The sequence below is a fragment of the Microchirus variegatus genome (assembly GCF_963457635.1).
Source record: "Microchirus variegatus genome assembly, chromosome: 8".
NCBI classification, from domain to species: Eukaryota; Metazoa; Chordata; class Actinopteri; order Pleuronectiformes; family Soleidae; genus Microchirus; species Microchirus variegatus.
In genome coordinates, this window is record NC_139809.1 from 11,112,860 (window position 1) to 11,184,948 (window position 72,089).

General features: G+C 40.1%; 2 protein-coding genes across 2 annotated transcripts; both read right to left on the reverse strand.

The window, feature by feature from the left end:
• Nucleotides 1–8,476: 8,476 nt before the first annotated feature.
• gpr37a (G protein-coupled receptor 37a) lies at nt 8,477–12,149 on the reverse strand (the record flags this gene model as incomplete). The annotated part of the gene is made up of 2 exons (XM_083893493.1): nt 8,477–9,298; nt 11,286–12,149. The coding sequence occupies 2 exons, from the start codon at nt 12,147–12,149 to the stop codon at nt 8,477–8,479; spliced, it is 1,686 nt and encodes a 561-aa protein (XP_083749619.1).
• A 2,092-nt stretch (nt 12,150–14,241) lies between these two features.
• pot1 (protection of telomeres 1 homolog) lies at nt 14,242–51,931 on the reverse strand (the record flags this gene model as incomplete). Its single annotated transcript, XM_083893492.1, has 18 exons — nt 14,242–14,381; nt 15,086–15,191; nt 15,735–15,829; nt 16,958–17,040; nt 18,711–18,846; nt 18,930–19,138; nt 19,423–19,579; nt 22,025–22,113; nt 22,992–23,176; nt 36,321–36,476; nt 38,614–38,907; nt 38,984–39,114; nt 41,680–41,806; nt 43,359–43,433; nt 44,115–44,222; nt 48,485–48,579; nt 49,364–49,436; nt 51,812–51,931. The coding sequence occupies 18 exons, from the start codon at nt 51,929–51,931 to the stop codon at nt 14,242–14,244; spliced, it is 2,379 nt and encodes a 792-aa protein (XP_083749618.1).
• Between the last annotated feature and the right edge of the window lie 20,158 nt (nt 51,932–72,089).

Genomic DNA, 72,089 nt, shown 5'->3' on the forward strand with positions numbered 1-72,089 from the left:
TTGTCATTTATTTATTTATTTTATTATTATTTATTTTTTTATTTTTTTACTGTGTAGTCGAGTTTTTTTTTTGTTGTGTGTTGTTGTCATGTTGTGGTCATGTTTGTTGATCATGGGTTCTGCATGGTCTGGGGCAAGAGTTTTGAGTCCCAGTGGTTATGTATGTGTGATTATGTTTGAAAATAAATAAAAAAAATATTGTTGGAAAAAAAATTTAAAAAATAAACCTAAGCGATGCAGTTTTCTATTAGAATGAAACAGTAATGAATAAAAACACAATAAAACTACAGACTCACATATTCCTTTGTGGTCCTCTTATCTCCAGGTGGAAGGTAAAAGGACAGATGTGTCCTGTTCCTGCAGGGTATACAGGTGACCAGTAGATGGGAGAAGAAGAAGAACAGAAGAAGTGTGACAGTGAGGCAGTGAGCAGGAGAAGAAACCAGTGTGTTTACATCTTTTTAGCATGAAAAGTCAACAACAGGCAGAAACTAAACATCCTCATTTTGTTCTGATAAACATTTGGCTGCTAGCATCAGGGTTCCATCCACTCTGGCTATGCTATAGCTCATCAGCTTTTACAAAACTAGAGTGATGCATTTCACTTTCCCTTAAATAAACTTGAATAAAAAAATTAAAAAACATTAAAAAGGTAGTATTGTATAACCTAAATACTAACATTAACCAGCTCAGGTAAAGGTAAATGTCTCCCTCGAACATTTATTACATTAATGATATTTTAGCATTAACTGCGTGCTAGGTCGAGCGGCTAACGTGCTGTGTACTATTTCGCTACGATTTCGCTATCTTTAGCAACTTTGCTAACCGCAGAAACCCAGTGACAGCATTCAATGAGACAGAGGTTCACCACTGAAAAAGACCAGTGAATGCATATTAATATTTAAACATTAATAACTGAATAAACCTGTTTCACTTACCAAACAATTAACATTTAAAACCACGTCCGCAGGTTCCTTCACAGACAGACTGCGGTAGCTTCGGTCACTGCGTGGGTGTGACAATAACGGTGGCTGTGGGTAAATCAACAGCTGTTTTAGAGTTTTGAGTAAAATGTTCAGAGTTAATATTATTATAACAGACTTGGAGTTCTAAATAGACTGCATTAACTGAGAGTGTGTAATAATAATGAGTTACTTAGTCACAATAATGAGATGCTAAATCATAACTTTGTGACAGTATCTCATGATTACGTGATCGCTAATAAGTCATAATCATGATATACTTAGTAATAATAATGTGATGCCAAGTCATAATTTTGACTGAATTCTGACTTATTATCGCACAATTGTGGACTTACTAACATATTTTACTTCCTACACAGCCCTGCACGAAATACTATTTTGTGTTCACAAAATAGTAAACAGTGGCCACGAAATATTTCGTGCGAACGTTATAGCTATATTGTGGCTACAATTTCATATTTTTTTGACCATGTCATGTCTGGGGCTCCGTATCTTCCATAGAGTACAGTATAATTAACTTATTCCACATTTTTCATAGTTTTCATTTAGCTGTGAAGATGGATTGATATTACATATTACAAGCAACATAAGAAATAACAGTTGTCAATGGCAATTCTTGAAAAGTACACAGATAGTTTTCTTTGGACTGGTTTGATGAACATGCACCTGTGTTGTACTGAATGTTGTTGTCCTGCAGGGGGAGCCAGAGCTCTTTGTCGTCACTCTTGAACCTCAGTGGCTTTGTGATGATGAGTTCAGAATACACTGCACAATCAATTTCCCCACAAATGAACTTCTTTACTCCTTGGGTAACATAAATAGTTGTTAATTCTTCAAAAGTATGTTTAAATTACTTTGATTTCCATGCACCTTTGATCCTTATTCCAAAAAAAAAAGAGCCGGTGATGGTGTGTGAGAGTGCAGTGGGTGGTTGTTTGTACCTTCTCATGAAACAATCTGTAAAATCAGCAGGGAAAACCCCCAAATGTGGCTACAGAATACATAATATCTAAGAGAATCTGTGACTAGAGCAGGTGTATACCTAATACATTGGACAGTGACGGTATTTCTTCTGGTTTCTTCCTGTCAAGGGGAAAAAAACTACATTATAAAACATTTAACACTAAAAATCCAGCCTTGGAACCACAGTATGTTGTGTATTGTTTCTACCCTAACCCTTTAAAATGACCTTATGACCTCTTTAAAACCTTAGGGAGCAATAGGGAGTTTTTGAAAATAACTCTGGTGTCTGGTGAAGATATGAAGAAAGGACTCCATCCCTTTATACTGTATTTTCCTGCAGTTAGTTGGTTCTCTGTGTTTTTCATTTTGTGCCTTGAGTCTCAGCAGCGACTGAAGCTTCATTCACATGGAGTCACAGAAACACACCAGCCCACTGTAGTGATCCAGGGTCACTGAATGAATCATGAATGAATAATAGCTCTGAGGGGAGTTTTTTACCATGTGTTCAGTCTCTGAGGCACAACTTCCTCTCGGGAGGGAGTTGTATCTTGTATATAAGTATGTAAAAGGGATACTTGTAAGTATCTTCCCAGAAAATGTCTTTCAAAATGACATAGAAGTCACTTTTTTATCGTACTTTATTGTGAGTGTGAGAAACTTGCTGCTTCCCTTATCCCAAACACTGCACACTGGCTTTGTCGGAGGGGGAAAATCCATAATAACTCGGTGGTGAAACACACTCTTTGTCGACTTGTGTGTCTGCATTCCTGACAGCACAGTGAGATTTTATGTCACACAGCATGTTTGACTTCATCTCACGTCACTCTCATCCATATGCAAGGACCAGCTCAGCATCAGCTGGTCCTTCACAGGAATCCGGTCCGGTTCCTGCTCCGATGAACGGCCTCACTGTTGTTGCACGACGCTGTATGAATATTTCATGCCAGAGGATGTAAATTCTGCTGTGATCTGCAATCACTGTTGGGCTCACAGATGGACTGTATCTTTTAAAAAAAAGGCCAGTTTGAAAAGTGAAGCGCAGCCAGAGTGATGGAAGTAGCCTCCAGTGGGCGACTTCACTAGTTCACCTCCACATTTACCTGAAGCTTTAAAGGTGCATTATGTAATAATTCTAAATCATCTGGCCATAAAATCCTCCTAATATGTCACAGAGACTCAGGAATAATGTTCATATAACAAACTGAACTCACCAACAACAACATTACAGCCAAAATATTCGCATTAAAAAAATGTATTTTGCAGACTGCAAATCATGTTTATGTTTTGAAATCATGTTTTGGCATGTGGCGCCACCTACCGCCGTCTCAGCTGCAGAGCAACCACGGGTTGCCAGTTACGTCAGAAAATGAAACCTAAAAGACCTCTGTATTTTGAATTTGAATGTAACAGTTTTTGGCCACATTCTTACATATGGCACCTTTAAAGTTTCAACTTTTCTTTAATAGCACACAATGTCAGTTTTGTTGGTCATTTCCCTCATCCATCCATCTTATACCAGTTTATCCTCCACATGAGGGCTGCTGTGCCATTCTCCGCTGACATAAGGTGACAGGCGCCCATCCACCATCCACAACCATCCACTCTCACTCAATTCAGAGTGTCCAATTTCCGTCCAATCCCCAAATCTGCATGTTTTTTGACTGTGGGAGGGAAATCCAGCGAAAACCCACACAGGAGAACATGCAGAACTCCATGTAGAAAGGCTCTTGTTAGACCAGGTCTTCTTGCTGCAAAAGGCAAGAGTGCGAACCACCGACTTCACCAACCCTGTGGCCCAGTCATTTTCCCATTTAGAGGATCATTTAGAAGGACTCAAATAATAATAGCCTGGTCGCAGGGGACATCTGTGACCAAATTGCGAATCTCGAGGCTTCAAAAAGTACTTTTTGCATTAGCCAAGGTCACACAGAATAGTGTAAAACCAGCTCTTCTGACTCAACTACAGCCGCCCCTATCTTCATCGTCATCGTCCTGCCTGCATTATCTGCTCCGTCGGATGGAAAAGGGGGTAGTGGGGGGGGGGTGGTGAAAGCTTAATTGTCCTGATTCTCGTGCTTTGTTGGGGATTGTAGCAACATTTCTAGGTCACCGGCTGTGACTGAACACCACCCCACTGCCTAAACTCATATAACCCACCCCCCTTCCTTTGTGTGTGTGTGTGTGTGTGTCCCCCTCCTCTCCATATTTCACTCTGCACTATCGAGAGGAATGCAATTAGAAATCAGCTCCCGGCAACAACAACAACAGCAGCAGCAACCGATCAACAAAACGATTCCAGCGTCTGACATCGTCCGTCAGAGAGATTCTTTCCACGTTCATAATTATCTTTAACCTGAGTTTTGGACGTTGGTATCTAAAAAGGCCGTCTGATGCTTGTTTCAGTCATAAAACATACTATTATGGTTTTGTTCACCAGAGAGACAACAACTGCCGGCAAAGAACTCGTATTCTCGTAACTCGTAAAGAACTTGTATTTCTCTGGTTACGTTGATTCTGATGCAAGAATCTGTTCACCTGCAATGTGAACATTTGAATAAATACAGAGGTCTTTTCACTGAATAATAAAAACAGTTAGGCTTTGAAATGAAAGGGAGGCAGATGATCCACTGTGGTGAGCCCTAAAGGAAGAAACCGAAGGAAGCGCAATAAGCCTTTGAGAATACAGGCTGCTGGGCACGAGAGGAAAATACACTTAATCCTCTAGGAACCATCCATCCATCTATATCTACTATACTCTTAGAAATAAGGGTTCCAAAGGGTCCTTCTACAAGGGCTGAGGTTCTACCTGGAACCATTTGCTTCTGAAAAACCCTTTCCCGAAGAAAGGGTTTTTCAAGGGTTCTTGGTAACACTAATGGTTCCAGTGAGAACCATTTTGATCCAGAGAACCCTTTAAAACCCATTTCCTGAATAAAGGGTTTTAAAAGGGTTCCAGGTGTAACCTTTATAAAAAAGGTTCTACCTGGAACCAAAAAGGGTTCTCCTATGAAGACAAGCCGAAGAACCTTATATGGTTCTACTTAGCACTTTTATTTCTAAGAGTGTACTTCATCCGCCACATAAGGGTTGCAGGGGTCTGCTCGTCCTAATCCCAGCTGACATAGGGCAAAAGTTGGGGTCACGGCAAGGAGAGGTCACCAGTCCATCACAGGGTCACATAGAGACAAACAACCAGAGAACCTGGAGAAAACCCACTCACACACACGGGGAGAACATGCAAACTCCATGCAGAAAGGCCCTTGTTCCGACTGGATCGTGGACCCTGGTCTTCTTGCTGCAAAGGCAAGAGAGCAAACCACTACACCAACTGTGAGGAGCCTACTTTTCCCTTCCCTCTGGAATAATCTAATCACTTTAACCTAGAGTTTACACTGTATACAGTACAAACCTAAAGTATAATCCAATTCAACTGTGTCTAACCCAAACAAGAAAGAACCACTTAGTCATTCTCAGTGTTTGTCAAACTTACCCATGGTTCCCCTGCCATCTCCTCCATCTCCTGTCCTAAAACAGTTTACAGAGGGAGGATTTATTGCAGGACCGTTTCTAAAGCTGCATCAGATAAACACGATAAAGTGAAAGAGGTAAAGTGCAGACTTTTACGTTTTGTGACTTTTTGTGTGTTTTTGTCCGCAGACAGAAGTTACCTGCGTCGTCTGCACAATCCTTAAACGACCGGTTTGGTTTCCTTCGTAACCTGCGGCTACTGCCCGCCAATCAGGGTCCGCTGATTCCAGCCCTCCCAGGATGTCCTCTCGTCCCAGAAAACAGCCCTGGGAGCAGTTAGGAGAAGGTCAGTGAGCAGCTTGTTTAGCAGCAGAGCCTCAGTGTACCCGCCACACCATTGTTTCTGAATGAATGGGGCTGTCTAATTACTGGAGCAGGGACTGGGGACGCCAGCCCTCGCTCACAAAAGACTTGGACGATCAAGTTTGATGCCAGAAAGCAAATCAAAGCCAAAAGGACGATTAGGGAAGAATGCAGTTCACATACAAAGAGTCCTCTTTTGGGGGGGATTCTGCTTTGAATACAATCGGACAAGAACATTGTCGTTAACAAAGTGTGTGAAAGACATATCTCAGATCTTAATATCTCAGATGAAGGGTAGATTTAAATATGAAAACAAATGTAGAGAAAGTACAGGAAACTATATATAAGGAAACTATATATATAATAACAAGGCTGCATATTATTGTCTATGAGCAGTCAAAGGACAGGTTCTGTATGGCCCAAGGAAGAATTTATTAGATTTAGGTTGTGATCCATGTACAAATCCTGATTCAGGATTTAAAACAACTGCTAACCTAGAAGGACAGGAGACTGTATGACCCTGTGGGAAACTGTTGACACCCTCCGAGTGCTTTCTCTAACGGAATATTATACTTAAAATATAAATTCTATACTACATACTGTAAAGCAACACTTATGCACATCCTCAAAAATGACACTGCATGCTTTTATCTCTGTGTCTGCTAAAGACAATTCTTAATGACACTTTTTTTTTACCAATAATTTGACAGTGTTTTTACGTTTCTAAAGCCTTAATTTACAGGCATGTTCCTGTTTAATGTGATCTCCGTCTTCGCAAGTGTTTTCTAGCATTGCCTGGTAAAATAAAGGTTTTTTTAACCTTATTGTCACAGCTTCAGAAAACAAGTTAATGAGTCGCACTGACTTGGAGTTTGGAGACTCCTTTCACCCCCAAAGTGAAGTTAGTGTTGCTTTGTAAACCACTCACTCACCCGCAAAATAAAACTCCACAGAGAAATTTGGCCATTTTACATTTTGAGTTGTTGTTGTTCCACTGCTGCCTCCATCTGCGAGTACCAATATGTTATTTTGTGACTTCAGTGTTCAGATATAGACCTACCTGACACAAACTTACCGAACAAAACAGCAGCTCCATGTGTCCTCACGAGCTTAAATCAATGTTACAATTGAGTCACATATTGTTAAGATACTGTAGACGTATACAGGCAAGAGGTCAGAAAACCTGTAAAATCACTTTTGATTTACTTGTTTACCAAACGCGCAGTAAACAGGGTAAAGGGAATGAGCCTCCGTGTCTGTGCTACTGTCGCACTGTTCACCATGGCAGCCAGCTGAGGAAGACTCTCCCTCCTCCTGTTGTCATGACAACGGAACGACAAAGACAATGGTGTGCTGTGTTCTACCCTGGCTGGGCAGCAGCGGCGGCGTGATGACGGGAAAAAAGGACGAAAACAGCCGAGTTGTGGAGAATGTGACACAGCAAATGAACTGTGATCAGAAGAGAAATCTTTTTTTTGTTATCATGCTTTTTTTATATTTATGATTTGAGCAAAAAAAGATAATAAATGAATGATGTTCTTGCTAAGAGTTGCTGTGGATTGTGCATTGGGCCGACTGTAAGACAACAAACTGTAAAAAAAACAACACAATGGTAGTTGTGTCCTCTGGACGACAGAGTCTTACTCTGCTCCTCGTCCTTATTTGGGTTTCCTCTTCTTCTCCTACCACAGTGTACGATTTTCCCCAAAATAAAGTGCTTTGCCAAATACGGGCGAGGACAAATTTGGTGTTTGATTTAAAGGGGATGAATTAAAACTACATTTTTCATACAGCGGCTGTAAAATAGTCTTATTGGATAAAGTGTTGTTGGATACTGGAAAAGTAGATCTAAGAGTGTCCCTGAGTAAACCCTGGTGATCAGACTCATAAAATCACATTGCACAAGTAATGAAGCTATTTATGTTCTCCATGGGAGTGCGTAGGTTTTCTCCCACAATCCAAAAACATGCAGATTTGGGGATTAGGCAAATTGGACGTATATGTCAGAGTGAGAGTGGATGGTTGTTTGTCTCTGGACTGGAGACCTGTCCAGGGTTTACCTCGCCTTTCTTCGCCCCATTTATCAGCTGGGATTGGAACCTTCAACCCTAATAGGTGCAGGATAAAGCAGTAGAAGATACAGTAAGTGAGATGTAATGGGGGAACTTTTGTTTTCAAATACTTTTTAATTAAAGTGACAAAACACTGTCACATTACAGAGGAAGTGCAGAGCGGTGCACCCAACATCAGCTACACTACACAGCATCTACAGCCATTTTCAATATATTACACGTATATTTAACTCTTTCACTCAAAAGACAGAAAAGAACCAAGAATATTCAAACAAAACTACACACAACTATATTCCCCAATCGTTTCCTGGATCAAAGTTTGATTGGTACATTATTCCCCAAACAAAATAAATATTTTCTTGGTGAGCAACAGGTGTAAATTCAACACAACTAACTAAACTATAGAGGAAATACGACCTATTTTCTAAGGAAGTGGACGGGAATGAGATAAAATAAGAATAATCAGTGGCAGATTGTGTAAAAAAATACACGGTGAGTTAAAGAAATAAATGCTATAATTTAATACTGTGTTCTTTTATATGTGGATTCTGTAAACAGTGAGTGTCTGTCTGTACAAACACTTCAGGACCAGGAGTCTGTCCACCAAGCTCTGTTTGACCTTTGACCTCAGCAGTGTGTCCCCACAGTGTGGTAGGCAGCAGAGGTGGAGGCTTCCTCACAGACGGTGTTGAACGGCGACAGCTCCAGCTCAGCGGACATGAGCTCGTCGTCGGCGTCCGGGGACTGCGGACCGGGGCCGCACTCCTCGCAGCAGCAGCAGCAGCAGTCCAGGAAGGCTTTGGTAAACGGCTGGCACAGGGAGAAGAGCAGCACCGGCGTCACCGCGGACTTACAGAAGAGCAGCAGCTGGCTGACCAGGTGAAGGATGTCCAGCGCCTTCCTGGGAACACTGGCTTCCATGTACGTGCTGAGGATGTTGCAGATGTTCTCCGGGATGATGCAGAAGCCGTAGACGATGGCCAGCACCACCACGGCGCAGTTCATCTGGCTCTCCAGCTGGATCTGCTTCTTGGTGCCGCGGACGCACGAGCGCTCGGCGCGGCGGATCTTGCGAGCCGTGAGCAGCGAGCTGCAGATGGTGAACAGCGTCGGGAGGCAGAAGTAGCAGCCGAAGTACCACCAGAGGCGAGCGCCGTCGTACGTGAGGCCCAGGATGTACAGGGTGTCCGGGAGCTCGGTGGAGATGCGGACCACGCAGCGCTCGCACGGCGTCATGTCGGGAGGGTCGCCGTCCTCGGTGACCAGCTGGCGAATCAGCAGCTCGGGCAGAGCGAGCAGCAGAGCACCCAGCCATATGACGGCGAGCTTGGCCGTGGTGGACGCCCAGTTCTCAATCATCTCGTAATACATCTGCACGTTGGTGGCGGCGCGGAAGCGATCGATGCACAGGGCGCACAGTGTGAAGGTCGTGACCCCAAGAGACGCCACCTGAGGACAAAAGAAGACTCTGGTTACACTTGAAAACATACACTGGTGTTCAAAAGTTTGGGGTCACTTTTTCTTTTGAAGGAAAAGCACTTTTTATTTCAATGAATATAACATAAAATGAATCAGAAATACACTCTATACATTGTTAATGTGGTAAACGACTATTCTAGCTGCAAACGTCTGGTTTTTAATGGAATATGTACATAGGTGTATAGAGGCCCATTTCCAGTGTTCTAATGGTACGTTGTGTTTGCTAATGGTGTTAGAAGACTATTGGATGATTAGAAAACCCTTGAAAACCCTTGTGCAATGATGTTAGCACAGCTGAAAACAGTTTTGCTGGTTCTTTGACGAAAAGGGCAAAACTATTATTTGGAATAAAAATAATTCTTTCTAATCTTGTCAAAGTCTTGACTATATTTTCTATTAATTTTGCAACACTTTTAAATGAATAAAAGTGTGAGTTTTAATGGTAAACACAAAAAAAGTTGTATAGGTGAGCCCAAACTTTTGGTAGTGTATCAACACCAGGTGGAAAATGTGCAAAAATGCAACAAATTTCTGTATGAACAGAATCAGCTGATGATGACTGTCAACATGTTGGTAATTTGAGCTCCAGTCAAGTCAACTTTATAACAACCAAGGTTGACCAAAGTGATTACAGATAATTAATAAAAATAGAAGTAAAAGAGTAACAAATACGGACATAATAGAATAGTTAAATGGTAAAAACTACATTATCCTGAGGTGAAGGTCAAGGAGAAGAGGTGGGTCTTTAAAAGGCGATTTAAAAATGTTCAATGGTGGGCGTAGATTTCATGTCTAAGGGTTAACTGTTCCAAAGTTTAGAGGCAGCTACAGAAAAACATCTTAATCGATACTCCGGCCTGTAGCCATGATTCCGAACACCTCCACTTTTCCTAGTTTTGGAACTGACCAAATTTGAGGAGGATGTTTCACTTAAGACACACATGAATTAGTCAAGTCTAAGGGGAAAGTTTTTCCTCTTTAGACGTAGGCTTTGTGCACAAGGACTTTGACGGCCTAAGGTTAGGTCGGCCAACCACGAAGACCAGAGGTGACCGGGCCTTTTGTGGTGGAAGCCCCTCGGCTTTGGAACAGCCTTCCTCCTCATCATCATCATCATCATCAGATGTGCAGATGAGAGTTTTACATCTTCTTTAAAAAACATTTTTTTTCTTTTCGACCTCAATTCAGGTTGAGCTAGACTCATGTCTTGGTTTGTGTTTTTGTGTAACATTTCGACTTGACAAACGAGGAACACTGGAAACTCAAAGAATCTTAACTGTACTATGAAAAATAATCTGATCTGCACATAGGTGGTTGAGGGTGGTCTGATCTCAGTCTGGTTGTATTCTTCACATTCAGTGACATGAATGACAAAGTGAACCCTGACTGCAGCCACTCTACTTTAGTGCATGAGCTCTGAGACGTTCACCATGTCCATCATCTAAAAACCCCTAATTTCTCTCATTTCATTCTGCAACATCTAATATTGGATTAGGATGAGAAAACTGCACACACACCAATTGTGCGACCCAGCGATGAAAAGTCACAATACAATACTTTTCTTCAGTATTTTTGGGAAGCATTTGTACTTTCCTTAAGTTTTTATTCCACTATAAACTGTCAGTTTTCTTCTACGACTACCAGAGAGCAAACTTCCTTCAAGGCCACAGTTGCACCACTGATGTCTCCTGCAGCTTCATGTTCAAATTCACAAACATATGAAGGATAAATTATCATAATATTCAGCCTTAACGTTATATAATTTAACTTTGTTGGATCTACACGTCATCCTTCTTGCAATCTTGCCTTGAGAACAGGAGCAGAAACTATAAATCCATCTCCCAAACTATACATCTTATCAACTGTATAATGTAATCTCATCACATGATCTCTCCCTGAGCTGAACGCACTCATCAGACCTGTTCTTCAGAGGTTCCCCCCTCTCTCTCTCTCTCACCTCCAGGTACGGGACGATCCTGCACGAGAACTCTCCAAGCAGCCAGTTCTTCGTCAGCGCGTGAAACGCCACGAGCGGCAGACAGAAGAAGACGATGACGAAGTCCCAGAGCGCGAGGTTGGCCAGCAGCGAGTTGGAGATGCTCCTCATGTAGTAGTTGTGACACACGATGCACATGACCGACACGTTCCCGATGACGCCCACGGTGAAGATGATGATGGCGAGGATCATGACCGCGTACGCGCCGTAGGACTCCGCGGTCACGGGGAAGAACGGGTTCTTCACCTGCTTGCGTCTGGTGCGCGCGTTTCCCGGCACGAACGGCGTGGTGTCGGAGAAGTCCGGCTGAGAATAGTCCTCATCATAGTCGCTGGTGTTGACGCCGAATTGCGCCTCTGCCACGGCCGTTTGCAGCGGCTCATTGCGCTTTAGTCTGTTATGTTTTGCGCTGCGTCTTTGCCGCAGTTTGTCCGGGGGGATGCAGGTGAACCCATGCCGGGTTTGTCGAAGAACCTCTCCAGGAACGCATCCAACTCTCCGCGCCTCTGTGCGCAAAGCTTCCTCTTCGGCTCCATTTTGCGCGTTACTTTTACGCACAGCGCGGCGGGGAATCTCTGCCACCGGGAGCTTAGACGACAACCGGTTTACAGTTTCCACCCACGAGGCCTGCGAGTTCACGCCGCGCGTCCCCACACTGTCCTCTCCACTCACAGTGCGCCATCCCCGGCTCTGCGCATTCCTTCCAGCGGCGGAGGACTCGTAATGAGGAGTGAAAGTCGTCTTTGTTTTCTGCCAGTCGAGTTGACTCGCGACGGCCTCGCTGCACAGCCACAAACACAGTAACGTCACGGGTGGACTTGGCATAGTGTTGTTCCGTCTAACCCGTAAGATAAAACCGAGTGAGCCTAAATGAACAGTCCATGTCTGACCTCCTTCACAGGAAGTTCAAGTTTCCCACCGCGTAAACCGCTTTCACCAAGTCTTTGCTCGCGTAAAACCAGCGAACCTCTCGGGTTCAGGTGCGTCCCTGTGCGGCTCCAGTCTGGAGGCATCACCAAAGAGATGAAAACCCCAGAGTGGAATAGTGTCCGGGAGTGGAAACACTTAAATAAGCAGCTGTTCAGAGGGTGGTGGTGGTGGTGGTGATGGAGTTTGTAGAGCTGGATCTCAGGAGAGGCGTTGTCCTCCTCCGTCAGAGAAAGTTTGTGCTCATCGAGCCACACTTGATAGCTCAAAGGCCTCGGGGACGCAAAGATCTGACCGAAGGAGACGCGGATCATCCGAGAGACATGGGAGGATCCGAGGGAGGGAGCGCGATGGAGGAGAGGGAGGAGGAGGAGGAGGAGGAGGAGGGCAGTCATCTGTCAAGCTTATTCTGATCCGATAATAAAGTGGAGAAATAACACGTGACGTTTAGGGGGTTTAATGTGCAAAATGTTTGAATTAAAACATAAAAAATGTGAGAATTAAAGATTTTTTCAGATCGTTGTGAACTCAAGAGGAGAAAAATAAAATAATAAACAACGTTTTTTAAAAAAAAAAGGTTTTGACCTCAAAATCGTTGCCTTTAAATAATCCAACGTTACTTTCCTTTACTATAGAAGTTATAGTTTTACTTCTTGCATGACAGCAAAAGTGCTAATTGACACTTCGCTATCACTTAATATTTATCTCATGAAACAACAACCTTAACAATGAACATACAGCTTGTTAATTATAAGTGAGGAATTACTTCACTTACATTTCTGGTGTGCTGAAGCTGAAAGGCTGAGGAAATATGGACAACAGTAAATAAAAAGTGTCTCTTTCTTCCCCCTTGAACTGAGGGAAATCACATCACTATTCTTTCACAAGTCAATGTAAAGAGAGACATTTACCAGTCTTGTCTGCCACCCAGTGCACAGTCTGAGTAGGACACCAACCATCTCCTGCTGCTCTCATCTGATCTGTATCATTTACAACATCACAGAAAGAAACCAGGGCTTTAGTTTTAGAAATATATCGGTGCAAGGCATAAAAGTAGCCTTCAATTATTTATGATTTTATGCCTGTAGAATCGTCAAAAAATGTTCAACTCTCAAAATCTGACGGTTATTCAAATTTTACTGTGAGTTTTGAACAGTTTAGGGGAATAAAAGACATAAAAACGGATTTGGATTTTTCAAGTTTATAACAAAATAGGAACTCTAAAATGACAAAAACAAACAATTTCACATTTACAATTTGAACTTTGAACTATTTTGCATATGTACACATTTTTTTTGTCAGTCCTGGACTTTTAGTTTTCTAGTTTCTGCCTGTTTTTGGAGTACATTTTATTTTGGGTGTTACTCCATAGCAGCGTTACTCAATCCTGGTCTTCAAATACTTGAATCAGGTGTGTATATGGGCGCAAAGCTCTACTTCTCTGCTTCCCAGTGGTTTTGAATTTTCTAGATATCACAAAAGGTCTAGGAGTTACGGTAATGAGAATTACACATGCCAAATCTGGTCTGCGACAACATGATGGTCATAAAAAGGTACAACTTATGCCAATTCACGACAAGTCCTGGCACAGAGAAATGAAAATAAGTGAACATTAAGCCCAGTCTCAGTATTTTTTTGTATCTGGTTAAGCAATAACACAGGTCTTTCAGTTGACCAGCAGGTGGCAGTACAGCTCCATCAATGTGGATCAGTTCAGACACTTGACACAATGACTGATATTATTCAAAAGGCAAAGCTTGTACAGAAAGCATCATCTTGCTTCCAGATACAGCTTCAACTGCAATTTTTTATCAGTTATTATAGTGACGGAGAGTTAGGGAGAATTTCTTATTTTTTCATTTATTTAAAAAAAGTCTAGGTGTAACAGGTAATAAAATGATTGCAGTAATAATTTATTCACAGTTATTTTGTCTCACACAAAAAAAAACACACAGTTTCTTATACAGGACACTGGTTTACCACAGGTGCATCAGGCAGGATCAGGCTCAGACTGGATGGACGAGGCTCTGGTGGTGGTGGTGTGGCAGATCTGGTAGCAGGTTTGGTTCCGTCCTTCGTCGTCCTCTCCGGGATACGCAGTCAGACACAAGTCGAGCCACGGACGCTTCCCTGAGGACACAAGATTTACCTGGCATTATAATTGTCACACACTCCTGAAGCTGGATACTTTTAGGTGGGTTTTACACTACAGAATCCACATGAGATTCTGTAGCATCTCATGTGAGCAATACTATATACTGTGCAATACTTATATTGTATATACAGATTTTTATCCTGCTTAAATTACATTCCAAACTGTGCAATATCTATATTTTTACTGGTACCCTGCTAAAATCACTCTCATACTGTGTAAATATTTCTATTTCTATTTCTATATACTGCAAAATTACGTTTCATTCTGTGATATTTATATTCTATATGCTGCTAAAATCACATCTCACACTGTGATATTTATATTTCTATATTTCATATACTGTAAAAAAATTACATTTCATTCTGTGGAAATAGTCTTATTTATTATTTTTTATACCCTGCTATGGGTCACGTCTCATAGAAATGCACTTTTTATATTTAAACCCTGCTATAGACCTGCTATTTCATACTGTGCAATAAGAATATTAACTAGGGTCACTTTTTCTTATGTCCTTTTTGACCAATACTCGGGTTGTTGCTGTTGTTGTTATTGTTCTTTGTTTTTAGCTGTATGCACTTTCAAGGTGAAGTCAAGTAAATCTCGTTGTACAACTTGTATAATGACAATAAAGGCATTCTATTATTCTATTCTATTCTAGATTGTTTTTTTAGTGCGATACCTGCGCTGCCACCTGGTGGACAGAGGGCATCCATGGTTTGTTGGATGCGTCTCTGAGCCTCCTGATCGACTGCCGAGTCCTCTGCTGACACGCCGAAGAACAGCTCCTGATGACGGAGGAAACGAGTAAGGGTTTATAAATCAGAAGTACACATGAATGAATCCAGATTTATTTTCTGGAACGCCATCGTATATCTTATTTGTTGAGGTCCTTACTGTGTCCTAATAGCTGTTTGAGTTTTTTTCATTTTTTTTTTACGCCCGAGTAATTATTTTCCTGTTTATCTGCATTATCGCGATACTTTGAACTCTCGTGAGAACCTCCGACCTGCAAGTGACTCCCTCCCACACCTGCGTAAAGTCAACAAACTGATGGTAACACCACCCACGTGACTCAAAGACAGGACTATCTCCCAGTGTCTTAAACCCAGATCAAAGTAAAGCTTGATTAAAACTAAACAAGCCATCCATGTTGTTACCATTGAATCGAGCTCTCAATAAACGAGTAAATGCGTTGTTTCAAATGCTCTCGAAAATAATAAGAAAAATTACTTGGAAAACAGAAAAGAAAAAAATAACAATATGGTCATATTTGTTTTGTAAACGCTCAAACAGAAGACATTGGTTTTTTGACGAGACGTTAAACTCACAGCGTCTCTCCAAAGAAAGACGTCCAGCGTGTCACTGGCGTCCTGCAGCTCCAGCTTCATCAGCAGGACGAACTGCAGCAGCTGGACACCGAGAGCTGCAGACCAGAAAACACAGAGACATTAACGACGTGTGATTTGTTTTTCTTTTTTCCGCAGCGATAACAGACCTCGCATCAGCTGGGAGCTGTCGGGAACCTTTACAAACCTGCTGAACAGGGTGGAAAAAAGTAAAAAGGACACAAACTTGAGTCACTTACATTTGTGCCCTGGATCCTGCAGATACTTAATGAGCTGTGTGTGTGTTAAACTTAATCCTTCAGAAACTAAATGTTAATGTCTTGGGCTTGCACTTCACAAGCATTTTTACAACCTATTAACCCCAGGACACACAAACCGTCCAACACGATTTACTGTACAGCTGCTGTTGATTGATTCATTCAGCAAAACTATCAGCCAAACCTGAGCGCTGAAAACACAACAGTGACATATGAGTTTAAATGTGGGGCACCAATTATATCATATATTATGGGAGCTCGAGGCCAATGTGATAATAACAGAAGAGGAGTGGAAGAAAAGCCTCTTAAGTAGTTATACGATTACAAAGAGTCGAGGCTGGAGAGAATTTGATTGGAAGATTAAGTTTAGGTTATTTTAGAACACGTTGAACTGTGTCTAAGTTTGCTGGAGGGTCTTTGCCATTCTACTGGAGGGGTTCCAATCTAATCCAATCCAACTGTATTGATAAGGCAATTTAAAAACAGCTGAAAACAGTGCTGTACATCAGAGATAAATAAATAAAACAAAACATACAAACGTGTGGCCTAATAGACCTAAGAACGAACAACAAAATATACATACATGTATGTGTATATATACATGTATATATTCTTCTAAGAGGTTTAAATAAGTCTACTTGATGGAAGAACTGACTGCACTACAGATCGTTGTGAACTCAAGAGGAGAAAACTACAACTGAAAAAGGAAATGTTTCTGCAGAGATGAACACCAGTGACCGTATATCTGGCTGAATGCACAATAACACACACCACATCTACTTTTATTTATCGTTTTATTATTATTCTCTCTCCCACTGCTCCTCTCCTCACTTGTTTTCTTTCTGGCTTGGGTGAACATTTGGCAAAGTCAAATGAGCTCTGTTGTATTTGGGCTGCTTCTGGGTGTCTGCTAAAAGCCCAGAGGTTTCAAAGCAGACTATGTCTCACCTTCTGCGACGACCTTCTCATCGATCACCTCCGCTCCGTCAGTGCGTGGCTCCCTCACTGCCGCCTCAGAACACTGCTTACACCTGAAGCACAGGAAAACAAAGAGTGAGTGAATGATGCTTCAACAGCTCAGCATGTGTATCTGTAGACTGTAGTCAAGTAGGACGTGATTTAGCACTTACAAATCAAAAGAAAACACAAATAAATAATCACTATAATAGTCACTGTAGCAAACCTACACATAGAGAATATGTTTGTGTGCTAACTTTAACTATTACCTCTGCAGAGAAGAGTTCTTTCTCACTAACACAAATCCACAATGGCCCAAGTTCAGGAAAAGTACGGCTCCTCTGAAACATGATCTACTGTTAGTAAAGTAGCAGAGAGTAAAATAAAACTCTCATCTTACACTTTTTCTCTGTTTATATACTGGGGCATGAACGTACACACCAATTAAATATTTATACTATTACCAGACATTATTTTGAATTATGAATCATTTGTAAAAGCAGTTCCTATTTAAAACCTCGTCTAGCAGCATCTGAGACACAACAACATCACATATACAAGACAAATCTGGACCAAACATTTACAGTAAGACCTGATGGTGGTGTAGATGTATATAAAATGCCTGTCCTCGGCTGATAACCGTCTCTGTTGGAAGCTTATTTGCTTCTCTCTCTACAAATGTGGACTATCCAGCCTCAGAGGCTGATCCACCGAGACAACAACATACATTAGCCCCATCTGCTCAATCCAAATATAAACTTATCTCACAGACGTCAGTGCCACGCGTTTTCTGTGAGCTGTTGTTGTGAAGCACTTGGTGTCATATGGTTGTTGTTTTTTTGAGAAGTTACCATATTTAGATGAGCAGGGGGTGGATCTTATTTTGTGCTTGCCTCCGTGTACCAATACACTCCAGATTTGACTCTTGAAGGTGAGGTGGGAGATCATTTTCTGGAGCATTATTTTACTGTATTGCTTAAAATCCTCTTCAAAGCCCGATTGTAACCAGTGAATTAATCCAATGTCGGTCAGCTGTGGAGCGCACAGGTCTGAAAAAACACCATCCAATCATAATGAGCGGCCCGAACAAATAAATTGGATCGTGATGCATCAATCAAACTGCCATCTAACCCTAACCCTCCTGTCTATACTTAATAGTGCATTAATCGCACATGCTCAAAAGACAATGCCAGAGCTAATGCTAGATGGCTAAACCCAAACAGTAAGTTGCAGCAACGCTATGGCAAAATGATGCCATGGTTGCTCTGTTTCTACTGGACAGGTAGGTTCACTTTTTGTATTTGTTGTTTTTCGGCATCACATCGTCATTTTAACAAGTATCCAAAAAACGTACAGTCACCAAAAAGTACCGAAAGTTACCGATGCTGAGCAGCGCTCGTGAATCTGCGTTCGTTGCTCGTTCCTGTGCTATGGAGGCGTGGCTTTGGAGGGAAGTCTGAAGACAGGGGCTTGGTCTTTTGAATTCAAAATTTAGCCCGTTCCAACTGTTTTTTCCAGGATCTCCAACCCTACCTTTAATGGGACCATAACTTAAATAAATAACTCTTCAGGTTCATTCTCTTCTAAACGCCCATAAAAACAGCCTTTTTTGCAATTGGCAAAGTCAAACCCTGATGGTCATTCAAGAGATAACAACCCACTATCAGTCATAATCAGAAAGCCAGTTAGATGACTGACGTAGCTTCTTGCTAATGATTTGTTTACTCATGGAACGGTCTCTGACCCGTAGTATCGCTTCCTGCCCCTGAAGAGGAATGGTGCAGACAGGTCGAGCAGAGCCAGTTGGCCGTCCGACGACCTCACAGGGATGATGTTCTGGTAACCAGGCGCCAGTCGACGCGTTTCCTCCAGCGTTGAACCTGCAAAACACAACAGAGTCACCAGCTGTCTCACCAGCCCTCTTTATTAGGTGTTAATATTTTAGGTTTTACAAACTTTTTACCCATGAGGAAGACAAGCTCTTTGGTTTTCCCCTCGCATATGAGCTGCGTGGACAGGTGAACGCTCAAAGCTCGGTTTGGGGACCCTGTAGAATCTCTAGGGACGTTCACATGTCCAGAGAACAACCATGGCGGAGGAGTACAGGAGCCAGAGTCCCTACACGCCTCAGAAAACAGACCTGCAACCAGTTCATCATCTGGGACGTCCAGCCTGCCAGAAATCAGATGTATGACCCAGAGAGACATTTTAATGCTTCATCTCCGGACAAATATTCACACATGAAGGCTAAGAGTAAACAAGCACAGAAAAAGTAGTCATTGTGTAGTCTGTGAAACTGTATTTGCATTCACAAAAATGCTGCAGAATTGTACTTAACTTCAGGGTTCGGTTGCTCTGTGTTTACAGCACATTCAAATAGGATTAAACCACTTTAAAACAAAGTAAAAGTAACACTGTGACATTAGCCGACTTAGTTTGTGTGTGTGTGTCTTTACAGGGTTGAACACTTGCTGCAGTAGAGTTTCAGAGCCTGGTGGAGTCTTCGAGGCTCGTAGGATCTCAGCTGGACTCTGACGTGGTGAACCCGACCTGGATCACACTGCTTTAGCTCAGACAGCTTCACAGGCCGTATGTCGTGATGACAGCTCCTCTCTGAACACAATGACGACGACACACAAGACACAGACCGTTTAGTTCACTGCTCATGTACTTCAAATATACACACACAGTGTATATATATATATATATTAAAATACCAGTATGTAGAAGCTCTGTAACCAAAATTATAATTTTTTAATGCTAAAATAAAATCATTATTGATATGCATGGATTTTCAAATTTACAGAATCACAAGAAAACAGAAAACAATATTAAAGTGCATTGTTATTACTTGATTAAGAGGACAAATAATAGTTATTTACTTTTTTCCTGAACAGAATAATTTGTCTTTGTGGTTGAATGTTACGCTTGATTAATTTCTCACTTCTCAGGGAAGAAGCCCAGTGAGCCGTCTCAATTTGGGCATAAAAAGGTGAATATAGTTTGTTATTTGCCAAATAAATAACAATAACATTTCCAGTTTTAAAAAATATACTTAAATGGGGTTAATTTACTTTAGTGTTGGACACTGAATATATTTTATACTGATAAACCAAGTGTCAATCAAGGGATTTGAGAAAAAACTAGTTTTCTGCACCTCCCCCAGATTTCTATTTAGAGCCCTGGGGGAAATCAGGCCTGTGAATGGAGGCTGACCAATGTTCTGTTCCACCAAGCAGCAGCATGTGGGGAAAGAATGTCATTATTCCACAACTGATAACAATTGCATACACTGCGAAGCAATCTAAAAGAGGATAAAAGAGTCGAAAAGAGAGTCAGACACACAAACACAACAACGTGTCATTATTATCGGTGGAGTTTTTCAGAGATGGGAGAGAAATGCCTCGGGTCGTTTACTGCGTATGAAGCGTTCGTGTGTCTGTCCATTTCAATCTGATGGGAGGGGCTCGTGACAGAGAGCATCCATCCCAAAACAGCAGAGTTCAATTGTTGTGAAGAGAAAACTTCACAAGTAATAAATGGAATTTTGGGTAACACTTTATTCACCAGTAACTAGGTGCTTACTAACATGCATATAAGCAGCATACTAGCCCTTTATTAGTAAATATCAAGCATGTATTAACACTTTATTCTACTTATATTACCTCTAAGATATTTCCTACATAAGGTGTTAATACGTGCTTAATATTTACTAATAAAGGGCTAGTATGCTACTTATATGCATGTTAATATGTGTTCCCTAATCTAAAGCACTACCGAACGTTGTCCTCTTTGTGCCACCATTTACATTTCTTGAATTTGGTTCTATTTTTTTCCTTAGTAGTAGCTGAAGTTTAAGATTATACTTAAGGCATATTTAAAATTCCCAGACACTGATCCACTTTTCAACATTTTTAACCAAACATTCCCGGAAATCCAAAAAGATAGAAGAGAAACAAAACTTAGCAGCAGGAAGCACACATATATAAACTATAAGTGCAGTTTACAACCAGTGCATTAAAGTACACAGACTATTAATGAGTCTGCAGAGCGAGTGGTGACTTTAAATATAAATCTGAGGCAAGAGAAAAAGACATTAAGTGATACTTGGGGAGCGAGCTCTGCTCTGCGGTGCCGTGTTTCATACCTGTGCAGGTTTTATCCACCATGTCCCCGTCTGAATACACAAACACAGACATTATCAAGGACTGAATTAGACGGAGACTTACAAATCAATGGCAATAGCAGCACAGGACATTAATTAAACAGAGTAATGTTAAACAGTAGCAGATCCCACCAAGAGGTAACGGGTGAAAAAAGGTATATAATCTGACAAAAGTTATACTTAACTGCACCTTTACTCTCACTGCAGTCACAGTAAATACAGTTTCTGTATTCCCGAAGCAGCACTATACTATTTTTTAAGGTCGACCTTGGTAAATTTAAGGGAAATCAGATGGGTCATACAGTGTAGTATGTTCTGTACGAAGATTCTCTTGTTGACTCTGGCATCTTACGTTTGGAGAAGTTTTTAAAAAGAGCACCTTAAGAAACCTGTGCCCTAAATGTTGAGTTAAACAAGGTACATTAGGCCTGCAGGAGCTTTTCTTTTAACGTGGGTGAGTTTTTAAAGCTGCAGCTGTTTGTCCCTCAGGTCATGGTCAAACTTTGTGGACTACGTTGCAATCCCCAGTGAAGCGTGGGCTTTTAGAAGACTCAGCTAATGGAGACGGGTCCCTGCAGATTCACAACAGCCATGTTTAATTCCACCCATCTAACCATCCATGCATCCATCAGCCAAGAGACTTTTGTGATTTTATTCTATCTGCTGCTGGCTAAGATGTTTTTCTTCGCATCAAATACTTGCAGGCGGCACCACTCTGCTCTTCAAATCAAAAAATATTGAGATCTTCTCCACATTCACTTGTCAGACGACACTACTGAAAAGCCGACACTTGCACTTTAACAGCAGTTTGTTACAGAAAGCGGTAACAGAAAGCGGTTTGTTACCATAGCAGCGTGCTGTCATTTCTCTGCTGACTAAATATTGTTTCATACTCAGAGACTCTGGTGGCGTGCTCCAGACGTCCAACAGCTCCGAGTCGTTCAGCGTGTCCTCGTCGACGTCTGTGAACATCTCGAGGGATCTGTAGTAGTACGTGAAGGAAATGAGCTCATGGCAAATAAACACAGTTAACCGTTCATTTAAATGTCACCTACAAAACACCAAAGCTTGTGTTAAAGTAGACATATACAGGAATGTCTTATTGTGATGTAGCAATGATCGCAGAAGTCAACATGTTATCTCCTGTACTTAGACTGAGGCGGACCACAAAAACATGACTCATGAGTCATCTTTTTTTCCACACCAAGTATTAAAGTGATTAAAAAGTTGATTTTGCATTATGTCTTCTTTAAGTTAAGTTGGTCTTAAACCGGCATTTAATCTTGAATTATTCCCAGTATTTTTACTCAAAACATCACCCCTGAAACCTACTGCTCAACATTTTTAAACTTGCACATTTAAATCTACATATAATATTCAAGAATATATGTATATTAGTCCGAAATAAACCATTCATTCATACATTCAAGAATAGTTGCATTCACTTTTGACCTTTATTCCCGTAAGTGGCCGTCCCCCAGTTGTAAAAAGTCAGTCTATGAGAAAATTAGGTTATTTGTCACTTGAATTATAACGTCTGTTAACAGTTTCATGCTGTCTTCGGTACAGACAATAAAGTATGGCATGTACTAATATGGGCATGTAGATCCCAAGATAAAGGCTGTACCATAGCATAGTAGCAGAGCTCAGTAGTTTTCTACTGGAACTTTATTTCTAATTAGGCAAATTGGACACTTTAAATTGACTGTATACAAGTATGAGAGTGAATGGTTGTTTGTCTCCATGTGGCCCTGGGACATAGGACGAACCCTCATGTGGAGGATAAAGTGGTAGAAGATGAGTGGGTGAGTGAGTAAGCTATTTCTAGCCTTGGTATAAGTTCCCTGTCCCTTTCTTTACCTCTTCAGCTCCTTCACTTCGGGGCTGTTGTCTGGAAGAACCCGGATCCCCCTGCCATACGTCGTTCCACCGTGAAGGTGAAAGGCCAAGTGATCCACCTCTTCTGATTGGCTGCTGGTGAGCCCAGGTACTTTACCGGAACCCGGAATCGCTCGCAAGTTGTAGATTCTCAGAAAGTCTCCAGGCTGAGAGAAAATAATAGAGTAATCAGTCAAGTATCAACAAAGATAAAGATAAGATTTTTTTTTTTTTTTCTTTTTTTTCTTCCCTGGTAGTTTTTCCTTACCCTGGTCAAAGGTCTAAGGACAGAGGATGTCACAAACCCTGTGAAGTCCCGTGAGACAAACTATGTTTTGTAAACTGTGGGCTTTATAAATAAAGATTGATTGATTGATTGATTAAAAAAAAAAAGAAGCCTATCATGGATAACAAATTACATGAAAAACAACAGGTTAAAGCTCATGCAGCGCACTTTAACGACATAACGTGAGTGCACGAACAAACAGCTTTTCAACCCCCAGAAGGACAAAGCTCTGTCATCCACTCTGCACAGCTGCCATGCAAGGTGCCAGCAGCCTTCACCCAACAACATGTGGCTCGGCGTCAAAGCTCACAGATCCTGACGCGGCCCGTGTTAATCGCAGGTTGGACCTCTAACCCTGCGATTAATGGAGCACCTGCTCTGCTCCATCAGCCACAGCTGCCTGCGCACTCACACAAAACAGACATGTTTTTGCATTTTTGGCAAGTGGAGTTTTTTCCACCGAGGGAGGAGTTGAAATTTTAAGAAAAGGATTATTCTGATTAAGTGTGACACTGTGTATTGTGTGTGTATGGGATTCAGAGAATATCTGAAAGGCAGAGATGTATCGTATAAAAATCTGAATTAACTGAACAGAAAAATTGAATGTAGAACAAAAACATTGTCAAATCTTGCTCCCAGGTCCATTTATTTGGACTTTTTTATCCTGCTCACTCAGTCAGCATCAGTCAGGATCTGTGAATCAGCAGATGGCGATGTTGTGCCAAACTTAGCGTCAGTGTGGCCGATTCAGAAGCTGCTCAAAGAACTTGTTCAGAGGGTTTGTCATTTCCCCCCCCCCTTCCCTCTGTAAGCTTGGTCACGACGAGCCTGCAGTCAACAGGAATCGGTTCTCGCTCTCTTCTGTAAGAAAACGCTTAATCGATCAAGTGTCAGACAGATAGACTGTGTGTAAAGGCTAAAGTGACTCGACTAAACAGGTTTCAGTTAACACGAGACCCAGATAAACATGAATATAGGACATTTAATTGCGTTATATCTGGCGAGGAGAAGAATGTCACAGGAAGTGAATTCTCCACAAGACGTGGCCTTTTTAAAATCCATTTTCTCCATTTACAGAGTGGAACTGGAGTTCATGTGGAGGTGGATTAGCAGCTAATCTCCTGAGGCCTATGCTCCTCTTGAAGTCCACAAAATAAGAGATGAACTGGTAGGACTAGAGAGCCGCCAGCACTCCCAACCAAAAAGCTTTTTATGATCTGGAATTATCCATTTATCGAGAATAATTCCCACATAACTCAGTGTTATCATAAAAATGACAGAGAGGACAGGTTCTGCTATTTATGTGCGTTTTGAAGTGAAGAAGAAAGACATATTGTCTGGATTGAATGTTTGGATTGACGCTTTTATAACTTCAACTCAACGTTTAATGTTGCTCCGTCAGTGCTGGATGTGTAAAAATTAATCCCAAACCTTTAAAGGAATAACAACTTGAATAATACTTGCCTTCCGTTATGTTGAATTATTACAACAAGGAGAGAAGAAACACTATGTTTCCATTTGAGGCCCCTTTCATCTTTAGCAGCACTGTTTACATGTGAACAAATCTGTAATCTGTAATTCTCAGTGAGGCAGGGAGCACACGCTATGAGAACAATGTGTTTTGTTAGCACAACGGCAGACTGTGCCTCCATTTATTTCGTCTCCCGAGACCTGAATGTTTAGTGGAATAAGACGGGGAGAAATCAACTGTAAGCTCTCGCGTGTCTGGCTCTTTCCTCTGAGCTACATGAGAGTTTAGCTGGATTTACCGCTGTTTGTGTTTGGATGCCCAGGTGGACGGGAAAACTGAGAGAGTGACTAACGCTGAGAGTGTGGAGGGGAAAACACCAGAGGGCACCGGCGTCGGTTCTGGCCAGGTGTGATTATAGCGAGCAGACATTTAGCTGTGAGACACAGCACAAGGTTTAGACCAGAACATGACTCATCCGAGACCCCATAGGTCCAAAATTACAGTCGCTCCCTGAATAGATTTTTGGAAATGAGGTATACACACCTTTGTTTTTCCCCACTTGCTATTTGTATTATTTGCATAACAACAGCCAGGAGAACTGTGAAGGAACTTATTTGTGGTCCTTATAATTTATTTTCCTAAGTTATTCATGCTTACACCTTGTAAAGAAAAATAATGTGCAAAGTCCTTGACACCGTACCCTTCCTCCATTCACAATAAAAGTTTGGTAAAGTTGCTTCCTTTGCTAGAGAGACAGAATAAAATCAAAGTGTTGTGGCTTAATGAGAGGAAAAAAGTAGAAGCTGTTAACCTGGTTTGAGACTTCTGAATCAATGTTCACATCTCAGACATTCAAATAGAAATAGGGAAAACTGAAATAACACCAAAATATAAAGTATAAGTATATGTTTTTTTAACAATTTTGGTCTGGATTAACTGAACAAAAACAGATCTTAAGATTAAGGGCTAGGAGATGCTGACCGTCTTGTATTTTGTCACTTTAGCTCATGGACTATGCATTATATATACACTTTTCACTGTTGGTGGCAATTTTCTCAAAGCTCACCCTCAGAGTCTCAGATGTCAGTGTGCCCTTTGATGTATCAGCAGGTGGCCGAAAAAATGTGTTATTCAGTAAGTCAGTCAGTCTTATCTCAGCTGCGACTGGTTCAAATGCACGGGCAGGTCTGCACACTGAGACTGGCCTCTCCTCACTGGTTATTAAGTCAAATAAAGTACAAAACAACACTTGAATGTGCTTTTGTTGTAAATTTAAAGCATTAACACAAAGCAGGACGGAGAGTGAGAGAAAGGGAGCAGGACTGTTTGTGTACGGAGTCGTTAAACTGATGATGACGAAAATTATGGAAACATCGCTTCTTCATGCGTTTGATACTGGAGCGTTGACTTATTCTAATATTGTGTGCAAACGGAGATTTTGACCTGCTTTGGAGCATGTATGAGTAATAAGGAGTAACGCCTCCAGTGTGTACATGTTTTAAAAACACTTAGTGACTTTTGAATCATTCAATTTGGGCAAGGATGGTTTAGGAACACATTTTCCTGTGGGATGACAAAGTCAGAAGATTTTTTTTACACTTTGCAGAAGTGGAAGGGCCATAATGGTTTTGAACTCTGGCTTTAGTATAGCCACAAAATGACAGGCGAGCACATTATTTGAATTAGCATAATTTTCTCAGTTTCCTGGGTAGGGTAACAAAAATGCAAGACATACACTACCGTTCAAAAGTTTGGGGTCACCTATACAATTTTTTTGTGTTTTCCATTAAAAGTCACACTTATGCATCAAAAGAGTTGCAAAATGGATAGAAAGTAGTCAAGATTAGAAATAATCATTTTTATTCAAAAATAATAATATTGCCCTTTCGTGAAAGAACCAGCAAAACTATTTTCAGCTGTGCTAACATCATTTCACAAGGGTTTTCAAGGGTTTTAATCATCCAATAGCCTTCCAACTTTATTAGCAAACACAATGTACCATTAGAACACTAAATGGGCCTCTATACACCTATGTACATATTCATTAAAACCAGACGTTTGCACCGAGAATAGTTAGTTGTATAGAGTGTATTTCTGATTCATTTACTGTTATATTCATTGAAAAATAATGACATTTCTATATGACCCCCAACTTTTGAACGGTAGTGTAGAATAGCACAGATTTTCCTTTGCAAAGAGGGAAAAAGCTCAGAACATCACATCATGTACTGTAGCTGTCATTAACAACTCTGGGTATTATGTCACATTATGACTATCAGCATAGGCAGGGGGCATTCAGGGACCGTAGGACAGACTGGTCCACAGCTCAAAGAACTGCAGCAACAAATGGCTCCCTGAAGCTACTGCTACAAACAAAATAAATAAATAAAGCAGAATAAAACACATTTTTAAAGAGACTGGGGGAGCAGAGTGGAGTAGCCCGTGGCCGCTTCTGTAAGTACCTGATCTGTATGACACACGGAACACTCTACCGTCCAGCGACCGCCCCCAAAGCCAAGACTTTGCCATCTCATGGTATTAGTGCTGCTCGTCTGCTCGGTAAAAAAAAAAGAGATTTCTTAAATTTCCAAAGATTGCTCTGGTTTGCTTCCAGGGGCTCTCTCGTCGGAGCCGAGGCTCAATAAAGCAGCGACTAGAAAACTTGTGCCCTCGCGGAGGAGAAGGAACATTCATTTCACTGTGACATCTTTATGGAGCAGCAGCAAAGCAAGTGGACTTTAAAAGGCAGAGATACAGCCCACTCCACAACAGAGCTCTTTTGTACTGGTGCAAGCAAATGTGACCGGCTGAGATACACTGATGATATACAATTAAAACAATGAGGACAATAGCTAAGTTTAGTAATTGAAAAACCACAAGATAACGTCATTTCACCACTCTTTGTCTGATACATAAGGGAAGTGGTTTAATTGACAAATTAAGGCACTCGAAAGTGGCGCGGCTCAAATGAACGAGGGAAACTTCCTGGTCAAAGAAAAGTGAGATTACAGTGTGATAATGGCGGTGAAATCTACGTTAAGAGATGCTCCATCTCCCTTCAATTCTCTATGATGTGAATAAATTGAGAAATCCTGCACTTTCAACTTCTCACGGATGTTTTGATTTCTTCAGTTAAGACAGATGTCGTGATGTATCGCTGTATGATTGTCTTGCAATATATTGATTATGACAGCATTGTTGTATCATGATATTATTGGTATTGGTGGACCGTCGAATTGTGAGGAACCCTGTGATTCTCACCTCGATACAACAGTATGTAGTTTTGTCTGATAAATTCAAATAAGTGCGAGCAAATAATTAATTGAAGCCGATTAAAAAAGTACAGAGGTGACACAAACAAAGCAGTAGAGGCAGCAGTAAACCGGCAGCTCCCGTGAAAACACTTTCTTGACTTTGGTTTGGCAGAGTGAGCAACTTGTAAACTTTTAACACTTTTTTTAAAATCCATGTTAAATGTATAATATGTGGGGCTTAATGCACAGTTGCCTGTGTGTGTGTGTTTGAGTTTTCAGCTTAGCGTGTTGTATTTGATGATCTGACGGTCGCTGTGGGAGATCAAAGTTCAATTAAACTGAATGAAACTCTCTTTGGGAGATTAAGTTTATGGACAGGATGATGAGGAGAGAGACAGGAGAAGCATCAAGTGAGTTATTCTCAAAGAAAAAAAAAAACTGAGATGTAGTGCCATGTCAAATGACGATGTCCTATTAGGATCAACTTGTCCTGCTCTACTAATATTGACATAAGCGACTGAAAAAAAAACACCACTCAACACAACTTAACCACTAGTTTGTTTGCTGTCACTGGAAGAGTGTTTCATTGGTTCCGTGTGTGGAGTTGTTTTGTTTTTCCTCGTATATCTCTTCATGAATAATAGAAGGAGGTTTGACATGGTCCTCGAGGCTGCTGTGGAGTCAGGTGGCCGCTGGAGAAATCCAGGCCTTTCAGCAGCAGGGTTAATTATTCAACCTGTCAAATAGACATCGACCACTGCGTTGGTACGTGAACGCGACTTTCATTTCCTTCTTTAAAAAGGTTAATAATGAGCCGGGAGAACAAAGAGTCAGAAATACGCAGGCAAATAAAGGCTTTCTTTTAAACTCTGCCTCTCAGATGTGACATTATGCGCCTTCCTCACGCGCACACAGATAAATCTGTCCAAAGCCGTATCATCAAAATAAATGATCTGTACGTAAGAGGAAGCCAGACGAGAGCTGTGTAATGAAGCGTCGGTGTGAATGTGGATCTGAACTCTCTCTCGTTGTTTGAGTGATGCTCCGTTGCCTCCTCAAACGTCAGGAGATGCAGCGTTTCTGCTGAGGTCTGCGGTTTTCTGGGGGAGAAAATGCGAGCCCCGCAGGCCGATGTGAGGTTTTATTTTCTTCAAAGCCGTGTGTTCACTAAACAGGAAATAGTGTGGGAGTAAAGCGCATGCCGCATTAGAGCGAAAGGGAAAAAAAGGAATAGAAATCAATGACACGAAAACGTGCACTTACATGACTGCAAGTGCTAATAAATGAGATAATGAGCAGAAGCATTCAGAGCCGGACGGAGACTGAGCAGATCACGAGGATCGTAATAATTATGGCTCAATTTTTGTTTAATTATATTTCAGGATGTGGCCATTAAAGAAAGGAATCAGCACTGGATTATAGCAACTAAATTAGAGCCTGCCCTCTGGACATGGAGACCAAGTCCTCACATAATTCAATCATTATCCGAGGAGGAGGATTTCATTTAGTGCTTTTCTAGACTTAACAAGAACATTTGCAGCCGGGGGCAAACTGGGACTCGGTGTTTTGCCTAATTCGGCATTGTATCACGTCATTTTTTATCTGATGTCGGCTACTGACAAATGACATTGGCCGTTTATGGTAAACATGATACTGGGCGCATTAAAAGAGGAACTTTTTCAATTTTTACAACTTCTTGCAGGTCACAATTTTCTTTCTTAATTGGACTCATTTGACAATCTAACTATATACAAATCATATAAAGTTCTAATCCATATTGGACCGTGTACAGTATGTACAGTATGTGTACAATATTACACCAAATAAAATTTGTTTCATTCCAAATAAAGGTATAAAAGGTGTCACAGCCTAACATGGGTGGATATCAACATTTAAGTCACATGGATCGTAGAAGACTTCTGCAACTGATCTACTTGGACAATACAAATGCAAATCTAAAAATGGGCAACTAGAGTCAGATTTATGCAGAAATTGACGTGAAAAAAGTAACTAAGGTTTCTAAAGGTAGATAACAGTAGACTGGTGTTTCCCAACCCCCATGGAACACTGTCCTGTCATGTTTTAGATGCCTGATTCAGATTAAACATTCAATTTTTGATTTTTTTTTACAAAAGTTTTTGGAAAAAAACCAAAAAAAACCATTACATCATTATCATTATTATTTTTTTAAGAGGTCAAAAGTTGAAACATTATTTTTTTTGTAAACAAATTGACAAAAGTTGAAATATAACTTTAAAAAAAATGACACAATTTGAAACATTTTAGAATTTTGTTGAAACAATAACATTTAAAAAAATTTGACATAAGTTCGTTATCAGGCTTCTGCAGAGCTTGATGATGCTGAGGGTTATTTGAGTCAGCTGTTTTTGGAGCAGGGTAACATCTAAAACATGGCAGGGCAGTGTTCCCTGAGGACCAGGGTTGGGAAACATTGCAGGACTAAACCAATGTTCACGACAAAAGTAAACAGACTTTGCACATTGAACTGAAAGTCAGTTCAATGACAGCTCTTCAGCTTTCTTTCTTGTTGACAAAAGTGTTAGTAAAAAGTTGCCTTCTTTAATAGGTTTTAACTAGCAGCAGCTAACGTTGCTTTCTGCTTTACAGCTGCCAGTATTCGTAAAGTTCCTTGGCGGTCAATGCTGATAAAACCCCAACATTAAACAGGTAGGTGTTTTTTTATGATCTGGTTAATGGGCTTCTAATGGAAAACAACGGATGAGCCATCCTAAACGAAGCAGTGGAGGTTTTTAATGTTGAGGCTGGTTGAGTATGTTTATGTGACGCTAGAAACGACGATGTTCTTGAATGTCTTGTTTTCTCCACAAACCAAAATGATTCAGTTTGAATGATTTCTTTGTTATGTGGCGGAAAGAAACGAAGAAAGTATTCACATTTAAGAAGCTAAAACAATCAGAAATCGTGTTTTAACAATGAAAAAAAGCTTCAAAGCGATTATCGATGATCAAGATAGTTGACGATGATTTTAGTATAATCTTCCTGTGTTTCTGCAGATGGTGTTGGTGCAGCAGCGACAGACTGACAGCTCCATGTGACACTTTGCTGCTTTGATTAAGTTCACATGAGAATCTTTTCCTTTCTTGAGCGAGTACCATTCAAATAAATGTTTTATCACGGGTCTTAAGTGTTCACTGAAAGAATCACTGTTGAAGGAGGCAACACATAGACCCGCCCTCCCTCTCTCCTCTTTATTCTCTCGTTCTCGGCTTCTCTTTTCATCATAATGGGCTCCTTTCTCTCCTAATGGTCTTCTTCGCACAGAAACACCTCATTCTATTTCGCACAATATCACTGATGCATCACCAGAGGAGCCTGGTAATTGGGGGGAAGTATTCCCATTCAAAGTCTTCTTTAGCGGAATCTCTCGCAGTGTATGCCACACTGTGTGAATGAGGAGAATTGACAGATGTCACAAAAAAAACCATTTGAAGTGACACTTCATCCATGATGCATCATTCCAAGACAGAAGGGGCCAATCACACAGATTCGTCACTTGGGGATGGGTGTTGTCAGTATTTTATTGATACCGACTCTGACAGCCTCGACAGTCATCAATAGTCTTATTGATGCTTCGCGAACGTAACGGTGGAAAGACGAGACATAAAAGAAGTGAAAAGATTTAACAATGATTTCATTACGGTTTCTTTAAAACGTAACAAAAACGATGAACTGTGCATTGTTCCCGTCAGTAAAAATCTATGAGCTGTGAGGCTGCACCAAGGTCAGTGTTAGGAGCAGCAGAAATGACTGCAATAAATACACTGAACACTACTCACAAAAAGTTAGGGATATTAAAGTTCATGCTACAGTTATATTCTACCATGACCAAGAGTTGCAGACCACTGCAGGCTCTTTGTTTGCTAAGCCATTTTCACCATTTATGTTGTCCTTCCTTCTTTCTCCAAGTAATTTTTCATTTCATGCTGGGAATTTGAAGTTCTAAACATTAAGTTTAGTTGTAAATGCGCTTTGTTCAAAATTAGGTTCAGGAAGCATAAAATATGGTTGAGCTGTGGCAGAGTCAAAGTGCCAACAGTGTAGCAGCTCAGGCCCTGAACCCTCAGTGATCCTCCATCCCCTATTTTAATTGTTGTTGTACTTGTTTGAAGGTGAAAAACAAGAACCATACTAGCAAGCAAACATATTACTACCAGAGCTCCTAAGCCCAAAAACAGGGCGTTTGGGAAAGCTCAATTCATTTCATACAAATATCTTGAATGTATCATTGGGGATTTTGCTTATCCACAACACTGTAAATGTGAAGTATGCATTTAATGTGCGCTGCAGATCTCTGCTCCAGCTCTGAGGTTTCAAATCAAGGTGAATATATTTTTCCGCTCTATTTATTACATTAAAATGAGCTGTATTTAAACCAGTGACCGCCAGATGATCTTATTCAACGTTTAACTGCAGTCTCATTACTTTGGACGGTTGTTTCAAGTGAAATAACGCATCAATGAAGTGGTATTTGGTTTAAGGTGGTTTGTGTAATAAAGCGGCTCCGTCTGATTACGTCGAGCTCTGTTATGCCCACAGGGTTAAGGGCAGATGTGGGGAACGGCAAAGATAGACACTGCATGGCCTCACAGACTCGAGACTGTTTAACTGAGTCTGTAACAACAAGTGACAGACGACTGCTTCATACAGACAATTAATGAGGAGAAACTAACTGCATTCAGACAAATTTTTGGTCAATGAAGCAAATACTAAAAGAGCAAACTTCACTGATGAATATATATATAAATAAATAAATAAAATAAACTGAAATCCTTCCAATATTTGCATTTCTGGCTTTGTGGATTTATGAGCTGGGCTGTAAACAAACAAAACACAGACAGCACACACACACATCTTAAATGCACAAGACAATGATCTTATTTCATTCAAACAGAGCTCTCATTCACCACACCACACTTGTTTTATGTTGTTTATCCAAACTCGATCTATATGTTTTAATGTGTGAGGTATTTTTCTACATAATTCTCATATTTCCTCCTATGCAGAGCGATGGATTTGACACCAATCAACAGCACAGTGTGTATTCAGCCAAGAACATTGATGCGTGTCTTTCAGTTGGTTAGCGAATTGTACAATATTATATTACATATCATCATATTTTTTGGCTTTCAGTGCTTTGAGTCGCTTATTTTAAATGATCAGACCTTGACCGCATGGTTAAATGCTCACTTTCTGGTCTTAATAACTGGCAGTTACAATGTTAAAACTAATTCGAACAGTAACGAGGACAGAAAAGTGATGCCAATCGTATATTTTCTTTTTGATGACTCAATTTACCACACAAGGGTTGCATTATTCCTTAAACCGATATACTGCAAAGAACAGCACCCACGCAGTATCTCAGTATCTACCTGTTTATGTTATACACAAACACAAACGTCTATTGAAACATAACACTTGTCTGTCGTTTCCCCTTTAAGACTGCAAAGTTGTAGGTGGGAGCGTCTTATATTTCTGCATTTAAAATACTTTCTGACAAACGGAAAACACCCGAAAGCATCAACTTTCGGTCGCCATAGAATCAACATCATAATATCAATTTATATTTAAAGAACAAATAGAAAATGTAAAATGAAACTACAGTGAAACTACTTGGTCAATGCAAACACATTCAATCTTGTGTGCAAAGTCATGCAGTGGCTGGAGGTCAGGGAATCTTGTCTCCATAGATTTTTATCTTTATTAACTTCCTTCTGTTAAAGCAGACTTGTATGTGATTATTACAGGGTGGACAACATCCTTGTAGGGAAACACTAAAAAGGACAAATGAACTCCCAGTTTCCTGTCAGCTCCACAGGTCACTCTGTACACATTACTTTGGAAAAAGACCTCAGGGTGCTCAGACACCAGGAGACCGAAAGAAAAACATGTTCTCAGTAAAAACAGGCCTGCCAGAGGGCGTCAGTACACTACACCACCTTTGGGACACAAAGTTGCCGAAAACTGAATCTAAAACAATTTCCACGTTTCCAACTGGAGACTTATGTTTTGGTCCTACTTTATGCCAAAATCATACTTTTAAGACCACATTTATTATTTACTTACGATAACATCGTTAGCGTTAGATAAAGATATTATACTAACGCTGAAATCGAGTTTCACAATAGAACACATTTTTATGTAAAAATACAGAACAAAGAGTGATCCTGAGTCATTAATGAATCCATATAATCTGGATCCACATCAGATTTTACCATTAGCACTCTACATATCCCTGATTGTTTTCCTAGTAATCTCCATATTAATTATTCCTTGAAAATTGAGGAAAAGGTCAAAAGAAAACGCCTCTTTTAGGTTAATGAGTTTTTAGTTTCGACGAATTCTGCATGAATGACAGAAAAACATCTCTGATAACATAACCTCCTCCTTGGTTGAGGGAAAAAATAGAGGAAGCCAAGAAATTAGCCAATACCTTATAACAGCAGCGTGTGTGTGTGTGTGTTTCGTCTTGTAATTCAATGTGACTTTGCAACCTGCAGAGTGCAATTATCTCTCAGAGACCTGATTATAGAAGACTGTGCTCTGCTCTCTCACTGCTCTTTCTTACACAAGTAAAAAAAACTGCAGAAAAAACTGTCTGGATTTGCCTGTTGTCTGATCATTCAATCCAACAGCTGAGTGACACACACACAGTAACACAGTACATATGCACATATACGCTTTATATCTACAAACAGTGAACTGAGAATTGCAGCAATCATTGTCGAGGTGCCATTGGCTCTTGAGGCTTAACTGTACGTAAATATGAAACTGATTCATTTCAAATTCACTCATCACTTCCCCCTTTAGTCCCCCCGACAACAGCTGGTCCTGACAAGGTCACTGTTTGTACCAATAAAAGGTCCAGACTCGATAAAACAACACACTGCCTCACAGCTGAATGTTCTTGAGTCCCTGTCTGCACAGCAGATAAGAAGAACATCTGAGAAGCAGAGGATCAAAGCTGCACTTTCACTTCCCCCAGCTAGAGTGAGAGAGTGATAGCGAGAGAATGAGAGAAACCTTTCTTTTTACTTCACTGTGATTATGTTTGGAGTGCGATATGAGATGAGCCTGAGGTGGCTTTGTTTGGAACAGAGAGTGAAGTAAAAGTTTGACAAAATGAAGGAGAGGGGGCGAGGAAACCAAACGCTGCCCCGCAGAGTGAGGACAGTCACACAGTCCGAGGCCCGACAGATGCAGCAAACCTATTAATTACTATCACGTCACATAAAAGACGACGTGACCTGTATGTTCTCCTCATTGAGGTGCACATAAATCACAGTTTCATTGCAGTCTACATTAGTGGCACTGCCAATAGCTGCTGAGTACTTTCATCTCCAACCTCAAAGCAATGTTTGCAGAATAAAGAATATGAATAATCCCCAATTCAATACACAGAGATATTGCAGATAATTGCTACCTGGCCTGACACTGATTTAATTTCCATATTGATTATGAATTCCAACCCCCTGATGACCTCAGTGTTTCTTCCTCTGTACCACCACATCAGAAGGGAGAAAAATGTACTTATTTCAACATTAGTGTATGTGTCTGAACTCTGTGGGTTCATTACAGGTGCTGGTAGTATGGAATTCCCTCCTTACTACAATTGATTAAACTATTGGGTGTTGCAGGATCCACCACAAAATGTAACAGGGTATATGCAGGAATCCTGAAGTTAATGTCAATTCCTTTTTCCCCATCTTTGACGATTTTGTAGTTAATTTTGTGCGATTATTTCGCGCCTAAAGGAGTGCGTTCGCCGTCAAATGTTTTGCAAATCGTAGTTTTTGACAAATGAGGGGAGGAAAATAAATACAATCATGCATACCTTTTGCAGTCAAACTAGAATTTATAAAATTTAATACCTCATGAAATTGCGATTAATACTTTTTAAGGGCCTAAATTTTCGCAAAATTGATTTATCAACTTTTAATACTTGTCAAATACATAAATGTTATGCTTTACAAATATAAAGTTTGCTCAGTTCAGAAACAAACACTGCATCATATAACAACCATGGTTTTTAGTGATTCCCCAGGTCATTACTTTTTTTTTTTTTTTGCAGAATCCAGCACACTGCCTTTTTCTTTATGGTTTTGTTGGGCTCAAAATAAAAATGCACTCAAACAGACAAAAAAGCATGTTGAATTTTGTAGAAGCTGTTATTTAAAGTACAACTGGTAGAGTGGTTGTATGTCATGGGGGCATTATGATGTGGAGACACACACAAAAATCCAGTGTCAGTGAGCTCTGACCTTTAAGTCCCTGGCAAACTCCACGTGGTTGTCGTAGACGAGGACGTTGGCGATGAGGTTTTCCTTCTCCTTGGAGAAGGAGGACGGTCCCTCTGTGGCATTTGGCTCAACTATCACCTTCAGCAGAGTGCGAGGACACTTGGTTCCATCCCAAACCTTGACAAACATGAAACCAGGAAACAGAAAATTTGTGAGAATCTGCTGCGTGACCACACTATAGACTTTTACATGTCCATCCTTCACAGTCACATTTGTTTAGAGTGATATTTCAAGTTTACTCTCTCACAACAAAGGCCACAGAGATCTCCTGCTGCCTTATTAAGTACGTTTGTGTCAATTACGTGAATCTTAATGCAGGTTTTTAAACAACAAAGTCATAAACAATGATTTTATAACACGGCACAGCATTTACTTGACACTGGGAAGAATAAATGATTGTGTTAGCCCGACTAAAAGATTAAAATGCATGTAACATGTACTGTAAGTTTGAATGAAAAGGTACTAAATCAAATCTTCAGGTCAAATTTGGTTGATGTATTATAAAGCGGAAAAAGTAGAGTCACACTCAACAGACTCTAAATGAAGAGTGACTTTAGGTGCAAGATGTCAGGCAAAATCAAATAAAAGTCATTGTGTCGCTCGAATTCACATATCACAGTTTGCCTCGATGGACTTAACAATCAGTACATGATGCAACAGCCTCTGTTCTCTCTCGCTCAGAAAATAAAAGAAACAGGAGAAAAGACTCAGGAAAAAAAAAAACACAGAACAGGAATCCCTCTTCAAGGACTGACAGATATGGTGTGGATGTCTTGTCTACAGAGAGGTCTTCTTTCTTGATCTAAAAACTTGTTCGACTTCGAACATCTTCTCCCAGCAGTTGACGGGTTGTTGTGTAGCAGCAGGTTGTTAGAGCTCGGCACAGCTTCAGCAGTCAGTGAGAGCAGTCTGCCAACAGAGCCAAGATTCACAGCCAAATCCTGTTCAAATTTATCTCCTCTATCAGCCTTGCTTTCAGGAAAGCAGCCATCACTTACAGCCTCATTTCTCTTCTCAACACTGAGGTGGAGAGTAAGAGATAAAATAAGACAAAATACCCGAGTCCAAATCCCACTGAGGCCAACAGACTATGAAGCAGATTTACTACATGGCCGATGAAGACTGAAGGAAAACAGCTCCATTATTCCAAAGGGAGGAAGTAAAAAAAACTTTTTTACAATACAAATCCAGGGAGGTTGAAGGTTGTGTTTAAAAAGGAACCATAATCAGATGAACAGGTAGGAACAAGAAACAACACGGCTCCTTAACAAGACAACAAGACATATTAACATCCACAACAAGAAACAAACCAGGTGTGTGTCTATTTAAAAGAAGAACAAATGGACACAATCTGACAGTAAACAGCCTCCAGGGAAGCTTCCAGGAGCTTGGATCTGCGTTTCTAGTCTGTGTGTATGTTAGGAATGTTACTGATGATGTTAATAATCTCAACAGCAGCACTTTAATTATAATGCTCCGCTGTCAAGTTATGTGGAAGTCATGGGTGGGCTCACGGTTTACTCTAAATTGGGAACAGAGACACTTATTTTATCAGCGTATATTCTTCCAGAGCTTACAACTGTTACGGCCTTAATCAGTGGAAAAAAAGCGATCAGTCGTCATCACATGACCTACTTATGTATAAGAGATGCCGGGAACTGTATCCTACTGTGTGTTCCCCTCTTCACCCCGCTACTGTAGCAGTGTGTCTCTCCTTTTTGAGATTTGTTCTCGTTATATTTAGGTGGAGAATAGATCAAGTTCAAGTTATAAGGTAAAAGGAAATAGCTTTGATAGAACTTCTTTTTTTTTTTCCAGAGTAAGCATTTCGCTCGGTGCTTGAAAAATGATTCAGTCACACTCTGTACCGACTCACAGGGGAACAGATTATGTGGTTTAACCTTAACTCAATTCAATTTTATTTGTACAACACCAATTTATAGCGTATTACCTCAAGGCACTTTACATAGTAAGGTCAAGACCTTAGAATTATTATGGAGAAACCCAACAGAAACTGGGTTTCTGAAAAAGCACTGGTAGACAGGAGAAAAATCTCTGACAGAACCAGACTCGGTGTATGGCCATCTGCCTCGACCGGTTGGGGTAGGAGAGAGGAGAGAAAGGAGGGGGAGGGATAAGGGGGGTAGTGACGCAGAGGACGGACCAGGAAATTATTCAACAGATGTGCTGGAGTGCCCTGACAAAACATCAGAAAAGTAACCCTTTTAGAATAGCTTTTGCTCAGGTTTCTTACCCTCAGTAGGGTGCAAGTGGTATCAATAGAGGCTTTGGCGAGCAGTTGGCAGGTGATGTCGAAGTAAGTCTTGGGCTGAACACCAGACAGTTGGGTTGTTGGAACCGAGGGGACGAGAGTCTGGCTGGCTGCCCAGGACCGTAGCTCCCCGACAATCCGACTGTCCTCCTGGTCAAAGTGGAAGGAGCGGCTGGAGGTTCGTGGCTCCACGGCGCTGCCCACTGCCCCATCGAATGTCACCACGGAGAAGCCGTGGGTGTTGAGCAACGATATGGAATTGTTGTAGAGCTCAGCCTGTGTAAAAGCTATAGTTCAGCTATAGTTCTTCACAAAATCACAGGATATGGTATAATATATTTTTTTCCTGCACCTTGACTCTATGCATGCGGATGATGTCTCCAACTTGAAAGATTTTTGGATGGTCCTCCAGCTTGCTACAGAAGATTGTGCAGCCAATCTTCTGGTTTGACTGATCAGTGATCTTCAGGCTGGAGCAGAAGTCTGAGGAAACAAGAAAAAAAATTGGCAGAAGGAAACATGAGCACTGAAAAAGTGCAGCTGCTCTCCATAAATTACCACATTTTAATGAATAATGAGGTAAACACAAATATTTGGGAATTTAATGAAGCGCATCAGTTAGTTATGTATGTTCAAGTTGAACTTATTCAGACATGACGTTGTTTAAAACTATGCACTGCAAAGTATCTCCACCAGGGGGAACTTAAAGGATTTATTGTCGAACTATAAAATATCATAATAGCCTAATTTAAATTTCAGTTATTGATCTTATCGACTGTATGTGCGACTATTAGACTATTAATCATCGATGAAAGATTTAAACTCAAATGTTTAATTAGCAGCATTGGAAATGAGGATTTAATAGTCAAAAGGCATATTTGGAGGACTGCTTTGACCAGTAGATCTTAACTATTATACAGGGGCTGTTGGACAGGTGTGTGTGTCAGATGGATTTATCTAATATCTCCGTTCACTTTAAAAGAAACCTAAGGGCCCTGATGATGATGATGATGATGATGATCAAACCAGGAAGCTGCTTTCCCTTTATTATCCTACACACACACTCACTTCATCATCCTGTACTGCATGGCTGCAGGTCAACTCAGACTGAACAGTCTGTCGTTCATTGTCTGATCATTTCCACCGCTCTTCCTTTGTCATTCGGACTCTCTGTCGCCTGAGTGCTAACAGCTCCGCCTCCTAGTTCTTAAGTCTGATTGTTTCCTCTACACTCTGGGTTGATATCAGCCGCAACAGTGTGTGTTTACAAGGAATGACCTGAATGACTAAACATAGTCCTGCATTGTGATACTGACAGGTACTGAAGCCTTGAAAGCAGCCGTTTCAAATGTTCATTATTACACCACAGTCACAAGGGCTTTGTGACTCTCAAAAGCTTTAGCACTGTGGCTGCTTGTTGTTTTTCAAATTACCCTCAAACATTAGGGAGAAGGAGGAGTGGAACATAGACAGGAGGTGAAAAACCCAAACACTTTGAAAGGATAGTACAGGTTTTTGATGTGTGGCTGCATGAGCGACTGACACAGTCCGTACTGACCACGCTGTGCACACCTACTGTGTCGAGAACCAACTGGAGACACAGAGGCACTCTCAGTAAACATATGGCTGTCAGCAACTTCCCGAAAAGGCTCACCAAGAGGAAAATGTGTAGGTCATAGTCTCTTGACAAACCATAACATACCACAATAAGAGATGTCACATACAAGAGTGACATTATTTTATCATTATTCACACCACATTTGATTTGGCAGTGATTCTGGCATTGATGCCCTTTTCTGACACAACCCTCACATTTATCTGGGGTTGGGAGCTGCACATGGAGTAAACTAGAGAGGCTGTGGTCATTTAGAGCGTCCAATTAACAATGGACTAAGGGGATTGTGTACCTTGCTCAGGGGTACTTCAGCCCTTGACCGGGCGAGGACTCAAACTGGTGAACTTCTCTCTCACAGTCTTGTATTGGTGCACGCTTGCTAGACCTTTCCAAGTGTGTCACAGAAGTAAGCAGTGGCACTTCTATTTGAAAAAACTGTGTGTGTGTGTGTGTGTGTTTGCCCTCACTCTGCACTGATCTAGCTTTTATCATTTCATAAAAGAGTCTCTCTTCTTTTCCTGCTCATCAGTTCATGTTTCTCAGAGGAGATGTGGTTTAAGATGTCCAGGATGTGTTTACCAAAAACAGTTTCTCATTCCAGCATTTATAAATTTGAGATGTGTACACAAACACATTCTGGTTTTGCATTCTTTCTGTCATAGACAAAATGCATTCCCTAGCCACTTATGCTAACCTTAACAATTACAACTAAATGCCTAGCCCTAACCTAAACTCAGTTCTAACCCTAACTCTAAAATCAGGTCTTAACCCACAAAAAAAACCCATTAAAGTGGTGTGAACCAGCCAAAAAATAGTTAATGAATGAATGAATGCATGAATTAATGTCCTCACAAGGTCAAAATGTCCTCACAAATAGGTTTGCTTGACAATTGGTCCACACAGCCTCTTTAAGACTTGTACACACACACGCACACACACAGCTGCTGTCCATCTCTAAAAGTCTCTGTCCATGGTGCTGAAAATGTTTGCTTGAACTCCACTGTTATATTTTACCTAGTACGATACACATTTATATTTTAACAGAACAGTCATATTATTCAGGAAAAAATAAACTTAAAAAAAGTTTCATTACAGCTAAATATTTATCTTATGGTATAATATGGTCGACATTCTTATGTGCATCTTCATATGCATATTAATAAAATAGCAATACACAACTACTGTTTGTATGTCTCCCTCTGTTCTTCATTTTCGAGATGATAATAAATTAATGAGTAAAAGACGATTTGATATTTCACCAAAATCTTAAACACTGGACTTTTAACCAAAATAGTTAAAAATTAACATTATATCTGATATATACTAGCATTTTTCAACTTGCTAGCTTGTTGATGTCAGACAAAAGTAGAGCCTCACAGAGACTTTCTTAAATTAAAATGCTGATATATCTGTGGTGTGAAGCTCACACTGACCTGTTCCTCGGCTCTGGAACGGCTGTTTGAAGAAAACCACCACTCCGTACACGTTGACTACACTTTTAGGCTTCAGGTCGTCCAGTCGCACGTATGTATATTTGAGAATCTTGGGCCTCCTGGAAACCTAAGGAAACACAAAACTGTAAATAAAACACACACACACACACCATGTTATATGAAAGAGTGAGGTGAATGTGCAGCATCTCAGTGACAGATTTTTTCCCTCAACTTCCTCAGTCAGATTTTTCTAAGAGAATCTGAAGAAGACCTGAAAAGCAAACACTGCCTGCTGGAGAGCCTGTCCAGTTATTGATTTGAACAATATTTGTTCTAGTACAGACCAACCTTTGCCCAGATCTTTAAAATTTGATCACAGGCTTCAGAAAATCTTTTGTGTTTAATATTCTGTCCGTTGTATCCGTTAATTTATTCAGTCAGAAATGTTACGTCACTAACACCGATAGCCCTCTTCACTGATCTGTCATAAATGTAACATGGCTGTAAAGCAGTTTGTATAAATGTTTTAATTTTTAACTGTGGCAGCTGATTTTCTCTGCAGTGTCTTTACCGTGTACTGAAATCACAGATGGTAACGACACAGTAGCGTCTGGCTGGTAAACTGACTGTGTGGCTGTTACATGTGATGTGATAAAATGACCATCTGCGTCACAAACTCAATGAGACACAATGAGTTTATAGAGATTCTAAGAAAGACTGTGGTGCTTTTAAGTAATTTGACAAAACATCTGCTGGTAATTGTTTGATGTTTGAGGACAGGCTAAAGAGGATTACATCAACTGAATTTAAGAACTAGTTCACGCAATGTGATCTCAAATATGGCTGCAATTAATGGTTATTTTCATACTCGATTAATCGTTTGGTCCAGTCAGAAAAACTGTTTGTCAAAACTGTAAATGATGATGTTCTTGAAAGTCTTGTTTTGTCCAAAAATCTAAATTATTTATATTCACATTTAAGAAGCTAAAACAATCAGAAATCTTGTTTTAATCATGAAAAAAGCTTCAAACCAATGAATTGATTATCAAAATAGATGACGATTAATTTAGTAATAATTGATTAATCGAGTAATTGTTTCAGCTCTAATTATATATTTTTCGTCTTAGTGTCCATTTGTTAATTCAGTGAGTGGTCACAGGAGATGCATTCATGATGCATGCAAATGGTGGACAAAAACAGTCTTTCGGACTGCTGTTTTACATTATTCTGGATTCTGTTGTATTTCAGTTAAGTTACAATTAAAACAAAATTATTATTATTTTTAAATTCTGAACAGCTTCTCTACTGGTCAAAGAAAAAAGGGACTGAAGTCTTGAAGCAAAATTTGAAACACTACAGCATAAAAATATTCACATGATCTACACATATCAATTTTTTTCAACTGAGCTTCTTTTGAGGCTAATTTCATTCATTAAAAGCAACACATACTTGACCAAAATGTTGTAAACAGTCCTTGACTGACTGATGCATATTCAAATATTAAAGGAATTAGTATTTAACGCTCTTCCACACATCATCACCAGCAACAGCACAGACTGATTCAGCTGAGGTGACCACAGGACAGTCGGCTGCTGACGTAAAAAGGTCCTGACAGATACAAGACCTCTTCAGCAGCACTCCCTGCAGCCGCTTCAGTTAACCAGGCCTCTGACTCTGACCTCGGTGGAGAGAATCGTGCTCCTCTTGTTGGCCACCGGGGATACGGGGTCAGATGGAGGGAGCAGGCGGGACACCTGAGGGATGAAGACAGAGATGCGAGTTAATATCTCAAATGACACCACGCAGACCATGCACTGCTGCTGCTGGAGGACAGGAACGTGAGGACGACAGAGAGTAGAAAAATATCTATAAAGCATCATCATCTCAAATGATAATTAGAGTAATAAGAAAAATAAGATAGGTCTAAGAAAGGTCTCTTGCTTTAATTGGATTTGATTGGTTTGATCATGGGAAACGCATACGGTATGTAAAAGGTTCAGAAAAAAAGTGTCGCTCCTGTAGATTTGAGAAATACGCAGAGACTTCAAGTAAAATGAGGGGAGCAGGACAAACACATAACCTCCTTTGTAACACATTTTATTCACCGTTTGTGTCGCCTGAATGCCTGCATCATTTGACTGTTATTTGTTTCTGAAACACTTTCATCTTATTTGTTGGAGACATCTTCACGTCCCAATAGCCATCAATAAATAAAGGCATAAATAAAGCTTTGGATGAGAGGAATGACAGAAGTGGGCGGGATGTTTCATTTGAATGTTTTGGCTTTTACAGAACCCAGCTTCAAAATGAATTGCTAACAAGCAACTAGAGCTGTCAGATACATGTAAAGGAGAAAAAATTTAAAGATATAAGGGGACATAGATATATTAATATAAATACAACACGTACAATATTCTTTAGATAAACATCCTCACATAAAGACAGGCATCGTGTCCCGACAGCAGCAGGTTACAGGGGTGCATCTTGTCATTCTTAAACGTGGAAGATTGAGTCACAGTGAAACCAGAGGCCACCAACACATCCTACAGGAAAACACATGAGATAAATGAAACACAGATTCAGGGATTTAAACAGAGACAACAAAGACGGATAAATATACATTCTTCTTCCCACGGGGAAAGCGAGTGTGTAGCGACAGATGTTGGGTTGGGGGGAGTTAAATGAGACATCACAACAAGCCGCCACTGGTGTGAAAAGTAGAGATAGTCTTTTATTGGGTGTGCCAGCTGCCCCCAAGACGCCGTGAAAGCCTCAACGCGAGCCTGACAAAGAGACAGCAGATAGTCTGAATAATCGTGTTACAGAGGAACTCAGCCTGGCAAGACCTCCATCATCTACAGGCTGAGCATGGCAGCTCAGAGTGTGATAACTTCCTGCTTTCACCAAGCTTTACAGGGCTTTAAGTTTCATCAAGGCGGTGCGGCAGAGAAACGGGGAGGAAAAAAAAAACAGTGAGGAGGATTATCCCTTATGTGGTCACTGTCCCTACGCAGATCAGACTTATTCACCGCTTCCTAAACTGCATCCTGGGTGTTGTTATGTACAGCTATGACAGTACCAGAGACAGGACTAAATGCGAGTCAGAGAAGCGGCAATCATGACATGCAACAACACGTTCAACATCTTCTACTTCTTAAACTGCAACTGTGTCCATAATAAACTAATTTGACCTTTTTCCTCCATCTGAAAGATATGAGGACTAATAATACAAATATTTCCTTTACTTTAGTAACCAGTTAATGAGTTTTTTCAGTGCAATTATGTACAGTATTTTAAATGCAAATAACGTATAAACTCTAAATTAAATGCATGAAAAAAGTCATCAAAAACAAAAAAGGGGGTTGTGACTTAGCAATATGTATGTGTACGTTTCTGTGAACAAAAATGTGTAATTTGTGATCATTTAAGCCGATTGAAGAAAAAAAAGAAATATCAACACATTAGTAAGGTGTCATGGTGAACTTGTTAGTCAACAGCTGCTAAATAAAGCATCTAACACTCATGTTGGTGTGGTAACCTGATAAATGCTAGTGCAGTACGGTATACCTTCTTTTTTAACTCTATTTTGGTCTCCACCACCTCTTAAAGAACACTTTTCTCTTTTTGTTATGTTCACCATGTAATCTCTCGTACGTTTGTGTCTCCTTTGGCTGTTGTCAAGTAAAGAAGTTTGCCTGTCGAGGATTTTTTTTTCTCCAGGCAAGTTCAAAAAGCACATTCTCAGATTTTAACTTTTTAAAATGTGAATATGCTCTGGTTTCTTTACTTCTCTTTGAGAGTAAACAATAAATGTCTCCGGTTTGTGGACATAAGGAACTATTAGACCCTCACGGATTTGGTCATACTACTTTTAGAAATAAAACAGTGACATCACTATATTGTCGAAATTGCTTCACATTAAAAGCTATCCCATGTTTTGCAACATAAACGCAGTAAGATAATTCATTTGCATGAGCATTAATCTCCACTGTCTGATTACTGTAATTCAGTTTGTCAGGGCTTAAGCCCGTATTTCTAAACAACATACTGTACATAATGTAGTGCAATTTACTGATAATTTGTTTAAACGCAAGCGATTTTTTACCCTTCGCTGGAAACCTGATTATTCCCAGGAAGCAGAAAAGAGTATTCATAAGGATTATTGAATGCATCATTTACTACCTTGTATAAATAATGGCAAATTGAATCCAGGATAGAAGACGCAAACCCAACCACTCTAACCTTAATATTATGAATGACTATAGCTCGCTTGAAGAACCCCATTTATTATCTGATTTAAAACAGTTTTTAGGGCACCAAATACACATGGTATATTTGGGATAATATATAATTTCCACAGATAATCATTTCATATCCTTTTCACAGAAAATCACATAAATTAGTACCAGATAAATGACAGAAATGAAAAAAGCTTCTGTCATTTTCTCTCCAAACTGCTTGACAGGGGGCACATTCATTCATTCATTCTCTCCTAGGGCTGTTGTGGTAATTAATTTTTTCCTTGTTGCACAAATTTGTAAAATCACCGACACCCCTGTGATAGCTGCATGCATTAATACAGCATATGCTGCAGTGAATTTCCCTGACATGCTGTTGTATGGCCACTGCTCATTTTCCCCTGATTACAGGCAAGTGCAGTATAAATGAATGTTAATCTTAGCCGTTAATACACACAGCAGGAAGGCTATTAATAAGAAACCTCTGTGCTGACTTCTCTGCTGCTGCTAAGCAACTGTCATTAAAATGTAACGTATAACACTACCGAAAACAAAGCTATTCTCACACATCACACTAATCATGGCTTCACTGAACAGGCGTCAAGTCTATTTTAGAATCTAGTTTAAAGTGTTAATAATCACATTCGTGGCAGTCAACGATCTGATGTCGGATTATTTAACAGAGCTCTTTCCACACATTTACAAAGCGCCTCTTAGTTCTGCTGTATTTGAGTTACATCCATAGTACTACGTTTTTTTATTTGAAACAAAAACAAAAATGACCCGGGATCCAGACAAGCGTTTTTAGCTCCATATCAAATCTGTGCCCACACTGTGTAATCGCAAATTCAATTTCTTTGTCTCAGAGGTAGAGCTGCCCAACACCCCTTTCCTAACACAAGATACCAGGTCCTTTTGTGTATACAAATTAGGATGTCTAGACTCAACTTTGCACCTAAACGGAACATCCTGCAGGATACCTCTGTGGGGGTCGGCCCTGATACCTGCAATAGAGGGGTGTGAAAGCACGGCGTGGAGGGGCAGACCCCTGCAACAGACAAAGGGATGTGAGAGGGGTGTTCCTTATGTATAAAAGTTTAGCTCCTGCCATGCTCAAGGTCTTTCTTCATCTTCGACCACTCGTGTGTTGATTGACCTTTTATTTACAAATAAAACCTTGTCGGCGGGCAGAAGTCTCCATTTCATTCTCCACCAGCAGCAGCAGCAGCAGAAGAGAATTGAGAGAGAACTGACACGCATGTAAACATCTATATCTTGACGATTCACATGACCGAGCAGCTGCAAATAGAAAGCTAATTGTCTCTCTCCTGTAGTTGTTTGCTTAATTTCAGAAAGAAAAGAAAAATTGGTGAAAAGTCAGAGCAGAAACTGAGAATCTTTGTTGCCTCAGAGCTTTCAAGGGCTCAGGGCTCTAAAATGCCAGGGTAGTGTGGACAGCAGTCATACCCAGAGTGTAGTCTTCTAACGACTGCAGAGCAAAAACTAAAAACAAAGGGTGAGCGTGTTGTTGCAATACAAGCTCAGAGCCACACAATTGATGCCTCCAGTAACTGCCTTTAAACCTCATCTTCAAAACTTTCTTTGATAGAAATGTTTTTTTCCATGACAGGATTCGCTTCTGTGGCCTTGAGCTATTTTCTTTCATTTTCATTTCATAATGGGACAGTTTTCCTATTTTGTTGATATTGCTTTGAATGTTAAAAAACACACACACACAAAGCTTCGTAAAGCACTTTGTGTGTTTTTCATACGTTCAGGCTCTCGTCTGTTTTTCCTTCTGAGAGAATACCTCTTTAATGTGGAGTATGTTATTTATTTTTGCCCCTTTTTAAAGCACGTTGTGCTTAAGGCTTGACAATGGATCTATAAATAAAATATGTGTTACGTCATAAACTATTATTGCACAGCTGGAATTACTGCCGAGCTTAAGCTTGTATTCAAAAACACAAACCGAAGCTACTCAGGCTTATTCATAAACATGATCAAACACTTTCCCATAAAAACAGGGAAATCAAAAGTAAACGCAGCACGAGTCTGTTTCAGTGGGTGAAGAAAAGTGACAGGAACAACTAGATAACAAGTTACACATGAAAAAACAAAAACACTCATGTCTGGAATGGAGAAGACACACCATCAGAATGTTTGCTAACAGTTGTGTTTCACAGAGGAGAGAAAGCAAAAATCATTTAAACAGAAATTAGCGCATACTCTCACATTAGCATTTGCATCCATATAATAATCACACATGCACAACTCGTATTTCAATTATCCCATTTATATCCTGTATGTGTACGTGTATATATGTATATATATGTGCATATTCACATATATACACACATATATACATACACACATATATATATATATATATATATACATACGGTATATACACATAAATACATGCAGGATATAAATAAATAAATAAATAAATAATAAAATTGTACCACAGTAACTAATACGCAGCATTATACAGTCCCTGTGATGTTTTCTATAACATCACACAGCATGTGATGTGTAAAAACATCATTTATCATGAGAGAACCTACCCCTTGACGGACAGTTTGATTGAATTCCTCGGCCAGCGCTCCAAACAGGACAAAGTCGATGCACACGTTCTGAGACGAGACATCAGACTCTTCTTCTGAAAAACACAAGGAGAAGGAATGAGGAACGAGTTACGATGGAGATTCAGATTGTGATGATGGCGATGAGGCTTTAAAGATGACTTACGACAGATTATGTTGCACAGATAAGAGAATCTTGTGGTGTGCGAGTGGTGCACTTTATATTTCCAGAGTTACACACATTGGTCAATGAGTTGGCGACAGAATCAATACTAACCATCTTTTTTCGCCCAACAAGATTTCAAAACTCAACATATCGTTCTGTTTATTCATCTCCCTGCAGCTCTCTCACACACACACAAACTAACAGCTGATTTTGTCTCCCCCTTCTCTCCACACACAGCGAGCTCAGCCTAAATCAATTGATAACGTGAAGAACGATGTTCATGGTGTTCTTCCTCTACGAGCGTCTCAGTATCAACATGATCTCCCTCCCAGTTTGTTATCTGATGAAGCACCCTCACCCTTTTACGTAAACTCTCTACTGAAAAATGTTTTCAATAGAGTTAATAAATAAAACGTATGGCAGAGTTTATTCAAGTATTTCTGTGTGTGTGTATGCTGCCCTATATTTATCATATAACCACTACAAAACAGTCAGAAGAATGTATGTATATGGGAAATGAATAAAAGACAACCTCTAAAATTGTGGTGCACGCGGCACATTGAAATATTTGGCCGCAACGAAATTTAGCACGAGTGCAACTTAATCAATTTTAAGCTGCAGCTGAAAAAGCCCCCCCGAGAACCATTATGTTTGGTTTGAACCATATGCATAAACAAATTGTTTTTGAGTTTTACCTTGGATGACACTCTTCAAGGTGAAGTCATCGGCTGCCAACGACATCAGTGGGCCTTTACATATAACCTTTCCCTATAAAAAATAAAATAAAACAACAATAAACTTCAAGGCAAACGAAGGAGCATTTACCCGACTGAAGCTCTGCAGCATTTCACTAAGAGCACCGTCAACTGATCAAAGCCACGTCAGAAAGTGAGGAGTGCAGATGAGCGCCTCAGGGAAAAGGGCTGCGAGACAGAAAGGTGGATTATTCCATTTTCTTTGGTTTTCATAAATATGTTCGCGCAAGAAAATAGCCTCCCGTGAACAGATGGTGGCAGGCAGGTGATGGATGGATGGATAGGAAATTAAAGCTGAAACAATTAATTGATTACTAAATGTGTATATTTACTTTGTTTCTTTGCTCCACAAAGAAATCATTAAAACTGAATCATTTCGGTTTGCGGACAAAACAAGACACTCGACAACATTGCCATTTTCCAGGTTTGACAAACACTGATCAACGTTTATTAACATTATATGAACTAAACGATTAATCGAGAAAATAATCAACAGATTAATCGATTACCAAAATCATCATTAGTTGTAGCTCTCAAGGGAAAAAAAACAAACATGCGGGGAATTACTCACTTTTAAGCTCATGATATCAGGTATTTCGGCAAAAAGAGGAATCTTAATTCATAAAATTGAAACAGTTATTTAAAATAGATCAGGGATAGGACAAGGATGAATCGGCCAGTGACCGGAACCGGCCGATTTTCACGTGATCAGCCGGTCAGACAGAAATATTCCGATTTTAATAAGCCGGTCAAATGCACCCGCATCGCGCAGCATCAGCAACACACATGCACGCGGCTACACGCACATGTAGTAGAGTGTAGGGCTGGGGGTATACCAGTTCACACCGAATGCTGTTTTACCGCCATACCGGTGTATTTGATTACACAACATCCGCGCAGCCGCAGCACTGCTGTCTGCTTTGCGAGTGAGCGCTCTGCATGTAAACGTTTTTATTAATGTTTATAAATTTGTTTCAATCACTGAACGAAGCCTGTCATATTTGGGACAAGAGTCAGGACCTTAAATCACTTGCACAAAACTTTTGATCAGCACTCAGCATTTGTTTGTTTGTCATTTAAACCAGTGTGCAGAGAGTGCGTTTAATTGTTTTCGTGTGCATCTGACTTACGGATATTATAGATTAGTCTCTCCATGTTTTCCACTCCACAGAAGTGAATGAGACCCCAAGGTCTTTTTTTTTCATTGGAACAGAGTCTGTGTGTTGAGACCTGAGGAGGAGGTTTTTCGCAGCTTGTAAACACTTGAGAAAGTACTGCTCATCCTTCTCAACATTATACTCAAAATATTCTATTCTATTTATTCTCAAAGGTTTAGACCACTCAATCCTCAATGTTTTGTATTGATATTATATATTTTGATCTGATTAATACTTGATAATAATATCCTTATTTATCTGTATGCTGGAACAGGACAGTACCATAACAAATATGACTCTAAATTAGTGGATATCTGACATTAAATGCAAGATAACACGTTTTAACATTTAGAGTTGTACAACTAACTAGAAAATATGGTCCTAATTTCCCCCCTCTGCTGAGTAATAGCAACAAAAGTGATTTTTTTTGCAGACCATAATGGCATCAGATTAAAATTGACCTTTTGACTTGTTTGGCTGTAAAAATGTCATCACTTAACCATTTAATCTATTTAGACAGTTTGTCTGATAAATTGTCCTAATTAGCACATTATGGTCGCAGCTGTTGCCGGCGGACAAAGGAGGCATAATAAAAGCATTTGTTGTGTGCGCACAAGCTTGTGTGCATCTCTGTGAGAAAATGAAAAAGGCTCTGACCTCAGTGGTCTTTCTTCACATACTGATCTATTCCTCATACAAGGCTTGAAATATAGATAACAGTGCACAGTTAGAGTGAATCAGATTTATCGCTGGATGTTTTAAAGATACAGATTATAAGTCTTTGAGAGAAATATTAGTTTAGTGACATCATAGCATCCCTGACAGTCAACTGCAATATTCTACCCAAATCCAATTGAAAGTCTGTGCCAGAGATTATGAAATCCCTTCCATTTTAAAGAACTCAAGTTGCAGTGACCCTTGATCGCTCCAACTTAAGGATGTCAAGCACATGGCTTTACATGTCATATTAAACAAAATTACAACTAAGTTCCACTTCACTGGAGCAACAGTCACGGCGCAGTAATGGCACACAGATCAAAGCATCCTGATTTACATCCTAAGAAAACTCTTTTTCCCCTCCTGGCCTCCACAAGTAATTATTTGATGCATACATAATTAGAAATATCTGCTTTAATGGTTTGTCTTCCTGTCGGCATGGCTGATCATGACACTGATGAATGATTAGTAAAAGGGATTAAACGTGTAAATCTCTACTCTGCTGTGCACCAACCTTGACTGATTTGTTGACACAGTCCATTCCGCTGGTGATTTGTGGGATGGAAATTCTGGTCAGGTGCGCTGGTACACGAGTGCCTGGCCCCGCCCCCTCTGACAGCACATAGACAGGCATGGCATTCAGGTGACCTGAGGACATAAATTATCACATAAGGTTATATTTTGTACCAAGAAATGGGGCAGGCTGGATTCACAGGACAACTGTTAAATTCAATTCAATTCAGGTTATGGCTGCAACTAAGCATTATTTTTTAGAATTAATTCATCTGATGATAACTATATACTCATAATCATTTGGTGCATAAAATATTAAAATATGTGCATCAGTGTTTCCCAAACCTGGAAATGATGCTACAAACCAAAATATTCACATTTAAAAAGCTGAAAAAAAAATTATTATTAAAAAAAAATGGTTATTAGTATGATTAGTTGATTATAAAATGAGTTAATTTAATCATTTAATAACCAAATCCTTGTTGCAGCCCTAATCCATGTTTATCAGGTTCGGAAAAAGAGTGAGGGCAAATGTCTCAAGACGCAGGACACAGCTGCTGACAGACACTGATCCCATCACTGATCTCCGGTTTACCAGCCAGTCTGACCATCATCCACAACAGACAACTCATTACAAAGATAAGACCCACGACAGGAAACATCAGATCCATGTCGACAGCGCAGCAGGAGTGTTAAAGTCTGTGAGGCGTTTAAGAGAGAAACACAGAAAACCATTGGCTATGTTCCCAGCAGGTAGCACGTTGCTTCCTGTCAGAGCTTGTTAGTTTGATCTGGGGCAGATTTGACTGCCGAGTCCCTTGGTGGTACCTCGTTGACCAAGGACTGCAGAGCAGGAACAGCCTGCAAGGCAGGCGAGCTGTTCACTCTGCCATAGAGTCAACTGCTCAGTCGGGCAGAAAACCCAGCAAGAAAAAAAAAAAAAAATCAAATAAACCTCTCTGAGGGGAGCAGCTGGAGGCCTGAATTAGGGCAGGGCGAGTGATTCATTCATGAATTCAGAGCTGCTCTTTGTGAAGGTACCAGATCATTTCTGGATCTGACCTACAAGCTTCCACAATCGAGCTTCAAAAAGAACTTGAGCAAACTTATGGAGCTGCACATACAACTACAGGTCATTATCTGTGATCCAGGAACTGCATCAAAGATGGATTTCTACTGTTTAAGCTTAAAACTGTGTCTGCAGTCAGTGATTTATTTTGGTGTCTGCACATGTGGTTATACAGATACTGCTCAGTATCTGTCAAGGCAATATCAAATGTTTGTTCATTTAGTCTAGTCAAAATTCTGCCCTCAAGGTAGCAGTGAGTCACATGCATAAACACAGGAAATAAAAGCAAAAAAAATAAAAATCAAGGTTAAGATGCTGTTTGTTGTACTTAATAGTAAATATTAGTGTATTTTTTGAATATTAGGAGGAGTTGTTGGAGTATTTAAAAGAAAAATCTACAAATGAATGCAACAATTGTCATAAAATTACACACCGTATGCGTTATGCCAGCAGCTAGGTTGTTTTACCCATGTTTTACCCATGCAGTGTCACCACCCCTGCAGTGTTGCAATATGGCCATCAATTATCCATGGACAACTTCCTGATGGATAGCGATTAGTATTTTTGTTTGAAATGCCCATCCATATTAAATAGATATATATTCTAACAGCTATCACTGAACTAGATTTTTAAGGTTTGCTCATTCTCAGGGGTCTTAAAGAAACCTTTCAGACATTATGGTCCCCTCTCGTCACATGGATTACACTTTAATGGTTAATGAATGCACCCCATCATGAAATTTATGAGGTGATATAGGGAGGAGGGAAGTAGCAGCAATGGACACAAACAAGCTGCCAATACAAAAATACTGGACACAAAAAAATGTTTTGATGTGTTTTTTGATGCCCTATCAATGTATAACTGAAAGATTTATGACAAATATTTATTTGATTTATCTGATTATTTAGCTGCTTCGTTTGTCAGCTTCAGTAAATGAATGGTGTGGGGAACTGCGAGTCAAGCACCCTCCATCTCAAGTCTCAAAAGAGGAGCAACTTATCATGGACAACTGGTTGCCTGTAAAGTGTCTCCTAATCCCCCTGTGGTAGTAGAGCAGATGGGGGGGGGGGGGGTCTTCCTGTGCCTATTAGCACCACTGAAACCCAGTGGTCAGCTGCATTGAGATGCTCATTATTAACTCAGAAGGCAACTCAAGTTCATCCCAACGACATCAGTCATGAGGAACAGATGAGAGACCTCCCACCAGCAGCTCACTGCCGAACCATAAGCCCAGGACAGAAATAAGGACTGCAGACTAAATAGGACCGCTGTGGAGGGACAGCACTCTGTGGTTGTACAGACTGAAAAAGAAAATCATCACTGATCACAACAGGAAACAATGCAACATAGTCGAGGATGACTGAGCAAAAACAGAATCTCTGCCAGAAACATAAGTGCTTAAAACATTCTGATTTTTGTTCGTCTATACAAAGAGCTAAATATCTGTCTTTGCTTCCAGCACATTGTGATCGACACTTTCCCGTCATTTATAGAAAAAAATACGACCTCTAGACTGATCAAGTCTGGCGGAACACCGTCTTGTCACAGCACAGGGAGGTTTATTTTCAACAGCATAAAACCCTCAGCTGCCACATGCACACGGTCCAACGATTTGACCAACTGAGAAAAACATACTTATACACAGCTCAGCAGGTGATTCAAGCTTCTTCTTCTTTTTTCCTTAAATCAGGCCAGGAGCAGCTTGCAGGTGCCAAGTGATGGGAGCGTGTCAGGGGAGGGCAGTTCTGCAGCACTCAGAGAAATCCATTTATTAAAAAACAAACTAAACTTCAGCACTGAGTCACACACTCTCAGCAGATGATAGCACAGACGCAGACTACTCTGTTCAGTAACAGAGACAGTGGAAACCTGGACACAGACGTGCCACTAAAAAGTTCCAACGTTTATGGAAAAAGGTACAGTTCTAAAATGCAGCTAGGCGTCAACAAGGTTTTAGATATTAGGGCTTGTAAGCAGTAGGGTAATGTGGATGGAAAGCATATGCACAGCAGAATCTACGAGTTCTTACATGAAAATGAAATCCAGCCAAAGATCAACACTTCTGAACCATGCCCCTTAAGTACGGTGCGGAAAATGCAGATGAAATCCTAAATTCAGAGTGGAGTCAGGTGACGTTGCTCTGTAAACAGTCGACTGGACCCATAAAAATACAAACAATGACCACTTAGCTTCTAAAGCCCATAAGTAGAAGACGCAAAAATAGCATGCCAACAGTTGTGTGCGCCAAGTCAGATGCTCCTTTGGAAAAGCTAGAAAGAAGCTCCGGCCATTTCTATTGAAATCCTACAAACAATCCGATACTGGTTAAAAAAAAAAACAATAATAATAAAAATCACTGGATCTGATATGGAACAGATAAAAATGTAAAATCCGATACAATCGGCAAATCCTATATATTGCATGCTTCACTATGCACGGACTGTAAAACTTAAAATAAATAAAAATTAGCAAAAGTATTTTAGCTAAGTCATATTTGGGCTGTTTATTTGTTCTTTTTGGGAGATGGATATTTGTTATACAGTTGGAGAATCATGTCTTTGAAATGACTAAGCACAATTTGTTGTAAACAGCTTCATATTTCATGTGGTCTAAAATGACATCGGAAATGGTATCAGACTAATATCGGTAGATACTCAAGATTGCGATATCGGTATCGGACACAAAAAAGCGGTATCGTCCCATTCCTATAAAATAGTACAATCTTGTGTTGTATAGATAAGTTTATTTTTAAAAAACTAAACTAAAGCAGTGAACTCTGTTTAACTAACAAAATCAGATTTAGACACAAACTAAAGGCATGCTACCTTAGATTGCCAAAATTGAGCACTCAGTATTTCCACCAGCAGCTGCTTCCAAGAAACAAGCTCCAATAACACATAGATATAGACCAGCTGGTGAAGAAAAATGGGCAGTTAATGGACAGGTCACCAATCCATCGCAGGGCAACATACAGAGACACACAACCAATAACTCTCACATTCACACCTGTGGCCAATTTTGAAAGTCTGCATGGATTTGGACTGTCGGAGGAAGCCAGAGTACCCAGAGAAAACCCACAAACACAGATAGACACAGAAATTAACCACTACTCTGCTGTATAGCCTTCAGGATTCCAATTGTACTTAAATATTGTAAACACAAACTAGAATTACCACTGGGCAGTTGTACACCTTCACTGGCCAACGCATTGTCAGTCTACTAAACAAATGTAAAGCTCAAGGGGTAAAATGTGTTTTGTGAGGACATCCTGACCTTTGATCTAATCTGCGCTTCTGAGTGAACATTTGTGCCAAATATGATAATAACAACCCACAAACATAATGCCTCTGCCCACAGGCTTTCACAGCTGTGGAAGCTGGGGGCCATCCCTGAAAAGACAAAAATATCAGAAGGTCAGCTTTGATGAACATAATTGGAATGGACATGGACTGAAATGCTGATCACTATTTATTGCACATAATATCTGAGGGATTAAAAATGTAGGTTTGACAATGTTCTTAACTGTATACTGTTCTGCTTCTTGTAGTGAAACTGGAACAGGGATTTTGGCGCTTCAATAAATGTGGACCAGAATGAACACTTAGGCCATAATATTTCTTATTTTCACGTATCATTTGATTCATCATCATAAGAGGCTTAACATATTCAGTATTTCAGAAGGACTGGGGGAGGTACAATGACACACACACCGCCTGTTCAGTGAAGATACGTTTTTATCCACATCTTATCTCCTGACCCCGCAGGTGGAAAACGCAGATCTCAAAAGGTTTATTCCCATGCAGAATGGAGGAGTTCTCTCTGCAGTGGGACTCAAACAAATCCTCCCAGAGGGCACAGGCAGATGAACCTTATTTCATCAGCAGCAGCTGATAAGAAAAAGCTGACATGGGTTCAATTAATATGAATATCACAGCAGTACATGGCGAATCAGGACTGCAGTCACCTCTTTATTACAGATACAATAGAAATGCACGGAAATGATGTTGCTACACTGTGGTCCAGACCAATGTCCAAAAAAAAGAAATAATTATGCATGCATGGCATATTATATCCCATAATCCCCATCTCTAAATATTTTACAGTCATTTTGTGTTAGTGTGAATTCACTTTTACAAAGCATAGAAACTGCATTTGTAGGGGTGAGAGTATCTAGAAACCTCACAATTTGATGCAATTATGATTCAGAGGGCGACAGAGTTTCTGCTACAATTATACAGTTTTAAAAAAAATAATTGGCTTCCTTGGAAATCATAAGATGTATTCATAAATGCATTGACTTAATTATCCTTTGTTAATAAATATGCAACAACGTATTTCTAAGGAAACTAGGAAAACAAACAAGTGTGTCTGTGACAGCAGAGTTTAATAAGGAATTAACTCTTGTCTGGTGGAAGGGGAAGAGCACGCTCTAAAAACACCCAAAATTTGGTTCGCTTGTTCTGGATTAGGGCTGCATTGATTAATCGATTAATCACATTGAAGTTACCAAACAAAAAATTGATTAATCAAAAAAATAATTATTAGTTGCTGTCGTAGTTTGAACGCACAATTTCACACAAGACTAAACTATCGGTTGGCAAACATTAAAATTCATGACAAGTTTGGCCAATATGGACATAATCCTAAAGGTAGCAGGTCCCAAGCCATAGAAGAGAAAAAACCAAGCAGCCACAGCCAGATGAAAGTCCAGTATCCCTTACCACTCATACAGATGTTCAGCAGGAGGTTGGCAAGGTCACACAGGTAATCTATAACACAGCGAGTGGCCGCCACTTCAAAGGCAGGGGTAAGCAGTTGATTTTTAACTTTCACAGACGGGTGGAGAAAGGATGAGTAAACTTCTAAGAGGTTATGAATGTTCTTTCCGAGCTCCATAGGTGGAGCAGTGCTGAATCCAGGAGCTGAGGCTCATCAAGCACCTGACAGGGATAAATGCCATGCTCAGACTCTCAACATCCGCACTGAGACAGCCGATGATAAGTAGACATGTGTCTCGACTCCTGAATTCACTTGTGTTAAGGACTGCACTTCTATGTTCTATGTGCATACATACAGGCAAGTCATTTCTGTTTGTGAAGAGCATAACACCCATCACCAATCTGACTACACAGGTGTCAATGCATTCATCTATCGATGTGATAGAAAGAGCCAGAGCCAGAGAGTGGAAAGCCAGGATAACTGAAAGAAACAATGCCCTGTTTATAGCTTTACAATAAAATATGATTATTATCAATAAAAAAAATGCCATGCTTAGTGTTCATATTGTGTCAGATATTATTCAGGAGGAGATAGGAGAGCTTAGGGTTGCATGTTTACTTAGCTGAACGCTAATAAATCCAAGCAAACATAATCTATTAGCAGTATAATATAGGAAGCATTCAGCTGCAGCTTTTTCACTTCATGACAGGCTTAAATTAAAGTTGTTATCAGCTTGTGTTTGCTCTGCACACCACCGTCAGTACTTGTCAAAGTTTACAAGGGAAGAAGCACCACTCTGTAACACCACCGTCCAAGTGTTTCTCCAGTCACAACAAATCCAAAACACAGCGAGACATCTCAGCATGTCACTCAAGTGTCGGGAACTGAATGATCCACCATGAACTTCTACTTATATCATATCCACAAATGAAGCTTAAATATTTATGCCTTTGATACATGGCTTTTATGAAGAACAGGGAGTGTGAAATAAACTACATATATGACCTTTCAATGCGTCTCAGATACAAATGATTTGATTAAATATAATAAGATTGGATCAGATCAGAGGCCCAAAGAATATCTGCATATGACTCATGATAAATAAAGAAACTGGCAATTATATGCAATTCACATTATGGCACTGAAGCGAAGGAAAGTAGAGCTCAGTTAGCCTGTGGTATCAGAACAATAATTGTGTCCTTACTCTTCCCAAGCTCCAAGCACAGGGATCACTTGCACTTTCCCTGAACACTACATTATGTACACCTGCTTATTCATGCAACTGCTTAATCAGCCAGTCATGCAACAGCAGTGCAAGGCACGAAATCATACACATACAGGTCAGCTGTTAAATTTTAGTTAAACTTTAAACACCAGGAGGGGAAATGTGTGTCCTCAATTATTTAGTGACTTGTTGACAGATGGGCTACAACAACAATAATGCCCTCACAAGTTCAAAATGTCCTCACAAAGATAGGTTTGTTTGGCCATTTGTCTATACAGCCTATTCGAGACATGTACACACACACATAAAAGTAGGTATTGCTTTTCATAAATGGACTGATAAGTTTGTTACTTCAGTTGTCTCGTTTCGACGATAGCCACTTCACCGTTATAGCTAGTTAGCCTGCTAACTTTAGCAAACACTGCTTATACGCAGGTGACAGTATAAGTAACGTATACGTATAAGCAGAAAATATACACGTTTAAACTAACACGAAGAACTGTATAGTCCGAATACTTTATGTATAAATGAAAGCCGTTAAGACTGCGTGTGTAGATGTTACTCTTTTATACAGTGGGACCAAACTCCTTTTGAAAATCATTTAATTTAAGGTTGAATAAACGATATTTACCAATGCGCGAAGAATAGAAGATAATCTTACCGTTTTTGTAAACATGTATAATATCCATGTAAATTCGGCTTTAATAATACAGGAGAACAACGCATAATTATGCATTTAATTTAAGTAATATCTACATTTCCCCCCATGAACAGCAAACAGCAAGAACTAGCATGGTTCCGGGACAAGGAAGACTGCGAGAAACAAAACGTTAACTTAATTGTTAAAGATTAATGTTAATCTTGATGCCGACAGTGGATTGCAGGACTTTGTAAAACGTCTAAAACTGTTTGTCGTCGTGTATCGGTGTGGCAGTGAGAGAGATACCGAGGCCATAACGAGTTCACGGTGGTCTTAGCAGCGTATATCTGCCTGCTTCTCCGAAAGTAAGTAACAGGAGAACAATAATAGGAAACCCAAAACAAAGATAGAAAACTTACGGTTGTGCTGGTGTGTGGTTTAGCTTTCCCTCGCTAGGTTTCGAATTGACATCGCTGTGCGCATGCGTGTAAAGGAGCGCTTGTTTCTGTTACACATTTACCCACAATACTTTGCGAGCATTCTCAATGACAAGTATGAAACTTCTCACTGGCCACTTTATTAGGTACACGTGTTCTGCTGTCTGTTAACCTGAATATCTAAAAACCAAGAATCAGAATGGGGAGAAGTTTGTTATGTCATTGTTCTCTAGGGTTTACATAGAAAATATTACTTTTGCATGATTAACTTTAGTCTCAGACACTAAATCCAATAATTGTTGCTGCCAGATCAGTTTGTTCAAAGTTAATATTGTTCCTTTTTTTTTTTTTTTTTTTTTTTATAATAGTTGCATAATGGCAACGTCTCTGTGGACTGATCCTGATCTCACACAGCTGAATATACATTTGTAAATAAAGCCCAGCAAAGGCAGTGTAATGTACGATGTTGGTTTTCATTTTGTTATTGAATAGAAATTAAGGTATGACAACAGGTGTAAAGGTGCGTTTAAGTGTCATCACCTTCCTACGAAATAACAACTTCAAAAGTTTGAGAAGTTTGCATATAGGCTTGACACTGGTACCTTGCATATAGAGCAGCATATTGTGCATATCGCTCTGAATTAATCAGCATCATTTATACTCGGAGCACACTCGCACTCATCAAACAGCAGCGCTGCCCTGAGCCATCACCAGTATCATATTCGCGTGACGTTATCGATGGAAACTACAGAAACTCTTACCGCCCAGATTAGTGACTGTTTAATTAAACTGAAAAATGCCAAACACTCACAGAACCCTGTGATAGAGAGCGTAATTCTGCAGCTGTGTTTGCAGGAAGCTTATTACTCAGCACTAATGGGTGTCTTCTGCAGAGACACATCGCAGCAGCAGGCCCGAGCTTCTGCTCCTGCTTTATGATTCTAATCAAGTGTGGTGAAAAACATCAACAATAAACTACATACATGAAGCTGTCTTCCATATTGTACTGGGATGGATACCATAGCTTGTTCTTATGTAAACCCAGATTATAGTGCAGCTGTCTGTAATTCAGAAATGGAAATGCCTCATGACATGACATTTTCGATGCAAAACATAGAAAATGCGCATGTAGTAGACCCATATGTGTCTGAATTGGCCTCAGCCTACAGACTAGTGAAGAAGCACACAGAGACGGCTTCATAGCTCCAGGGCCAAGATGGAACTTTGGGTTAAACTTAGATCCATAACTAGATTTAGCATAAGTTAACCAGCTCTGTCTCATTTATTCTTCAACAAAAGACCAACTCTTTCTAACAATGTTAAAGGTGCATTATGTAAAAAATCTAAAGCAACTGGCCATAAAATCCTCCTAATATGTCACAGAGACTCAGGAATAATGTTCATATAACAAACTGAACTCACCAACAACAACAGTACAGCCAAAATATTTGCATTAAAAAAAATATTTTGCAGACTGCAAATCATGTTTATGTTTTGAAATCATGTTTTGGCATGTGGCGCCACCTACCGCCATCTACCAATCATTGCAGTCAGTTGAGTCTCCGCTGCCGAGCAACCACGGGTTGCCAGTTACGTCAGAAAACGGAACCTAAAAGACCTCGGTATTTTGAATTTGAATGTAGTAACCGTTTTTGGCCACATTCTTACATATGGCACCTTTAAATAACGCCACCATAACCTTTTATATGCTCTGAATTGCCCTTTGATTTGATTAGTTAAAAGCTGATTGTAATGGAACAGATTTAGTGGAGGGGCTGTACAGTATATAACCAGAGCCCAGAGGAGGTGCAAAAAAATCCTGTGTACTTATAATAATAATAATAATTACATTTATTAAAATCACTTGATAGACCAAGGCTTTGTACAGAAACTGGTTATATTTGTTATAGGATATGTAAAAACCTGTAGGTCTATAATCAGAAGCTGTTTTCTGACATAAATACTGGAGAAATGCGTCCGCATATTCTCTGGAGTTCGTTGGTCGCATATGATGAATGCTGTGGGTGAGACGTGTTTAAAATAGCAGGTAGAATACGTGCAGGATCTAGGCTGAAGGTGGTGCCTGGGTCACAAAGTTGCTGTTGAATTATTTGGAGTTTTTCCCCTGCTTCAGAGCAACTTTTGCAGACTTTTTGCTTTCACACTTACAGCCCCCTCCCGAACAGTCTTCAGAGAGTAAAGGACTTCAGAGCAAAATGTGAAAGCAGCTTTAGACTGGAAACCTAACCTGAACCTCTACTTAAGAAAGCACTCAGAGAGCACAGACCTCTGCCAAGGTTGATCAGATTCTGGCTGACTGTCGTGATCCATGTACCTCCTCACAATTGCTTTTGATGCATGATCACTATTGTATTTAACAATGTTTTATTTCTCTTGCTTGTTGAGCATTTGCTATTTATAACAGGAGATAATGGAGCAGACATTGCTGATAGATTCACGCTCTATACACCTGAGTGGTTACGTGGTAATTGTTCGATCCTTGTCTCATAGGTCAGACACTCAAAAATCAATGTCGTAAATGTCCCATCAATGTGGTGCATGTCATTATGTTTAGGATGCAACCACAAATTAAATAAGAGGGGATACACAGCAGCTGAAACAGTCCTGTTTATAGCCAGTTTACAGCCACCTAAATGTTTTATGATCAGGATCATGTCTGAAAGACACACACCGACACACTACAAAGACAAATCTTTATGGACAAATTATTCACCAGAGCATTTGTTCAATTTAATTCACATATAAAAAACATTTTGACACAGTCTCCGTTGCCTACAATAATAAATAATGCAGTGAAAATAACCAGGAGGTCAGAGATGAGCTGAGTGGCCATCAGTGTCGATGCCAGGCAACAAAAATATCCTCAGAGGCTAGGAGGAGCAGGAGGAGGAAGAAGAGAAGAATGAGGAGGAGGAGGTGATTTATGAGCTCCATCATATATGTGTGAAGCTTCCACTGAGGCTCTGGGGAGTGTTTGTGTGTTAGAGGGGGGGCTTAGCACAGACAGAGAGTGACAGAATCCGCAGCATGTCATCCAGACAGACACACAACCCGAGTGTCTGCAGCGGTCACAGCTGTTCATTAAAGCGAAACAGGAAAAGTACTTCTCCTCCATGTCAACAAGTTCTTACCTGGAAACTGGACCTTTTTTTGTCCTCTCTATAAAAACACAAAATGTAGAGATTAGACTGTAAGATAATATTAAAGTTAACATGATTTTAATGATCTAGATCAACTGATATTGATCCAATTTGTTTGTATTTTTGTTTCCGTCTTTTAGATCCCTTCCTGTCTTAGGTTTCTCTGCAGTACCGGCCAGGGCCGGCCCACGGCATAAGCGAACTAAGCCGCTGCTTAGGGCCCCGTGACCATTAGAGGGCCCCGAAGAGCAATTAACTCAAAAGAAAAAAAGTTTGGATTGCTGTGGTTTATTTAGAATTTTTCTCCCCATTTTTACCAAAGCTTTTCCACAGTTTTTACATAATTTTCAGATTTGATTATTTAACTTTATATTTGATTTATTTACCATTTTTATTACCTTGTTCCGGATGCCTCTGTAGATTTACATTATTATTATTATTATTTTTATTAATAAGTATTTGTTTGATATTTATTTGTTTATTTTATTTATAATCACCACTTAATATCTTAATATTTTATTATTTTAATATTTTATTTATAAACCGTTTGGTTTTATGTATTAATTCATTAATAAAAGATTTTTCTGTAAGTTTGCAAATCTGGTGTCTGCTTCCATGCAACAAAAAGTTCTCACATTTAGTTTTACAAGTGTATTTGTATTCGTGACAGAGTAGAATAAGTAGGTAGTAACCTTTAGTATAGTAGGTGTGGGAATGATCAATAATCATTATTATTGGCAGTACAGAGGGCCCCAAAATCAAATTTTGCTTAGGGCCCCATGGATGGAGGCTTGGGCCGGCCCTGGCTCCGGCAGTTGGAGCACGGTCTCGCTGAACTGCACTGTCAAAGTCTCCTGTCAGGCCGGCTTTCCCCAAGGCTGTAGAAACAGAGACTACAGGATGGTCAACAATGTCGTTTTTTCTCCCTGAAACCACTTGATTTAAGCTGAGGGTTTATTATGGAATTACTGATCGATAATGCCAATAATACTCTTCCTCTTGTACCATTAGAGATAGGATCTGCAAGTGTGGAAAAAAGCAATATTAGGCTACATTTTTGACAATCTGATATATCCCATCATCTCCTGTCAGCCCTCTCAGCAAATGTGAATTTTGGCTGCACTCTCTCTGCCATTTGTAACCTCTGCATATCATATCTGCTTCATCGGAATGGGAACATTCAGATAGACAGGTGTTTGAGGGCTTTTACAGTATTTTGACGCCTACATACACTTTCCCCCCAGACAGCTTTATTAACCCCAGAGCATTTCGGCTGCTTTATTTCTTTTTTTTTTTCTCCATTACTATGTTTAAACATAGAGAGGCTGTAAGAATGTCCAATATAGTGTCTTATATCCTCTTTTCAGCACAACCTATATAATTTTCACCAACTATATAAACCTGAGAAGAAAGTATTCAAAATGTTTAAAATCGGATTGGGTTTTGTAAATAAGTCACTGTTAAAGTTCACTTGGCTCGTTTTTATGAACAAAAAAGAAAAGAAAAACGGTCTAATTTTATGACTTATTCACAATTATTGCTACTTTATATTATCACTACTAAAAACGTCATATAAAATGAATCATAACTTTGAAGAGTTTTTAATTTGGTGACCTATAAACACACACACACACCCCCAGGATGTCCATATAAGGAGTTATGTATTATTACCATGGGTTAATGGATCAAGCAGATCAGATTAAGAGGATTTCAACAAATAAAAGTAAAGGTTTTGAAATAAATATAATTTGTCAGCAAACACACAAAAAATCATATATATGTATATGTGTATAATTGATATTTTTAATATATAATATATATATTTAACAACTGTTAAACAGTGCAACAGGACAGATCTTTTAATGGCCTGGTTCAGAAATTGTGGTTGAAAAGTTTCCTGAGTGTAGTTGAGTCATAAATGATATCCATCAATGAAATGAGTCTGGAAAAGCTTAAGTGAAGGTAATTGATCACACAATTTAAAAAAAAATGAGCTAACAGTGAAACTGCAAATAACATTTTGATGGAGTTAATTGCATTGGACTGAGAGAATGTGTGTGTGAGACTGAGAGAGAGAGAGATTTGAGCAGTGGATAATTCTCTTCATCAACAATGATATGAAGGAGCACATTCAGAGACTGCACGGCACAACAGTGAACGATGGCGCTCTGGATACTCGCCGACTCAAGGTGTCAGAGGAGAGCTCAGCTCTAATCAGAAACTTCAACAGAGGGACAGACACTGTGGAAAGTGTGATTGATTCACTGGAGATCCACGACAGCGAAAAAGTGTAGCCCGCCACTGATCTGCCGGATTATTCATGCAATGTGCAGCAAATGAGGCTTAAATACATGCGCTCTCCTGCTGTGACAAGTCATTTAGACAATTAACTCACAACATCTGAGCTGTCTATTGCCCATTAAGGTGGAAAGTGGTGTGATTTTGATTTGATATGCAGTTAGTTTATGTGATTCTGGTGAATGAGTGGACTGGAACGAAGAATGGATTAATTTTGCAGGACAAAAATTGCTGGCTTTCCATGACCTTTAATGCTGGATTTATAGTTCCAAAAAGTGTTGCTCGACACTTTCCTCTCATGTCGTGCACGTTGCTCTTCCATCACTTTGTCAGGAAAAATATACAATTAGAGGATAAATCTGACAATCAGTTGCAATGCAAAAACACATGTTGATGGCACCACGGCAATTTTCAAGACTGTGGTTTTAAAAGATGTTGAGAAGAACTGTAGAGGCTTCTTTTTCTCTTCTTCTGAAAGAAGGTCAAAGAACAACACTGAAGGCTTTGCGTGATGTTTTCAGATGTCGACAGACACACGGTTTTATTCAAACACATGCCGAGGACATTTTTCAAAGCACCAGGTATTTTCTAAGCATCTTCAAATAAAGCATTTGTGTGAGCAACCATCTGGAACATCACTGTATGCTGTACTGTAACTCCTGTACAAACAAGGGCTCAGAGCACACAATCTATCCTCGAGTGCTTTTGTTGCCTATAAATTACAGATATACATTATGTGTGGATGTGAACTGCCATTTCTGATATGTCATGCATTTAGTATGTCCAACAATCTCCTGGCAACTTTTCTGCCTATAACCCTAACCCAGGTCTTCAATACAACATGATGTCCACTTTCTAAACTCTGGTCCTATTTAGAGTCAAATGGCGCTTTTCCATTACCCAGTTCCAGCACGGCTCGCCTCTATGTGGTTTGGTATGGTTTTCAATTACAGTCATCATAGCACAGCTGCATGAAACAGCCATGACTTTGTTTTACAAGTGACACACACACACACACACACACACACACACACAAACTAGTGACTTCATTTCTTTTCGGTGTAACTGAATCATTAAACTCAGTGAATTAAAAAAAGATTTGTTCACAGAATCGTTCACTACTTCCTGCATTATGGAGCACAGACTCCATCTGTCACTGAAATGTAATATGGCGGAAGGGGTTGTGATGCGTCTCACCGCTCGCTAAATACACCGGACTCCTCTGTTGAATGATGAGATTTTAGACATTTCCTTGCTATATGCTGGAGATTAACACGTCTTCAGGGTTTTTAAGTCTTTTAGTTCTGAATCGTTCAGAACTAAAATCAGATGTAGCGCTCATGACTCTTCCAGAATCCAGTGCTATCGCTCTGACCAATCAGTCTGCCAACGTCACACATAGTATCCACTCAGTTTGTCAAAACAGGTACTAAAAAAAGGACTTGGTACCAGGTAAATCGCTAATGGAAAAGCAAAAAAAAGTTGTGCCAGAACTGAGTTGTGGAAGTGCCAAAACTGAGTATAAATCACAGCATGTGAAGGGTTATTGACTCTAGTATCATCAAATCAGTGCGTGATTGCAGGTGTAGGTGGATGTTCACTGGACAAGCTCTCAATTCAGCTAACCCTCCAAAGTCAGTTTTCAAAAAAGCAAAATGTCTCTGGCAAAATATTAAACTTAAAGGTATGTCACAGAGACTCAGGAATAATGTTCATATAACAAACTGAACTCACCAACAACAACAGTACAGACAAAATATTTTACAGACTGCAAATCATGTTTATGTTTTGAAATCATGTTTTGGCATGTGGCGCCACCTACCGCCGTCTACCAATCATTGCAGTCAGTAGAGTCTTATATGCCGAGCAACCACGGGTTGCCAGTTACGTCAGAAAACGAAACCTAAAAGACGTCGGTATTTTGAATTTGAATGTAGTTACTGTTTTTGGCCACATTCTTACATATGGCACCTTTGAGGCTTCAAAGTGGCAGTTCTCAAATCATCATGGTTTCAATCATGAAGTTTTAACATAAACATTTAAACATTTGAAAGCTTTATAAATTCAAATATTATTCTATTTCAGTGTGTAATAGCAAACAAAGCAACAACGTTTGATATAAATCTACCAAACTTGAATTTGCAGATGGAGTTTCTTCTTTTTCTGTCACAAACAGCAGGTGAATTGTTTCAGTTGTGCTCTTGTTGTTGTTGTTGTTGTTGCTGCAGTTTTCTTCTGCGCTGAGGTTTAATTTGTGAGGGCGTCTGGGTGAACACCGTGAGGATTATGAGGCTCCAAGTGTTTCTGCTAAAAGTTGACTGTACCAACAACAACAACCAAAAAAAGTCCCATGAATTTTAAGCAGGAAAACAAACCTTTGTACTGACCCAAATAGCATAAAGATAGACTTAAAGGTTGTGCAGGAGTAGAAGAAACTCTATTTCTCTCTATTTTTGGTACACAGAGCTAAATTTCAAGAGGCCAGGCTTCACTCTAGTAGCTGCAACAGTTAGAGGTGAGGGAACACGCAATCAGTGGCTGGCAAATGAAAGACTTTAAGCCCCGCAATCTTGCCTCTGAGCTTTATAGCAAAATGGTGATTATTATCACTCTCTGCTGGTCTTCTTTTGACTCCCTGCAGTGTCAACACATTGTCTGTAGAGAGTCATTATTCTGACCAGGACCAGAGGTGCAGCTTACACAGAGGGGACGGCATCATTATGGAGCTGGTTCACGAGAGTGTGTGAAGTATGAGTGGGTGTGTGACGACATGTTTGACAGCAGTGGAGTGGAGTGTTTCGAGGCTTCTGAGGAGACCGAGATGGTCAGCGCCAGAGCGTTGGCCAATCAGATAGTGCAGAGCTGGAGAGCTGCTGATAGTCACACCACAGTGAGTCTTCACAGTCCACCCAGAAACAAAACGCTGCACCGATTTAATGCTGCAGAGACAATTACGCAGACGTTAAGCTTTTATTAAAGGAGACACATTATGCAAAATAAACTTTTTAATAATTTTAATAGCTATATTTGGGACTCTGGAGGCTAAGTAGGCAAAGTGTGAAAAAATATGACTCACACTCACTGACATGTTTTTGTGGTCCTCCTCAGTCTAAGTACAGGAGATAAAACGCGATGTTGACTTCCGCACTCCTCGCTACAATGTCACAATGAGACATTCCTGGAATTGTTGTCTCGCGGAGCTCCGCTTAGGCCCTAAAAAACACAAGAGTGCAGGCAAGGGCAATAGTATCCGGAAGAGTGGAATTCTGCAAAGTTCTTGGCTGCACAGTGCAGCACAGAGTTCTACACAAACTTCCAGCCTCAGAGGATTTACATTTTATGATGGCTTTTCCAAACGCTAACTGCTGTTAGCTGCCGGAGCCTCAATGACGCTCACGTAGTTTCCTGTGTCTCATTTGCATTTAAAGAGACAGGCACTCAAAAGCGAGCGTTCTGAACAGGGCTGTTTTGGCAGAGTGATTGAACTGCTGTGGTGCTTCATCCTTAAGGTATTTGTCTAAATCATGTCAGGCATGTTCTTCAGGACACCAGGGAACTAGGCTAACTTGTAGAAATAGGGTATAATATGTCTCCTTTAAGGAAGAACGTGATCGGAGGGGAGCCACTTAGTGGGTCCAAGGAATCTGTGAAACTGTTCATCCACTTACTGTATCTCTTGAGTTGGAAGCAGAAACACAGAATGTGTTCTCACGACACTGTGTGAACAGAGAGTTTGTTTGGGCAGCTCCATCATCAGCACCATTACAGACGTTGTATAGTGTTTAAGTTGTTTAATTAAATGTGTGTGTGTGTGTGTGTGTGTGTGTGTGTGTGTGTGTGTGTGTGTGTGTGTGTGTGTGTGTGTGAGAGATGCTCCTCTTAGTCTGATACGACTTGATGACATATGTTATTTGCCCAAACTTTCTTATTGGATTTTGCATAAGAGATGAAAGCTGCTCGGCTCATACTGGATCTCAATTATTGCACTTCAACTGTGGAGCTGAGCTAAGAGAGAAAAATGGCTCATTATTGAAATTGTTTTGGTGTAAACCTTTGATTAAGGACAATTTAAATTCTGCCGTGCAGCCCAATAACTTAAATTTATGAAGTGGTTTAACTTAATGAATCCTGGCGGAGTTTTCGCACCAATTAGATATGAATAACCTAGAAGCTAATGTGTCAGTCATAACTTTAAATAACTTTGAGGAAAAATAACTACAGGATTACATATCTTCATTTCTGGACTCGATGCTTCATTGTGAAATATTTCCCAATTACATCAGAGCGGCTGCACACAGAGAGTAAATCAGTTGTGTTTGTCACTTTGCATAATGACGATGACTGTGGTGAATCCAAAAGGGAGGAGAATCCACTCCTCTCCTCAGATCTTAGATTCAGAGTTTAAAGCCAAGTGCTGGGATGTTTACATGCTCTGAAGCTGGTGATGAAGCGCATGTCCTTGGAGAATGACAATAATAGGACACCCTTAAGATGGTATGTGGTCATCAAAGAAGCTCCAATCCATCTCTCGGCATGTGAAAACAACAGTGTCACACACTCCGTTTAATCGAGGCCGTGGTCCGACTGAGTCAGGCAACCGGACAACTTCAGTCTGACTCTGCGCCCGTAGGTGGCGCTGTATCTCTCTATAAGTTAGTCTCCAGTCCGACTTAGCGTATACATGCAGGAGTAACCGGACTATGAGTCGCATTATCCAGTTATGTTAGTCCGACTAAGACTAGCTTGATTTTGGTGGGACTAACGTGTTTAGATGACATTAAGAAAGCTGAATTATTGTCTTAGACTTAGGCTCAAATTTGGACTTTTAACATGCATGTAAACACACCGACTGTGTTGTAGCACACAGAAATTCAAGTAATAAAATCCTTAAGGTGACTGGCAAAGAAGATGAAAGATGAAGGTGAACGACATTGATGCACTTTTGACATTACAGATACATAGGGGCATCACTTTAGCCCTGAACCCTGACAGACTGTCATCCGCTAAGTGAGTGTGAAAGGCCTTGAAATGATAGGAACAGGAATTAGACGGCACTTTACACCTCTAACCTGCTACGGAGCAAATTTATCCTTGGACTCATAGTAAGCACCAATGTAATTTTTTGGTGATCATTTCATTCCACTCTGGAATACCACTTCTGTCTGTCGCTGCCACATGAAGTCACTGACTGTACTTTAATCATCATACTATGCCTACGTTGCTTAAAATTCGTGACCACCTCTTCCACACAAAAGTGTTTTTAGCTGGATGAGAACAAGAATGAACAAGTTGTTAACACACTTTGCAGCAGCAGTCATCCAGACGCCTGGAGTCAAACCAGACAAACGAAAACATCCTAGGTTTGTTGAGCTAGCTCCGTGGTACGCGGCCCCCAGGTCGAAAATGTAATCTCTCCAAATAATTACATTTCCGAAAAAACCTTGAAACTTGAACCTTTATCTCTTTTAACGTTTCACCTCAGAGGAGAAAACCCCTCTGTTTCTCCATGGATTCACAAAACTTTACGAAGCTCAAATACTCGTTTTGTCCATCTCATGAACTAAGCCTGCTGAACCAAAACACTTTAAATTTAAATCCTGAGGACAAATAGAGTTGTTAAAAAAAAAAAGAAAGAAGAAGAAGCCTGATTCATATCATCATACTCCAGTCTGCTGCCTGTCTTTACTCCTCGTAGCGTTAAATCACATTTTACATCAGTTGTAAAAAATGAGTGGATATATTCCCCTGTGCCTGTGGAGACATATGAAAGAAGTCTGAGCTTCCTCTACGTCCTGCAGGTATCCTTTAGGAAACATTTTAGCAGCTTAGATGTTTGATTTGATGCCTTTAACATGCTTGACCACCTTTTACTCTCTGGGCTCTCTGGCATGCAGACAACTCACATTATTTTGCCTCTGCAGTGCCCTGATCTCATCTGCATGAATATTTGATGTTGCCTAAAAACTTTAAATGGGAATGTGGCATGCCAATCTTTAATTCCAACATGATAAATAATTGATGCGGTTGGAATCTGATACACTGCAGAGCTACAGCGGCTTCTCCGGTGAAGGGAATTTACATCCGTTCACCCACTGATCTACATTTCTCATCAGACCCCGAGAGTGTCTGCCAAAATGATTGTGAAACACAGATAGAGAGAGAGAGAAAGACGCTATTATCTTGTTTGAATAGTGCAGTAATGTGCGCGCCTGCTGAAGAGTTGTTAAAGCAGACAGATTTCAATGACCTGCAGTTCAGCTTTAAAACATTGCTATTCAGATTCCTCTATGTGCTGAACAACCAACAATGTACATTAAAACTGAATCCTTCTTCCTCTCTGCCACACACACACACACACACACACACACACACACACACACACACACACACACACACACACACACACACACACACACACACACACACACACACACACACACACACACACACACACACACACACACACACACACACACACACACACACACACACACACACACACACACACACACACAGTGGTGGAAAGCAATGAATTACATTTACTCATGTTACCATGGTTAAGTTTTTTGTGTACTTGTACTAATTTTTAATTTTTTTTACTTTTTTTACTTTTACTTAAGCATGTTTTTGTACATACTGTACTTCACTATGTTTTAAATAACAGGTGACAGGTGAACGATGAGGACAGGTTAGTGATGAGGACAGGTGAATGATGATGAGGACAGGTGAA